We start from the raw sequence: 72,089 nt of genomic DNA on the forward strand, positions 1-72,089 counted from the left end.
CTATGCACTCTTATTTAGAAACCCAAGTTAAGGACATCTAAGAATACTTAGTTTCTTTTCGCATTTTCTCAGAATGAAAACTTCTGGAAGAACACTGAGAGCAGGAAAAATTCCATTTCACGAATTGTTACAATGTTTTCAGTGTCCCTAACAAGGAGTGAACTCCAAGGGAGTGGGAACCATGCTTGTTGCCATGATTAGTGTCTTAGAACAGGCCCAGAGCAGATGTATAATAGCAGTCCTGGCACAGAATGCAACACTTTCTAGTGTGGTAGTTTCCTGAGCTAGACGGTCTCATTGTAGTCATTCTCACAGCAGCCACCAAAAGTGAAATGGAAACGAATAACCCTAAGTAATTTAAAGAGGAAAAAGCGAACAATAAACATGGACTAATAAATAATGATTAGCATATGAATTAACTCTTAATTATTTAAGTAAATAACTTAGACATTATAGCTAAATTACTAATAAACCATTAAAGTAATTGGCTGTTAGTTATTGATGTACACAGGCATCGCTGAAAATGTCATTGCATGTGTCTCCGGGTTTTCGATAACTCTGGACAGAGGTTTGGGATAATTCAATATTCAGAGCATGTCATCCCCCAGAGTTTCACACCAGTTTCAAACTGCACTTGACTGGTGGTCGCTGCTGAACGGGAAGTTACACTCATCAGCACCCCTCAGAGAAAGTGTTCTGACTGATAATCTGTTCACCTGGGGTAAGGCAGAAGCAGGGTTATGAATTCTGTACTTGGCTGCACAATGATGCTTCCACACAAATAAACTGTAGCTAAAATGTTAGGATTGTAGCCCTGGTTCTTATGAAAGAAAATGTAATGGACAGTCAAATAAACCCAATGCTCAAGTAACCCTGAAAGAAATAACAATGCTGACATCATCCATGACTGCATGTCTAGGGTGTGATGGTCACTATGCAGGCACTGGGAACTCCAATTCTTGCTCTCCTACTCAATTCGGAGTGAATGAAGATTGGTATACATAATAAATGCAGAACAAAAAAGAACTTGTCATTTCTGCTCAGAACAAGTGGGTATCAATATCTGTGTCTGAAAATATGAGTTTTGTCACTTGGAGGAGATGTTAACATTCGAGTCAGAAGGTATAATGTATTATAGGCAAAGCTGTAAAGGGGTTTAGCATTTCTCAGTGTAGAGAGAGAGGAAGGCTGGGGTCATGGAGGAAGAGGAGTGTTACTGTGTGTGTGTGTGTGTGTGTGTGTGTGTTGTGGTGTTGTGATGTTGTGACAGGAGAGGCTGAAATGGACAAGACACTGAAAGGTTTCCACTGAGAATATGGATGTTCTTCCAAGGGCGGAATAGACTGGAAGCTTACAAAGCCTGTTAGGTGGTGGCACAGGCCACTGGCTTCGATGGCACATGATAGACCAAATAAAAAGAAGGGATGAGAGAGCAGTGGCAGGGACCACTGGACTCAGGATATGAGTGGGGACGATGAGTAGAGCTTAGAGGTGACAAGAAAAGGTCTCAGTGAACACGAGAATTGCCTGTTAGCTGACATGAGGAAAGCAAGAGAGGAGGAATAGTAGGGGTATAGAGATGCGATCATGACAAGGCGGTGGAAGCATCTCAAAGAGAAAGATGCTCTAGGGCAATCCACTAAAGCAGTAACTCTGGACTGCGGGAACATTTTAGTTCAGTCTACAGATCCACCAGAATTCCAATCTTACAACTCTGAGAGAAGTGGGGAATAACATTTAAGAATCCCTTTATACACAAATCTCTATCTACCAGGACTGTAAACAGGGATTGAACCTGTTCTGATTACACTGGGGCACAGGGAGACCAACCAACGCATCCCCTTGGCAAGCCAGCAAAAATCATTGGTCCCCGAAACCATGAGTATAAAATGTGTACCAAGGAATGGAAATAGCGTCTACTGTAGAAAGTCTTGTTTTCATGTAAACTTTAGCTATAGTTTCCATCATGGAAGGTAGCATAGCCAAAACAGTACCACTCAGGGGAACTGTGTGCGGGTCCTGCATATTCAGGACCCTGAGCATCCACTGTGCCTCTTTGTACCTCAAGTTTCCACCCTTGTAAAGTGATAATCTCTGAATTCCCTTCCAGCAAAGAAATACTCAGGGCTTCTATGGCAGAGTAAGACATTCTTAACCAGTTGCCCTAAAACACACTTGACATTTCATAGCATAATTAAGATGCTAAAACAGTCATGTCAGCCACTATTTGAAATTAATAGATTTTCCATTTGCTGTTTAAGAAATTCCTTTTCTGACTTACTACGGGTTTATTGCTCTTGAAAGTATTACAGAGGGCTGTTTACTTGCTCCTGTCTGATACAGCGTTCTCTGGACAGCCCTAGCATTCCTGTCACATAATAGAGAGCAGAGAGGGATACCTAATATCCAAGGGGGTTCCACGTCTCCTGAAAACTTCCATCCCAAAATTTCATCAAGTCCACTGGTAAAAGAAAGCATTGCCAGAAACTTCTAGCTGTGACATATCAGGTAGCTAAAACGTCAACTACACTTTTTCTTCTCAGTTGGACATGTGTACAGCTGACTAAGAAAACTGGGGTTTGGCTTAGAGACTGAAAATGAAAGCACCACAGTTTAATGCTTTAGAACTTCATACATGTATGTAACATGTTTTGATCAAATATGCCCCTCATTTCTTCCTGTCTCTTCCCTTCACTACTTTCCCCTCCTAATAGTGCATACTCTTATTTTAAACTTAGGTACTGGCCCAGGTGAACCCTGTATGTACATGGATGTAGGATGCACCTAGAGCATAAGTAGCTTCTGATGGGCTGCTGCATTCTAGAAGAAAGCTTCATTTCCAACAACTATCAGTTGCTAATTCCTCCCCATCTAGGGTTGGAGCTCTATGAACCCCTCCCCTTTCATGCTGGGATTTTTGCTGGCTTGGTTTTATGAACACATGGCTATGAATTTGTGTACAATTGTCCTGTCATTTCTAGCAAATAGTTTCACTGTAGAGCCCCACTACCTTTGGATATTACAATCTTTCCTCTTCCTCTTCTAACATAATCTCTGAGCTTCGCAGGGAGAGATGTTGTCAGAAGCCTAGAGGTAAGGCTATGGCAATTGAGTTTTCTGGAGGTGGCCAACCGCTTTGCATGACTATGATAATGGGTGAGCTCTGAGATGTGGGGTCCTCAGGATCCCAGGATTGCTTCTTGTTGCTGACGTGCCTTTCCTGCCTTTCCCATAGCATAATGATTCCTGGGCATCAGCCCGCCTTATTGTAAATTTCTTACAGATTAACATGAGGATGGACTTTCATAAATTAATGCTGTTTAGATGAATCAATAACCTTATAGCATTCTTGATTTGATTCAAATAATTTTAGGAAGAAATTTTAAGATGTTTTAGTTGTTTTGCCAGAAAGATATAATGAATTTAGAATCTAGAATAGAATCTGACCTCTCATAGAATAGCAAGTGAAGGCTGCATAATAAGAAATACAGTGAGCTTTCAAATTACACTAAGAAGAGAAATAGGCTTGGGACAAATTTGTGATCAGGGTAAAACATTCATTTTAGGTCAGGTCCAAAGATGAAGCCCCAGGTGTGCACTATGATAAAGCAAGGCATGTGAAACTGTTGTTTTAAACTTATAATGAGCTTATAGAATGAAACACTGCTTTGAACTTACTATAGACATCCTTCTGTAACTCCCCTTCTGTGTAACACTTTATCTGTGAGGTAATTTTATAAAGAGCTTTCAGAGAGAAGAAATAAAGTGTGGCCTTTGGGGCTCCATTCCATCCATCTAATGTGTATATGTATATGTCTTTTTGTCTATATGTATGAACATACATAAGTATGTAGGTATATGTGTATGTATATAAGTATGCATATGTACTTGTGAAACAGGTGGTCAGGCCATACAGAGAGTGTCTGTCTCTGTCTGTCTCTCTGTGTGTGTGTGTCTGTGTGTCTGTCTGTCTGCCTCTCTTCTTCCATTTCTTTTCTCTCTAGCTCACAAAGAGTTAATGAAATCTGAGCTTCTTGTCCTTCCAGTGAGGATCCCTTTGAACTAGAGAGAAAAACTAAGTCTTCTTTCTTAAGTCTTAAGTCTTAACTCCTGCTATCACCAGGAGTTAGTTATATTGCCAGAAGCCAGTAGCTTCTTAGACCCAGTCAAGTTACGATTCAGATGTCCCACTTAGAGTTGAGAACTTGACAGTCTCCTATTCTCTACATGCTGGCCAGCTAAGGTTCTCTGCATTTATCACCATTAATTACTTTTCCATTTGTGTAATAAAACACCATGACCTGGGGCTGGGGATTTAGCTCAGTGGTAGAGCACTTGCCTAGCAAGTGCAAGGCCCTGGGTTCGGTCCTCAGCTACGAAGAAAAAAACAAAAACAAAAAACCACCATGACCTAAAGTAACTTATAAAAGAAAAGGTATATTTAGGCTTGCAATTATTGAAGAAGAGTCTGTCATTTGGGGGAAGTATAGCAACAAGTGACAGACACTGTGGCAAGAACAGAAAGCTGAAAGCTTACATCTTCAAATCAGAGAGAGTGAACTGGATGAGACCTGAGGCTTTTAATCAAAGCCTGCTCCCAGTAATACAGCCCCTCCAGCATTACATGAACCGTCACAAACTGTGCCACCACTGGGGACCAAGTGTTCAAATGCCTGAGACCAAAGGAGACATTTGTTATTCAAACCTCCACAACCAGCTACTGCAAAAAATGTCACTTATGAGTACTGATAGATGCATTTGTCCAGGGGAATAAAGAAAAGAATTTAGAGAACAGTTTAATGTTGTGTCCATTTAATAGATTGATGAGTGGTATTAGGTTCTTGGCCTGTGATCGTGTAAGTCATGGGTTTGTGGCTCACTTAACAGTATCAGGCATGAGTCCCATCTTGTGGAACAGGACTTAAAACCAGTGAGAGATTGGTTGGTTTCTATCATGATGTTCATGCCACTCTAGGATACCAGTGAGCATACTGTGCCAGGCCAGATGTCATTGTGATTTGCAGGGAGCAGAGTTGGGTCAGACTGTTTGTTAATTCAACTGTGCCATTCATAGAACCTTCCAGTACTCTGAAAGCTACCTACTGGGGATGAGACTTTATGTTGATACAAGATTGATTTTTCTGTACCCTGTGATAATTATGTGTTCTCTTCAAAATAAAAAGTCTTAACATCGAGTTCTGGAGAGTCATCAAGAGCAATAGCCTGTAGGTTGATGTCTTTATGCAGGTGAAGGCAGGTACAGGATAGAACGAGGCCTGTCATTGGATGGGAAGAAAGGATGGGTGAGAGAAAAGTTTTAGAGAGGAGGAGGAGACTGGAGCGAGGGAGAGCAGCTGGAAGAAGCAACATGGAAGCAGACGTGAACAATTCTCGCCGCGCGTCCTACATAGGTACAGGTTGTTATGAATGTTCCTAAGGGATGGCTGTGTACAGGGTTCTGTGTGTCTAGATGAGCAAACTGTATCTTATCTAGGTGGGCGGTTTATATCCTTATCAATTGATTGTAAGTTAGTTGGGTGGATGTATTGTTGTGGTGTGGGGCCACGCTAGCACGGCCCACAGAACGCGATGGTAACAGCCTGTTGAGGGGACAGTGTGTGAAAACAGCTGACAGAGAAACAGCAAGAGCGCACAGATCTGAGCAGAGTGGGAAATTTAGGAACCAGGTTGAGTGCCTTTTTTAATTTTACTGCAATGACTTCAGTCTTTACCAGACATTTAATTTGCCTGTGTTATGATCTTGGACTTCTTAGTCTCTTTACCTATGAAATGCAAATTCCGTTCTCTAAATTTCCAGACTAGGACATTTTGTTATACAGTAGAAATGGACTAATGGTGGATACTTAATACTTCATGTGCAAAGAGGGGAGTTCATACCCTTGTTAGCCAGACCAGGAACAACACTGGGAAGCCATCTGGTTTACCTGATAGTGAGGGTGAGCAGCATATACAATGCCTCCAAAGGAGAGTCACCAACAGTGTCCCTCCTGTCACCTGTCAGGCTAACCAGAGATCATTCAAAGACAGTACCAGGGGCTTAACAGCCTTGCTCTCTCCAGTTCCTGTTATAGCAGCTGTGACCATTTCCTAAGACCTTCGGTCCTTTCAGAGGACTGTAATTAGAAAGCACAAATGATGTGGCTGTCTTAGTAAGGGTTCCACTGCTGGGAAGAGACACCATGACCACAGCCACTCTTATGAAGGACAGCATTGAACTGGGGCTGGCTTACAGTTCAGAGGTTCAGTTCGTTATCTTCATGGCGGGAATTCATGGCAGCATGAAGGCCAACATGGCAGGAAGTGACTGAGACACACTCCTTCCAAGTAGGTCTCTCCTACGCCAACAAGGCTACGCCTCCTAATAGTTTCTGTCCTATGAACCTATGAGGTCCATTCTTATTTAAATCACCACACTAACATTACCCTCAGTCAAGTTTACAATGGGAATGAAGCTGATCCTCTGAAAAGTCAGGGAAACTCGCCTCCCAGAGTTGAGTAGTTCTTTTAAGCAGCTGAACTCAGCTCAGAATGAAGTGTGGTTTGCTCCCTGCATGGAACTGCTCCAGTGCCCTGTGCTCCTCATCTGTCTGTCCCTCTCCTCTCAGAAGTTAGCTGTCTGAAGGAGACAGATTATTGGGGACCACAGGGGACAGAAACAACTTAATCTGTTAATAACCAAGGGAATGTTGGGAAGAAGAGAGTCTCATTTGGGGGCTTGCTGGGTACAGGTATTTGTTCCATAGCTCCATGGAGAGAATGTATACCCGTATTTAATTGCTAGGGTGGGGTAGGTTTCCCAGTCAGGGAGAGAAGAGGATAAGTATGCCTGTGTGGCTTCACTGCTACTGCTATGGCTTCTATGATTAAAGCTGGAAATGCTACTGCGGCTTTACGAGCTTCTATCAAGAATATATATATATATATATATATATAAGCAACCAAAATGATGTTACCTGAGAAGACCTAGGTATAGCAAAGACTGCTGGGTCTCCACATCTTCAATGAGTCCTTGAATCACAAAACTCTGCAACTGAGAAAGTTATCAACATGGCAAAGGGAGGAGGTTTCTACTCAGAGGTATCCCATAGAGTTTGGACTCTGATTCCCTATAGTAGCAGTTATTCCAACTTTTGAAATGAAGCTATTTATTTCTATCTATCTATCAGGCTCATGCTGAATTGGAGTACTTGACCCCTGAAGAACTGTATCCTACTGCCCAACTAGAAAAATCCAGCTCACATTCAGTGACTGGTAAAGAGAAAAGGATTCAAAGGACCTGTTTATCAAATGGAACTGGTTAAAACAATCACATAACACTGAGACTCCATCTCACCCAGGTAAGGGCAGCTGCCATCGAGAAAAGAAATGATCACCGATGCAGGCAGGACGTAATCACTCCTGGGTGAAACAGAGACTACTTCAGCCACTATGGACATCAATACAGAGCCTCCCCTCATCACAGAGCTCCCGTGTGCTCCAGTGAAACCATTGCCGGGCCTCTGCCTGAGGGGTCTAAATCACTGCCAGAGAGAGCTGCGCATGAGTGCATCCCGCGGCACCATGCACAGTGGTTAAGAGGTGGAGCCAGTGCAGAGCCCTGATGGAGAAAGGGTAAAGGGATTTCGAGTATCATACGGATGTGAAAAGGAATTTTACTAATCTTCCATAAAGTGATGGAAAGTGGCGAGCACGCTAAATGTCACGGGCATGACATGCAAAGAAGAACCAGTGCATGTTCTCTCATATGAAGAGTCTAGGTTTACATACAGACCATGTGAGAGCAGAATGGGACTCTGTGGGGGGGAAGGAGATCCAGAGGGGAGGGTGGAGGAGAGGCTGAGAGGGAAACGAGCAGTGTAACATGGTCGTGGGCTCTCTTATAGGTAGTACACACACATGTACATATACACACATGTACACACACACATGTACACACACAGAAACATACAAAAACATGCACGTAGGATGAAAGCAGAAGGCTAAGTGGACCAGGAGGAAGAGGTACAAGGAGGTTTTTGAGAAATGAACAATACACACGTGTGGAAACCACAGAAGACTATTATTATACAGTTATCTTAAAATACTTAAAAGATCTTTAAGTGTCTATAACCAGTTATCTAAAACACAATGCACAGCTATTGATCTAAATTAAGTCTACCTGTAATAAGATTAAATTACTCGTTATAGGACATTTTAGTAAGTCTTCAAGTCAGTAAATTATTTATTCATACTTTGTCATTATAACATGGCAGTAAATCACCTTCACAAACATAATCCAGAAAGAGATTGGGGAGGGCAAACTGATTTTCACAAACCTGGGAAAACCCCTTAGTGTAGGATTCTGTACCACATCATTGGCACCAAGCAAATGAAACTCAAAACACTGCATGAACACTACACAGCCCCTAGAATGGAGAAGATAAACGTCAGGGGCAGAACTCGGCATCAGGGGCCACCATACCTCTGCCTGGAACGGAAGACGCTAAAGCCACTGAGAAATGGGCGGCTTCAGGAGATGCGACAGCGGGTCACCCAGCTCCCCACCCTTAGGGAGATGTTTCCACTTCACAACAGCCCTATTTATGATGGCCTCACACAGGGAGTCACTCAAATCTGTGGTGAATGGACAAGCAAATCCCAGTGTGCCCTCTCAGTGGCACCTGTGCAGTGACAAAATAAACAGCTGACATTCACTTTGTGATGATTTTCAAGACAATTCTGAATAAAAATAGATAAGCAATTTCATTTGTATAACACGGGGGTGCTGGCTGTTTCAATGATCTTTTGTGAGGATAAGATCTGGGTCAGGGCTCACTCACTCGCCCTTCTGTCTCTCCTGGCAGCTTCGTGAGAATCCATGACTTTAGCCTCTCCAGCTCAGTTCTGCTGAGCTCATGGTACACATCTGGGAGACTGTGAAACGTTGTGCTCACTCCCAGAGACTTCAGGTTTGAGTTGGTCTCCTCACCCCACGCATGAAGAACTAGGTCATCCGCAGTGCCATGACACTGGAAGAGCTCGGGGAACGCGCGGCCACCTTGCTGAAGATCCTAAAGGAAGACGTGAGACAACCGGGTTAGGCAATCAGTCAGAGAAGACCACGCGTAGTTCACTACAGCTCTGTACGTGGTACAGAGCGAGGTGTGCACCGTACGCCAGTGAGCAAGCTTCTGTGAGGGATGTGTGGGTGTGTGCGCTCCGTTTACACCACTGAGGACTCTTCAAAGGCCAGTGAAGCATTCCCATAACAACTGGATGGAAAGGCAAGGACAGAGCTCTTTGTGGGGAGACTAGGACGAAGAAATACAGAGCTGAGCATAACTGGAGAGAAAAGCCACATCCTACTACTCTGTTCAACTTTCAGTCATGAAGCTGTAATGCATTATGGAGCTGCACTGGCCTTATAATTGATTTTTGAGTAGACTCGTAACGAGCAAGTCCGACCGTAGCCTTTCCTTCTAGTTTGGTATAATGGGTTCATATAACACTAAACATCTTCCTCTCTGACTGTCCTTTCCATGGTGTGCTAGCTGAACACAGAGGCCTCCTGCACTCGACCTGACTCACCTGGCCATGAGTTCCAGGCACCATCGATCTGTGTCAACTAGGCACCACATCGTATTGCTTAATTTCGACTTTAGTTTTTTTGTGTTTGTTTCACGTTACATTTGCTTATTTGTTTTATGAGTTCCAGAACTTACCTGGTAAACAGCAGAGGCTTTATTCAGAAAACCAGAAAGAACAAATACTCCTGCCACTCCTGGGTGTTTTCTGTAGGCTAAATGCATCGCCATGCAGCCTCCCATAGAAAATCCCCCTAAAGGAAGGAATACACAGGCTCATCAGAAGAGGAGGGGCGCACACATGGCCCCAAGGCCCTTCAGAGTAAAACAGGTCAGTACCAATCTTTCACGAGCATTTTAAAGGCTCTGGAGGTATGAAGGAAAGACTCCTAAAGAGAACTTCAGTCTCCATCTCAGGCACTGCTCTTTGGCTGAAGAGACACCATAGCATGGCAGCTCTTCTAAAAGAAAACCTCAACCTGGCTTAGAGTCCCACAGGTTAGTCCGTTATCGTCAAGGTGCAGAGCATGGTGGCAGGCAGGCAAACATGGAGCTGGAGAAGCAGCTAAGAGCTACACTCTGATCCTCAAGAGGAGAGATGGGGACAGGGTGTGGGGGAGTGTGCCTGGGCCTGGTGTGGACACTTCAAACCTCAAATCCCACCACCAGCCCAGGGATACAGTTCTTCCAACAGGGCCACATCTACTCCTCCTCATCCTTTCAAATCATTCCACTCTCTGGTGACATAAGAACCTGTGAGGGTGATTCTTATCCAAACCACAGGTCTTCTTCAGGTCTCACAGAACAGGTCCTGTTGTGAGTGAATAATGCCAAGGCTGGTGGTAAAGGGATGTATTATACAAAGAGACAGACTTAGGAAGGAAATCACATACATCAAGAAAAAGCAGACACCTGACTTAGTTACGCTTCCAGTGTCTACTTTATTTATAGGCGCCCTCACACCACACCTGCAGTTAACATGTTCCTCTCTGTACCACTTGCTGTGCTCCACCAATAGTCGTGTTTCTGTTCTCTTCCCCATAACAGAGCCTGGTAACGTCTGCATTAGGAATGAATGGTGGTTAGAAACAATGGGGAGCTAGCAAAGCTTTTTTGGAATACGATATTAGTTTGCAAACGGAGGAGATAGAATAAAATAAACTCACTCATACGAGAAAAAAATCATTTACTTAATAATTTTAAGTGAGATAACTTAGCCAGCCCTTGGTGTTGGAACAGGGTCTTATTATGTGACCCAGGCTGGCCTGGAACTCATGCTTCTCCTGCCTTAGTCTCTTTTAGTGCAGAATACTGCACTCGTGGCTGGAACTAGGCAACTTAAGGCACACAGAGACCCTGCTATGTCAGAGCACAGCTGAGGTAACATGTGCATTGCGGATTAGGGATGCTGTGTCGGGAGTGAGGCCTTGCATGGCCAGAGCTCAGAGCTCCACAGGGGGTCCTAGCCTTCAATGAGAACTGGAGCCATCTCATTTGTATCCTACGAGAAATAAACGAAAGGAAACCACACATTTACAGGCTTTAAAATTACATCTGGCACACAATTCAGTCTCCTAATTTTCAACCTACTGCCCTACTTCACATAATAAAGTACTATCTGAAACTCATCGGAAACCATCATGTGAACTTATGAGATACTCCCTCTCTACATCTAGAAGACTGAGGCCTGAGGAGGCAGGTGTGTAAAAGTACACTTTATCTGCCTGAAGCAACTGTTGTCTCTGAGGCCTACTGACTCCGTCTGCTAACCTAGGCCTAGTCCTGGAAGCGTCCAGTCTCTGTACACTGTAATCCAGGCCTAGAATGTTTCCAGCCTCTGAGACTGACCGCTGAATACGCTCACCCTTCCTCATTCCTTCTGAGCTCTGGCTGATTTAACTCCACCATTCTGGTCTGAACACCTCTCTAAGCTGACTTACTCAGTCTGAATTCTCTTTGGCCTCTGGCTTTTTGCTCTGCTTGGCTCCCAACCAGGTCTGGCCGTCCGTTTTGATCTTTAGGCTCCTCCTCACTCTCATTCTGTCTTCACCTGTGTCTATCTTGTTCTCTCTCTGCAACTGGTCTCCTCAACTCTCCCAGTGAAACTGCCTCCTCCTCTCTCTGTGTTACCCCTCAAGTCGCTTCCTTTTCTTCTTGTCTTGTGAGAGCTGGATGTATCTTATTCTGTTAAATCTTCCTCTGATTCATCACTTTGTCTACCACTCAGTTGGACATCACTTTCAAACACGTGTTTCCTTCTACAAATTAACTTTGTCTTCATTGTTTGTGATTAACGGTGTGTGCTAAGGGCTGAGCCATACACAGCTAGGAACAAGGGTTTCCAGTTCACAGTCTCGGGGTTCACGATGTGGTCAGACATCTTGCAGCACAGGTGGCCTGCTTAAAGGCGTGTCCTTAATTTTAGGTATGAAGTAAATCTTCTGGGATACAAATCACTGTGACAGAACTAATGAACTCCCTCTCAGCCTTCGAACCTGTTCTTCCTCTGGGGAAGGCAACTGCCATTAATTAGGGCCCAGGATTCAAATGTATATAAGAAAGCTCGCAAATGGCATTGTTTAGATTTCTCCTAAAAGGCACAATTTGCAAATAAGAAAGCATGATAAGGATGAATATTACGCCTGTACTTTTATTTCTCCAGGAAAAAATGAGAGGAGCTCACCAGTAGCACGTCAACTTAGAGGTTTAGTGACTGGACCTGCGCAGACAAGAGACACCTTAAAGGATGATAGGACCAGCGCCATCCCCAGATACAAGACAACAAAGGAAGTTTCCGGAGCAGCTCCGTGCAGGAAGAAGGAATGTGCGCACCTCTAGCTGTGTGTCTGTACAAGGCTGCATCCTCCATGCGTCTCCTTTGGAAACCGCCTGAGAGTCTGCAACCCACTGAGAGGCATCCCTGCCCTCCTTTGCTCGTTAAACACCCAGCCACGTAAAGTGCCCGCACAGGACGGCAACTGAATCCTTAAGTCTGCATAACCAATCCACATTTGGTGGTAGGCCTCCATACTGCCAGCTCAGAGGGAGGCAGGATGATCAGGAGTTCAAGGTCGACCTAGGCTTGTCTCAGAAACCACCAACCAAACAAAAATGTGACGACTTAATATCTCAGAAATTGATATATTAGCAATAATGTATAAGCTTCTCTTAACATTTTCCTATCTTAAAATCTGGATCAGAATGAGGATTAGATTGAAAAGGTGGGAAACTAACTTCTAGTCTGCCTGAGACATAGCCTACCTAAATGTATGAATGAATTCACTAGAATCTAGGACTTACTTTCCAGGAAATCTGGAGAGCTACAGTAGCTAGGCTTAACAGTTTCCACCAGGCTTCTACACAGAGTGTGAGGTTGGTCAGTACTAACACTTGAGTCTTCAAAGGCTTCCGACATTTACATCTCTCTTAACTATACAAATCCATTCTTCGCTGGGGATGAGGATCACACTCTCTCAGAAGAGAATCACAGCTGTCCTACCCTCATGGACTGATGCTGGGAATGCTCACTTCTAGCTCTTCCTTTGTTCTCATCCATTTATAGATATTGTAAAGGCAAACGCACTGCTAAACACATGCTGTGTGTGTGTGTAGGGGTCAACAGACACACAGAGAGACAGAGAGAGAGGGGAATCTGGTGGGCACACAAGGCTCAGAAGAGGAGGGAGGAGGCAGGCCATCTCATTGACACTGTGGTAAATCAGGTTTAACAGTTCCCCTCTAGCAAGGCAATATTCATTCACAGGAGGAACCATAATAAATCATACTAGAAACTGTTCCTAGCATTAAATTTCTTGCTGGAATTTATTAAGTGGATCTTTATTAAACATAAAATTCAAAAGCCAGACATTGTGCACACGGCCACTTCTGCGACTGACACTTTAATAAGGTCTTCAGTAAAGAGCATAAGGACTTAGCATTCACTGGAGAAGAAAGATCCCCCTATGCTTAGAGCAGGGCTGGGCACAGCAGGATCTTCATAAATATTCACTGGATAAATGAGGTTCATGTAAACTGAACTTTGAAAAAGATACTTCTGCAAGGAGGCAAGTTTACTGTCAGGAAATGTCATTTCTGGCAACTTAATTTGATAGGATAATAAAGCTGTTAAAACTATGTATGGTTGAAGCTGGATAGGAAGGGTGGCGCTCAGGTGAAACTGAAGCACTTGGGAAAGGGCAAGGGAACTGAATTTCACAGCAACTTGAACAACAATGCTCACAAAAGAAAAGGAAATCTGGAATGGGGAGAAAATGACTAGACTAGAAAAAAATTAAAAAAAAAATATGAGACTCAGTCATGGACCAGTAGAAAAATCTCATCACATATGTCTGATGTCAAACGCTTTTTGACCTGGATATTTGGGGACCTCAGCTGTCGGTGAGTAATTCCACACTAAGCATTATGGGTTAAGTACAAACATGGTGGTGACTGAAGAAGGATCAGCCTTCTGTGGACATCAGGACTACGCCAGGGCTAAGCAGCTGTTCTTTCCTGAGAAACCCAAGTCCCTGAATCACATATTCCCCCAAACACTGTTCATGAGTGTTTCAAAGACAGCCACTGTGGCCTGGGAACCAAATTTTTGTGTTTAATTGTTAGGTAGCTTAAATGTGAGCGTAGAGAGCCATGGCCGGCGGTGGCAGCTGAACGTTACGAGGGATAACATCTAACTGTACCAGAGAAAACAACCCCAGCCTAAGCTAAAGATCTAGAAAATAAAATACAATAAACCAAGCAAAGAGGCCCAAATATGCTTTAAAGTGATTATAAAACTTTACACACCAAGCCCCTTTGACAGTTCATTTGCATTAAGTAGGAAATCTAGTGAGTTTGTGTGGCTTCAGTGTCCTTTGATGAGACTAGCCTGAAAAAGAACAACCAAAGAAAGAGGCCAGGGGTGGGGGGCGAGAGGGGAGAAGAAAAAGAAAAGAGGGGGGAAAGCACATAAAAGTTTCCCCTGAGCTTTTCACCCATGTTGCTATTTATCACAATGGAGAACATATGCATATTGAAATGTCATTTTAAGTCCCTAACCCATTTAACCGTCCAGTGAGGTAATCATAGCTCCCCGCTTGCTAGCTTTGACAACACTGTCACCTTTAGTGTGGGGCCCTGTGAAAAGCAACTTTGTATATTTTCTCTCAAAGAAAACTGAACACAAAGGACGGGTTATGTGAGTCGATTTTCCATCTAGAAGTCTAAACTCCAGCCCACAGTATACTACTCAGTAAATAGAAAATAGTAAATTCATTGTCGGTAATGGTTATGGTGGGTGTTTATAGTTGCTGGTGAAGTATTTAAAGTAGTAAGAGGCAACAATTTAACAGAGACTTACGATTAACAAGCTGAATAAAACATGTTAAAAATAATAAACTTGGCTTTATGAACTCTTTGTATAAAATAAAACAGAAACAATCTATAAAAAACTCTATACTGGGAAAATTAACGTGTTCTATCTCAAAGCAAATTCCTTAGGACAAAAGCATGAAGTTTGCTATTAAGGGGACAGACTTTTTTTTTAATATACTTTTTTTTAAGGTAATAAAATTCTCAGTCCCTCTATTTCATTTACATGGTACTCTAGTACTCTGCAAACACTGGAAAAGGCTCAAACATCCTGGGAACCGACATCTCATGGTCACCGTCTTCCTTTCTGCACTTCCTCCCCTACAAAGCTCCCACGTTCTGATACTTCCACTCTTCTACAGATGCGTGCTAGGGTGCCAGTCCCAACTAAGCCGTTGGAGGCCTGGTAAATGTTGCTAGAAGATTCTGAGTTGTTTTTAATAAGTAAAAATACATTTATCCGCACACATATAGAGTGAACAATATTATCACATGTTTGCCCCAGGCAGGCCTTGGGGGTTCAGAAAATGGTGTTGCTAGACTGCATCCTGGGATTCCAGATGCCCCTCTGTTTTAATTTTATTTAAAAGCCTATATTTTAAATCCTATAATGTTAACATCGTAACTACAAGTCATTCTGTAATGTGTTTCCTCCACAGATAAAGCAAAAAAAGAAACCAATCCTGAGATTCTTAGTATCCAGGAGGTTTTCTAATGTTTTAACAGCTGAACACGCTCTACATTGGGTCCATAATGTGAGAAACCTTTGCACATGATTACAAAACCTATGAAAGTTAAAATCTAAATTCATAATTTGATGAACACTCATTGAGTGACTTCTATGTGTAGTGAATTTAATAGCTACATAATATGCAGTTTTATGATTGGACCATAATTATTAATTGTGCCATTCATGGTGAGTATATAGGTCACACATGTAACATATGTGTGGTTATATAAGAACATACTTCACCGTACTGTGAAATTTTGATCATACACTTATAGTACCAAAATTCTGGTAAGAGTCAGATTCTATACATCCTGGATCAAAATTGAACCTAAATTATATCAATATCTTCTCTTAACAAGTTATCACCACCTAGTGGCCATAAACAGACTCTGGTCATGGTAGAAAGTGCTTGACTAAATTGTGGGGCTTGGCTTCTAGGTTTCCTCTGTGCTGTCCATAATCTCTGAATTTTAATCCCTTGACTGGTGGAATGGAAACAATTATATCCTAATTTCCTCACCGCAAGGCTAAGCAGGACAGCTGCATGTGGAAGGAAAGCTTATGAAGACCTTCCGTACAAACAAGAGTGTCTACGACGGCTGCTATGTGCTAAGCTGAAGAGTCACCATCATCTCTAGACTTTGCGGTGCACACTGGAGCCTCTCCCTCTCCATTTTGATTTCTCTTCTTCAGTAAAAACATACGAAGTCCACGATGTAAATCTGAGAGGTATGGCCTGGCTATGAAATGTGCTTCTATTTTACACATGGCCATGGTGGATGTGTGAGGACTGCAGAAGGCAAGCCGCGCTCACACTGTTGGGCTACCTCATGGTACAGGAGTTAGAGCTGCTGCTACTGAACACATCTGGTCAACTTTCAGAAAGTAACTGGGAAGTTCAGAGCTGCAAGCTTGTGCTTCTTCTAAGTTTCATCACAACCTTTATAAACTCATATGCTAGATATGCTAAAAGCGAGCAAACTAAACACTGTCTTACATCCTTAAGTCACCCGACGAGGATCTGTGAATGTCTCCACAGACCACTCTTGCACTTCTTGCACTGACATACCTGGGTATGCAGATGTGCACCCCTGGCAAAGCTTTATGTACTTCCTCCTTTACAATGGAAGCTTATTAATGCTTCCTGTTAAGACAGTAAAGCGGGTCTTTGCATAAAACTTGGAAAATGCATCCCTCATGGCTCATTCCAGTCAGCTGAAACCTCCTCTGGAGCCATCGTTCTCTGTCTTCTCAATGTTCTGGTGTCAGTTCATTGGTCCATGACTCTCCTTATCTGGTTGTTTCCTTTCTGCTGTCCTAGTAACCTGCACATGTCACCTCCACATTATGGCTGACATCCCTCAGTAGTGAACATCCCATCATGGCTGAGATTCCTCAGTAGTGAACATCCCATCATGGCTTACACCCCTCAGTAGTGAACATCCCACCATCATGGCTCCCATCATGGCTGACATCCCTCTGTAGTGAACATCCTATCATGGCTGACATCCCTCTGTAGTGAACATCCCACCATGGCTGACATCCGTCAGTAGGAACATCCCACCATGGCTCACACCCCTCAGTAGTGAACATCCCATCATGGCTCACATCCCTCTGCAGTCAACATCCCATCATATCATTCATCTTCTCTATGTCTCATTGGTGATGATAAAGTCCTAGGGGTACATGCCACACTTTTTCCTTTTCTTCCACAAACAGGTTTCTTTTGTTTAAATCCTTTCCTGCTTTATGATCAGGTAGAGAGCTATTTTTCTAGGAGGAAGATGTTTTTAACCACTAAGGTCTATTTGCTGCCTCCGTACTACCTGCCCCACATCTTCCACTCATGTCGCCAATGATACTTCTACGTTCGAGTGTTTGACTTCTGTTCCTAGCCCATTAGAGTTTCTGAGAACTGTTACTACTCCAACACTTAAGTTTTATGAACAACCTGGGCATAAAAGTTAGTCTACATACCACTCCAAGGCAGATGACTCCCTGGGAGAAGCGGCAGACCACATACAGTACAAAGACCTGTTCCTAACTAAGCTCAACGCAATAAGATAGCATCCATCAAAATGACACACGAGGAAAGGATGGACCTTCCTCACCTCCTCAGATCTGAAGCAGCACTGGTTACAAAGTGTCAGAGGTTGAAGCTATAACCTCAGATACACATCTGATTATACACATTATCCCGTACGTCAGAACCCTGGCCATAGTTACACAGGAAGAATACGGAAGCTAGTACTTCCTTTTTGTATCTAAGAGATTTCCTACTGTACAACTACCTGCTTTGACAACATAACTTCGATTTTCAATATGGAGTGTGTATGTCACCCAGACACAAGTGAATGCATGCTCTCTTGAGCATATTTAATAGAAATTCTTTGGAATCAAAGTGCACAGTCCTGATTGCCCACTAAGTCCCTCTACCACAACGCTACAAACAGCACTGAGATTTCAACAGTTGGTATACACTCTAACAGATACATTAGAGTAAAGCTAGCAGAAACACATTTTGTAGTGATCTGTGTTTAAATGATCACTGAACAAGGACAATGGTAGAGGGTGGAAAAGCACATATACACCGAGGGACAAGGAAATAATCCACAAGGAAGAAATGGTGAGCCATCTCTGAACGGCAGGCAGTGTCATGTCAGGCTTCTAATAGCTGTCAGAGTAGATGAGAGAGAGAGAGCAGAGAACCTCAGCAGGAAATGCCAGCTACACTCCTTATCCTTCTATCCTACCTCACTGACACTGGCACATACATTCTTACCTATCAGTACCTCACTGACGTTTGCACATCTGAACTCCACGCTGTAGGGGCAATGGTCACTCATGGCACAGACCTCAGAGAGGCTGGAGCACCTACAGAGTGCTAAGGGGTAGCAGCTCAAAGTGCAAGCGCCTTCTTCCCTGTGCCCTGTGCTGTCAGCTGGGCTAGTGCCCAAGTCCATAACCAAGAGGCCATGGTTGCAGTGTCCACAATGAATAGGCCATGGGAACATTTTAAATACACAAGAAACTACAGCCAGCTCAGTGATTGGAAAAACCGCAGCAAAGGCACACGGGAGTACAATGTGCTGTGCTTCCTGCGTGAGCAGCGGCTGGTAAAGCTCATTTCTTGTGTACATGTGGCCAGGAGTCCACGTGTGTTTTACGACAGCCCACTGTGGAGTGGCTACTGTTATCACTGACCAGTTACACCGTGAACCAGGTAGTTAAGAAGGACAGACAGACAGGGTCCTATCTGCACTTCTGATATCCCCCACGCGCCCCCTCTCAAGCTAGGAAAGCAGTTTCACTGAAGCTGACTGGCTCATGCTACAGATTCTAACAATGTGCTCTTTCTGTTCTAGATTTTCATAAGTTATATTATTCTACAAATGTTGTTATGCCATCATTATAAACTTTAAATTTTATAAATGCATTTATAAACTTTCCAAAGACATTTTTTTCTTTTCTCATAAATTCTATGGAGTCCTGATGAAATACTAATTTAATCACAGACTGTCTTATAATTATATATGAATTAACTTTTTAACAAATTTCTCTTTCTGCTTCGGAAATAATAAAAAAATCATTCTATGGAGGAAAAAGAAACTAAATTCCAGGTAAATCAAGTATTAAATGTAAAAATAAATTACAGAAAAATAAAATTAATTTGAATGAATGTTCATTAAGTTATAGAGAATGAAAGAAAAAGGTTATAAAATGGATAAGCTAATAAATTTTGTTAAAAGTCTTTTTCTGTTAAACTAAAGCAGAACTGAAAGGAAAATAGCAAATTAAATGTAAATTAAAATTAGTTATTAATACTTGTTTAAACTCCTTATGGAAAAACCCACTCAAGCCTGGACCCTACAATACAGAGGAGTAAGAAAGAGTTCTAATGTAGATCTCTGGGTATAATGTACATCTATGGGCATAATTTTTTGTGAAGAGATTTTGACAAATACTATGAACTTTTAAAAAAAAATATTTGGGTTTTATGGAAGAATTATGGCCTTTAAATGTTCTTCTAACTTTTTTTTATCATGGGGCATTACATTGAGTAATAGACATAGATTCAAAACATTCCTTGTTTCTCTGACCTTAACAAAATCCACTGTCTTCACGGCACTGAAAAATGCCACAGACAGGCTACTGGGCTCAATGGCGCGTAGGAAGGGCAGCCAAGTGATAACCGGCAGAGGTGAGCATTTGATGAGACAAGCGCTCCAGCTGATGGCTCCCCAGAAGTGCGCAGGGCATTGTTCAAAGTTTCTCCTCCCAGAGGTTCTGTGGTCTTATTTTACAACCTAATATTCTCAACCCAACACTATCCTCCGATTCCATTACTAATACTGATAAAGTGGAGGACTGGTTCCGTGCTTAGTGTAGAATGCGTATCTAGCATTAACGCTGCACATGTGGGTGCTTTGCCTACATGTCTGTTGCTTGCTATGTGCACGCCTGGTGCCCATGGAGGCTGGAAGATGGCACCCAATCCCCTGGAGCTGGAGTGGCAGACAGATGTGAGCTGCCATGAGGGTGCAGGGAATTGAGCCAGCGCCTCTGGAAAAGCAGCCAGTGCTCTGTTAACCAATGAGCCACCTCTGACACCATACCTAGCTTGTCACTGCTTTGGAGAGATCATTGCCTAATGCACAGAATAGTCCTAAGAGGACCTACTAGGAGTCAAGAATGAGCCAAATACTTCCTAAGTGCCATTTCCCTACCAAATAGTTGTGTTCTCTCCACTTTACAGATAGCGTAGGTATCTACAGTACTTGTGGGCTGGTCTAGCCAGGCACGTTGGACTTCAGTCTCGGACACACCTGTGTCATCACTATCCAACTATACCACTTCAGACTCTTAACCTGGCCCAGTGGGGCAGCTAACTTTGTTGTGGTGGCTTGTGTCCAAGACCAAACCAGCGAGCCTGACCTTTTCCACTTCCTATTTACGGACTGCCTGGACTGCCTGGACTGAGCCTGGACTGCACAGTGTAATGGCTAAGTTTTAACAACTGACATACCTCCTGTGTCACTGCCATCATCCTCTGGTCCTCACCTAAGGTCCCCAAGTGCACATGACCTTTCCTTTATCTAAATTCCTACAATGATAGTTACTCCAGTCAGGAGTTTGCTCACCAGTCGTCTATGGAGTATACATTTGTGATGTACTTGGTGCTAGGCCTCGTGCTGGATGTTCGGGGCAGGGCGTGTGACGGGGCACAGTCCCTAACCATTCCCTTTGGATACCTGTGGGTTACAGCGGGCCCGGGTGCTCATCACAGACAGCGGGATCTGTTACTTCCTTAAGTAACTTAGAGGAAGGAATGTGTGATACCCAGCTTGCTTTATTTATCTGTCTGTCCCTTTAGGTATCCAGAAAATGTCCTGCCACAATGGTAGGGACGTAGGGAACGAAGCTGAGGACCGGATGGTGGATCTGTGACTGCTCCCTGCTGTCTGCTGAGGTTGCAGGCTGAGTGGTGTCTCCTCCGTGCCCTCCCCAGGCTTCCCTCTCCTCCCTGTGGGATACTCAGTGCCAAGCACAGAAACACAGGAGAACACGGGCTAGGAGCCTGGGGATTAGAGATGGAGATGCTGGCCTGGATGCCGTAGCCATTCTTAAACTGAAGTGGAAAGCAAAGGCAGGCAAGGGATCGCATCCCCTGTGCTATGGATGCTATGCATCCCCTGTGCTATGGATGCTATGCATCCCCTGTGCTATGGGGCCCTGGCTACTGACTGACAGCTTGGCACCAGGAAGGCTTCAACGGCTGCCGAGGGACTTTACAGTACGAAAACTGCTCTTCTGTCTAGTCTCTGGGAGATTTCTCGGTATATTTTGATGTTCTTTAGCATGTGATGGACATATTTAATTTATATTGTATTGGCTACAAGTTTGCACACTGTGCAAACCATTTGTACAACTGACATTCTACACATCTTGTCTTGTGTTTGTACTTGTTAGAGAAGTAGAGAATTTTGCAGGTTTGCATATGTGATGAGTTCAGACAGGGAAAGTATTCGATATAGAGTTTACAGGAAGCTTTAAACGCCCTTGGGAACGGGGCCCACTGTGACATATTTAACACAAGGTTACCAGTGTCTTCTGACGCCTACCTGAAAGGCTGTGCTCATGAATGTGATGGCACACTGTCACCATGCACCCTATTTTATCACGGTAGGAGCGGTTTAATCTAATAGGCATGAAGTCCCAACTGCATGAAAGGAAAACTTGTAATGGCCATGGATAATCTCAGTTGAAAATTAGAGAAATATTTATCATTAAAACAACACTGAAATAGCTAGGGTGTGTTGGTATATTCCTGTAGCCCAGCACTTGAGACTGAATGCAGAAGAACTGGAATGTTGATGGAGTCTTGGTTATATAGTAGTACCTTGTCTAAAACAAATAAACAGGCCAAAGAGAGTTATTATTAGAAATGAAAATCAATGAAAGGTTCATGAGCTGTTGTTTATGACTCTAATATGTTTGAAAGCTGCACATGTAGCTTATCCAAAGCTGCGAATGGGTCAAGCGATATTCACACACTTGTAAACAATGCTACAAACACAACTCAGAACATATAATTGGTCTAAAGTGAAATACATTACCAATGTCGTAAAGTCCTCACCTATTAATATCCTGCTTTTCTCGATGCCATTTTTTACTTCGTCATCAATCAATCCAGTGAGCACTTGACACATGCTATCGATTGATTCGAGGTGCTCTGGGCAGTCGTTAGATATTTTAAATCTGTCAAACCACACGTTGGAGAACCCTCCCTTCAGAGGAGTATATGGCCTGATTAAAACAAAGAAAAACAACAGGAACAATTTTAAAAGTTGGCTTAATTACTGAAGGATTGGTAAAATATTTTTTTTTGCTGAACCTTAGAGAATTTATATGAAAAAATGCCCTATAAATACGTCATTAATTTCTTATATTTATTCCATTAACATTTTCCAAAGCTGGTTCACCATCTTTACTCAACTGTCTACTTGGTGTACTTGTTGACTTGGGCGAGGTGTGGGATGGGCTATGTGGAAGTCAGAGCACAACTGGCAAGTGTCAGTTCTCTCCTCCCACCTTGAAGATTCCAGGGGTGGAACACAGAGCTTCAGTCATGGTGACAGTGCCTTTGAGTCACCTCGCAAGCCCATTAACTATTTATTTTTAGGAGAAAGAACAACTATGGTGCCATAATTCTTTGTCCATTCGTGTACATTAATGCTACACAATGAACTTCATGTTCTATACACATACTGTGAGCATTACAAATATTCCAATTATAATGTGGTTAAAGGTTTCAGGTCTAAGTTCTGTGTTAGCAGAGGTTTAGAAAGAGTGTGTGTGTGTGTGTGTGTGTGTGTGTGTATGTCTGTGCTTGTGCATGCACGTGCATGCATGTGTGTGTAATGAAGACAATTTTGGAGATGCTGTGTTGTGGGTCTAAATGCTCTTCGGCCATAAGGTCCACAAGGGCAGCAGGAGCAGAGAGGACAGCAGTGGGGTTCAGAACCCCGTGAGCATGAACAGGGAATGACCACAATGGGAACAGCTATCAGCACACAGACCAACTTTACTTAGGGTGATTCAGGGCTTATAAAGTTTTCAGGGACTAAGAGTAAGAACATCCAGGCTGGGCAAATGTCATTGGCTGAAGGTTTAGGGTACCAAAATGACTCCTTAGCATGGGAAAACATTTCAGGAATCCTAGGTGTTGGCTAAATTAATTTTTATAAAAAAAAAAGGAATTAGTTCTGTAATCTAACTAAGGCTATGGGAAATTGCTCAGGTAGACACATATATACAGGCTTAGAATTCCCTAACAGACTGGACATGTAAACAGGACACAGCATTTTGCTGCATACAGGAAATGCACCTCAGACAGACACTACTTCAGAGTAAAAGGCTGAAAAAAAAAAATTCAAGCAAATGGTCCCAAAAAACAAGGGAGTAGCTATTCTAATATTGAATAAAATTAACTTTCAACCAAAGTTATGAAAAAAGAAAAGGCAGGACACTTCATACTCATCAAAGAAGATGAACTCTTAATTCTGAACATCTATGTTCCAAAGGCAAAGGTACCCACATTCATAAAAGAAGCCTTACTAAAGCTAGAAGCACACATTGAACCACACAGAATAATAGTGGGAGATTTAAACATCCCACTCTCATCAATGGACAGATCATGGAAACAGAAACTAAACAGAGACACAGAGAAACTTACAGAAGTTATGAACCAATGGATTTAATAGGTATCTATAGAATATTTCATCCTAAAACAAAAGAATATACCTTCTTCTCTGAACCTCATGGTACCTTCTCCAAAACTGACCATATAACTGGTCACAAAACAGGCCTCAACGGATACAAGAAGACAGAAATAATCCCATGCATCCTATCAGATCATCAGGGACTAAGGCTGGTCTTCAGTAACAACAAAAACAAGAGAAAGCCCACATACACATGGAAGCTGAACAATCCTCTACTCAGTGATAACTTGGTCAGGGAAGAAATAAAGAAAAAAATGAAAGACTTTTTAGAATTTAATGAAAATAGATGCATAACATACCCAAACTTATGGGACATAAAGAAAGCAGTGCTAAGAGGAAAACTCACAGCTCTGAGTGCCTCCATTAAAAAAAAAAAAAAATTGAAGAGAGCATACACTAACAGCTTAACAGCACATCTGAAAGCTCTAGAACAAAAGAAGCAAATATGCCCAAGAGGAGTAGACAGCAGGAGATAATCACAAACTCAGGGCTGAAATCAGCCAAGTAGAAAGAAAGATAACTGTAGAAAGAAGCAATAAAACCAGGAGCTGGTTCTTGGAGAAAATCAACAAGATAGATAAACTCTTAGCCAGACTAACCAGAGGGCATAGAGGTGTATCCAAATTAACAAAATTGGAAATGAAAAGGGAGACATAACAACAGAATCTGAGGAAATTTTTTTAAAAAATCATCAGATCTTACTACAAAAGCCTATACTCAACAAAACAGGAAAATCCGGATGAAATGTATAATTTTCTAGACAGATACCAGGTATCAAAATTAAATCAGGATCAGAAAAACCATCTAAACAGTTCCATAACACCTAAAGAAATAGAAGCAATCATTAAAAGTCTCTGAACCAAAAATAGCACAGGACCAGATGGGTTTAGTGCAGAATTCTATCAGACCTTCAAAAGAGACCTAATAATAATACCCTTCAAACTATTCCACAAACTAGAAACAGAAGGAACACTAGCTAATTCACTCTATGAAGCCAGAGTTACACTGATACCAAAGCTAAACAAAGACCCAACAAAGAAAGAGAACTTCAAACCAATTCCTTTATGAATATTGATGCAAAAATAAAAATATTCTCACAAATCCAAGAACACATCAAAATGATCAAGTAGGTTTCATCCCAAGGATTCAGGGATGGTTCAATACACGAAAATTCATCAATGTAATCCACTATATAAGAAAACTCAAAGAAAATAACCACATGGTCATTTCATTAGATGCTGAGAAAGCATTTGACAAAATTCAACACCCCTTCATGATAAAAGTCTTGGAAAGATCAGAAATTCAAGGTCCATACCAAAACACAGTAAAAGCCATATACAGCAAACCAGTAGCTAACATAAAACTAAATGGAGAGAAACTTAAAGCAATCCCACTAAAATCAGGGACTAGACAACGTTGCCCACTCTCTACCTACTTAGTCAATAGAGTACTTGAAGTCCTAGCCAGAGCAATCGGACAACAAAAGGATACAAATGGAAAGGAAGAAGTCAAAATATTTGCAGATGATATGATAGTATACTTAAGTGTTCCCACAAATTCCACCAGAGAACTCCTACAGCTGATAAACAACTTCAGCAAAGTGGCTGGGCATAAGATTACAAATCAGTAGCCTTCCTCTACTCAAAGGATAAACAGGCTGAGAAAGAAATTAGGGAAATGACATCCTTCACAATAGTCACAAATAATATAAAATACCTCTGTGTGTGACTCTAACCAAGCAAGTGAAAGCTTTGTATGACAAGAACTTCAAGTCCTTGAAGAAAGAAATCGAAGATCTCAGAAGATGGAAGAATGTCCAATGCTCATGGATTGGCAGGATTAATATAGCAAAGATGGCCATCTTGCCAAAAGCAATCTACAGGTTCAATGCAATCCCCATCAAAATTCCAACTCAATTCTTCATAGAGGTAGAAAGAGCAATTTGCAAATTCATTTGGAATAACAAAAAACCCAGAATAATGAAAATTATCCTCAACAATAAAAGAACTTCTGAAGGAATCACCATCTCTGACCTTAAACTGTATTACAGAGCAATAGTGATAAAAACTGCATGGTATTGGTACAGAGACAGGCAGGTATATCAATGGGATAGAATTAAAGACCCAGAAATGAATCCACACACTTATGGTCACTTGATCTTTGACAAAGGAGCTAAAACCATCCAGTGGAAAAAAGACAGCACTTTCAACAAATGGCGCTGGTTCAACTGATGGTCAGCATGGAGAAGAAGGCAAATTGACCCATTCTCATCACCCTGTACAAAGCTCAAGTCTAAGTGGATCAAGAACCTCTCCTCCATGTAAAACCAGATAAACTCAAACTAATAGAAGAGAAAGTGGGGAAAAGCCTCAAACACAAAGGCAGAGGGGAAAATTTCCTGAACAGAGAACATCAATGGCTTATGCTATAAGATCAAGAATTGATAAATGGGACCTCATAAAATTGCAAAGCTTCTGTAAGGCAAAGGACACTGTCAATGGGACAAAATGGAAAACAATAGATTGGGGAAAAATCTTTACCACTGTACATTAGATAGAGGGCTAATATCCTATATATACAAAGAATTCACGAAGTTAGACTCCAGAGAACCAAATAATCCCATTAAAAATGGAGTACAGAGCTAAACAAAGAATTGTAAACTGAGGAATATCAAATGGCCAGGAAGCACCTAAGGAAGTGTTCAAACATCCTTGGTCATCAGGAAAAATGTAAATCAAAACAACCCTGAGATTCTACCTCACACCAGTCAGAATGTCTGAGATCCAAAACTCAGGGGACAGAAGATGCTAGGGAAGATGTGGAGAAAGAGGAACACTCCTCCATTGTTAGTGGGATTACAAACTGGTACAGCTACTCTGGAAATCAGTCTGCAGTTCCTCAGAAAATTTCACATAGTACTACCTGAGGACCCAGCTATACCACTCCTGGGCATATACTCAAAAGATCTTCCAACATATAACAAGGACACATGCTCCACTATGTTCAACATAGCAGCCTTATTTATAATAGCCAGAACCTGGAAAGAACCTAGATGTCCATCAACAGAGGAATGGATACAGAAAATGTGGTACATCTACAAAATGGAATACTACTCAGCTATTAAAAACAATGACTTCATGAAATTCGCAGGCAAATGGATGAAACTAGAAAATATCATCCTGAGTGAAGTAACCCAGTCACGAAAGAACACACATGATTATGTACTCATTGATAAGTAGATATTAGGAAAATAAATCTCGAAATACCCATGACACAACTCATAGACCATATGAAGCTCAAGAATAAAGAAGACCAAAATGTGGATGTTTAGGTCCTACTTAGAAGGGGGAACAAAATACTCAATGGAAGTAGAGGTTGGGAGGGACTTGGGAAGAACAGAAGAGGGGGAGAGGAAAAGGGGGTGGGGGGCAGGATCAGGTGTGGGAATAGACTGGAGAGATATACAGAGGGTCAGGAAATTGAACAGAGGTGTGTAGCAGTGGGGGATGGGGAACTGGGGGTAGCCACCAGAAAGTCTCAGATGCCAGGAGAGCAAGAGGCTCCAAGGACCCAGTGGGGATGAGAGTAGCTGAAATACCCAACAAAGGGGAAAAAGAACCTGCAGAGACCAAATCCAGAGGTTAGACACAGGCCCCGGGTGAGGGATGGGGCCACCCACCCATCTCAAAAATTTTAACCCAGAATTGCTCCTCTCTAAAGGAAACACAGGGACAAAGAGTAGAGCAGAGACTGCCTGACTTGGGGATCTATCACATATGCAGAGACCAAACCCAGATACTACTGCTGATGCCAAGAATTGCTTGCTGACAGGAGCCTGATATAGCTGTCTCCTGAGAGGCTCTGCCAGAGCCTGACCAATACAGATGTGGATATTTGCAGCCAACCATAGGACTGGGTATGGGGGCCCCAATGGAGGAAGGGGTAGTTAGGGTAAGGATTTGAAGGAGCTAAAGAGGTTTTCAATCCCATAGGAAGAACAATGATATCAGTCAACCAGACCCCTTCAGATCTCCCAGGGACTAAACCACCAACCAAGGAGTACACATGGAGGGACCCAAGGCTCCAGCTGCATATAAGCAGAGGCTGGCCTTGTCTGGCATTAATGGGAGGGGAGGCCCTTGGTCCTGTGAAGGCTCAATTCCCCAGTATAGGGAATGCTTGGGTAGGGAAGCAGGGGTGGCTGGGTGGGGGAGCTCCGTCATAGAAGCAGTGGGCAGGGAGGGATGGGATTACGGGTTTGTGAAGGGGAGACTGGGAAGAGGGATAACATTTGAAATGTAAATAAATAAAGTAACCAATAAAAAATTAAAAAAAAATAAAAAGAATTCCCCAGATAAGGTCAGAGAAAGAGAAGCCCTGCTAAAGAAGGGAGTCTCCCATATTGTGTGGAGCCCCAAAGATATCCAGTCATGGTAGACTTCGACTTTAATTGGCAGGATTTTCCCACACTTTGTGGAAATCATAAAATATCTCTGCTAAAACATGGAGAAGGAAGGGCTGCTTGAGACTAGAGACAGGCTGCTGCCCATTCCCTGAGAAGGGCTGCTTGAGACTAGAGACAGGCTGCTGCCCATTCCCTGAGAAGGGCTGCTTGAGACTAGAGACAGGCTGCTGCCCATTCCCTGAGAAGGGCTGCTTGAGACTAGAGACAGGCTGCTGCCCATTCCCTGAGAAGGGCTGCTTGAGACTAGAGACAGGCCGCTGCCCATTCCTTGACCAACTCTCATTTTCTCACCTATACAGCAAAGTTTGTAGTTTGCTTTATGTGCAAAAATGCCACAGACGAGCTAGACAGCAACACCAGGACTGAAAAGCATCTCAACCAATCACAGTGACTCTCATCTTACCTCTTCCTGTCCTCTCTTAACTCAGCTGTGCACTCGCTTTACAAGCCGTGTGGGTAAAAGCATGACACTTGTAGCTTAGAGAAGTGAAAGGCAGGGACAAAAAGAACCAGCCAGACCAGGCCTGCTTCTTTGCCCTCTCTGAGACCACCACAGGTGGGGACAAGCCACCACTTCCCCTGCTGGTAACACCACAGCAGACAAAGGGACCTTCAACCTGGAAGCCTGGTTGTATTTAAAAATTTCCCGGGAAAAACTGAAAGAAATCTAGAATCAAGGAAGATGCCCTGACTAAAATTTAACAAAACACCATAAATGTAACAAAAACCCGTGCACCTCTAAGGTAACAAAACCCCACACACGGCCTTCGGATTATTAACAGAGCCGTTCAGTAGATGTTGCTTTGGAATGGGCCTTCTTGTATTGTGATACATGCATTGAACATCCCCTGCCTTCTGCATGTATGGAATTGTTACTGATATGGGAGTGTGTTATTGTATATTACTAAGTGTATACATACATATTGTCTCAGTCCCTATATATGATTTTGGTTTCTGAGAAAATAGATTCAATTTGATTTTTGCTCATTTCCTCACCTCTGCTCTTACAAGACTTTCTCCATGGTAGCAAATGATCTTAGCCAATCGGAACTACACCCTCAGTACTTTCCCATATATACTAAGACATAACCTTTCAACACCACTCTTCTCCTGAGCACTATGGCCTTTATCCCTCTGGACAGTCCTCCCTGTGCACCTTCTCAGTAGTGAACGCTGATCTTCCACAATTCCATCTGAGTCATTGGGCATTTTGGTCCCTGCCAGCCCGACCAGCCCCCTTCCCTATGTATCAAATAATTACATAAATAAATGTTGTTTATGCTCACAGATAAAGCTATTTGACAATTGAATTGCTCTTTCTCCCCATAATGTAGATTCCAGACTCCATGGACAGGGGACTGTCCATGTATACATTAACATGTATAGTTAATATAGATGTATGTTTTTCATTTAGAGGGACTAGAATCATGCAACAGAAACCAAGAATCACATTGCTACATTGGAAGGTATAATGTTTACCTAAGTACTTGTTTCAAAGTTGCTTCCATAAAGGTGGTAAAAATCCACCATTCTACAAGGAAAACCAGCATTTATGCAAACTGGTACCAGTGTTAACAAGATACTAACAAGCTCTCACTTGAGTGTGTCCACTAACTTATAAAATAACCTTCATGGATTTAACAAAGAAAACTGTGCTTAGTTTTAAAGGAGAAGTCCAAATGCTTTTGACTTGGCAATCACCGCCTCTGGGATCACAAGGGGCGGGGCACTCCCTTTCCTAATTGCACCCCAACTCCCACCCACAAACCCATTCAGACAGCAGAGTGCTCCCATCCAACGGTGCTGGCTAACCTTGCCTATGCTAAATCATCATATCAATGGAAACAATGACTGATACCATTCATTCTTTTTTCCTAGCAGGATTTAAAGTTTTTCTCATTAATTCAGAAGAGCACTTCTATATTATTGGCAAAGACTTGCCTTCTGTTTCAAGAGATTTTTTTTTTCCTAAATGTATTTTTCGCATTTAAAGTATCCTTTAAATTATTTTATAATTAAATTGGAATATGACTACATCGTTATAAAGTATTCTTTTTATCAGATAAAAGAATTCACACTTGACAGAATTAGAAAGGTCTTCATTAAAAAGTTCATGTTCTGGTTTCCCTGATTTAAATGCTTTTTCCAAGCACACAGGTCTTCACACAGAAATAGTCTTATCTAAAACAGTCTTATCTTGATAATCTTGTGTTTCTATTTTTCACTTTTCAAAAGTTAGGGAAACCTTTTCACATGTGATATGACTCAAACTCAAATTCATTTTATCCAATATGGACAGGTAACTGTGTAGAGAGAGAGGGAGGGGGGATGGGGATGACGGAAGGAAGCAGGCACCATTCTTAGACAAGTGGAACCTTATACCTAAGGTACACTCTATATACAGGGAATGAACTACTTGTTTAATCTGCTAGGGAAGTACAAATTCTGTACTAAGCTTAGGAAAGTCTATAAAAGCATCTCTCAAATAAATTCCAGCATCCCGTGACACCGCAAGGGCAGACTCCTCTGCTGATCTATGCATTTGTCCGTGGGTGCTTCCTGTCCCCTCTTCTTACCACCATCAACACTGGACTTACATTAGGCAGTCATTCTTTATTTAGTCAAGAAGTCATTCAAAACACTTAGGAAGTTTAAAATATCCATAGATAACTCTTTAAATGTCTCTGGAGATTTTTAGTTAATCTACGCTATTATCCGAGGTTAATGTTTTAAGAGAAAAGCTATGGCGGAGCGCAGGCTTCTGTAGACCGAGGCCTTGGGCTTCTCCTGGCTGTTCTCTATCCAGGTCCTCACTTTCTGTGGGAGAAACAGAAGCGCACAGCTCTGCTCTCACCCCACTAAGTCACCTGACCCCCGAAGCTGCTCCGCTCCGCTCAGGAGACCGCTCAGGTACAGTGAAGGCAGAAGGCATCCAGGCCTTCCTCCTCCCAGCCCACTGCACAGGAAAGCAAGGGTTCTGTTCTCAGTCACTGTCACACACGGGGAAGCGCCCGGTTCATTGAGACTGAAGTCACAGTGAAGCCCAATTCTAGAGCTGGTACCCAGCCCTCACTCTGGAGTTCCAGTCCGACTGTTGACCTCTAGAGTTCCGTCGACTTCTCTCTCCATTCCCTGCTACTTCCCTCACTGTTTGTCTGTCTGTCTAAGCACTTAAATAAGGATGATATCATAGGCTAAACTGTGAATCATTCTGGGAACTCGGCCATTAATGGGAAAAAATGATACTCGCTAACTCTGTCCCCTTTGACAATGCTTTATTTGACTAATCTAGGTAGATGCTCCACTGGGTAGAGCCCCGTGTAAATTCCCATACACTCGTCTGTATGGCTTCGGGTCTCTCATTTCTCTAAGAAAAAAATTAAAACTTTCTGTTTAAATGGGATCGTTAAGATAATTTAATGAGATGAAGAAGACTTTAGAACTCTTTTTGCTAAGAAAACAATCGAGCGTACATAAATCTCCAAGGATGTTAGAATAACCTTTAAATAAAGCATAAAAGATTGTTTTTTAAACAGCTAAAAGACTTGGCACATGTGTTATATTCATTCACTTTCTTCCTCAAATAAATCACTTTATTAGCTGGTATAAAAACAGTTCAGACATTACCACAATAAACAAATATGTTCGGCAAAGAACATCTGTGTGGCTCCTAAACCAATCAATCAGTCAGCCCGTCACACTGGTGAAGCATTGGACTAGAATACATGTCAAAAGCTTTTATTTTTTTTTTTAAATAAAAAGGCACTCAATTGTATACCCACTTCTGTTTTAATCTGTCTTCCCCTAAAGTTGAAAGAGCAAAAAGATTATCTGCATCCTTTAGGATAGCAATCTGGCTCTGGTCTCTCTTTGTCCCCATTTCGGAATTCCCCCAGCATGCTCTAGGCTTGAGTGCCATTGGACCAGCTCGTCAGTGACTCGGGAGCATTACATCAGTGTCCTTGCCCAGCCAGGAGCTCCCCATCATTCCCTGTGCTGACTCTAGGCTCCAGTCAGATGACGTCATCAGACAGCCTCTCCCGGCCAGGCACTCCCCATCATTCTGTGTGCTGAGCTCCCACTGACTATTCAGGTATCAACTGAAAAGTCAGCTTCTAAAGAGATCCTTTGACTCTAAGTATCTAAATCTACTGTAGAGTATGCGTTTACTGAAAATGACACGCACTCATTTTTAGGTGGGAAAATGAACAATCCACATGTAGAGGCACATGCAAGTCTGACGGGTTTTAGGATTATTTTCAAATTATCAACAGAATTTATATCATAAAAATTATAAATGGACTATAAAACATTGTTATTTTTTTAATGGAAGTTCTGTTATTAAATCCAAACTAAGAAAGCCTGTGATTGTAAACACAGTTAAAATTATGCCATGGAGTAAAAATATTTATTGGGTACTTCCAATTAAAGAGTCCAAATCACCATAATGAAAAATACTATTCTAGTTTTCCATTTTAATTAATACAACAAACTATTGTGGACTTGCATTTAATATACTCCTGCCTACCAATTTATAGCTAAGGGAAAGGAGCACTTACGAACAAAAGTGTGACTAATGATTTAATGAAAACACAAGGATAAGCCATTAGAGGCTATGCTGGACAGCATAACAAACAACTATTCCCCTCTTAGGTTCTCGGTGGCACTTATGACTATGAAAAATAAAATTATACCCTTGTTTGCCGGCGTTCTGAACATATGTAATGAAAGACATGAGAACCATAAAAGGGAAGGGAAACGGGGGACCTTGTAATTGGAAGTTCTAAAGTTCTGTTAAAGTGGTAAATATTTACTCTAAGATGGGGAAAAGTCTGTGGTTTGTATTCCGCCTTACTACAATCAGGGAACAAGATGATTAAATTGAAATATTAAAATGTTTAAATAGTGCAAAAAATGAGAAAAATTGAACATAGGAGAAAAGACAACTGATTTGTAGTCAAGCCTATAAAGTCAATGTTACATTAAATATAAATGGCTAAACAAATCATTTAAAAGACAGAAACTGTTAAATAGATTGAAGATATAAACAAAGCCCAATGGCACGTTGCCTACAACAAACACATTCTAAATACAACTGATAGACAAGCTAGAGATAAAAAGACTGGAAGTTTTCCATGAACACTAATCAAAGTAGCAAAGTGACAGAAAATAGAAAGTAAGTGTAGGGAAGCTGCTGTGCAGTATACAATCGTTATACAAATTACGCTTTGGGTCGTTATGAGAAGAGTGATCGTTTTGTAAGAAAAAGGTGATTATTAAAGTCCTTTGCTCATGACTCCCGGAACCACTTAAAAATAATTATCGACCATATATAAAATGTACGTTAATACTATCAGCCACCTTACACTATCCCGGTATTTTTAAATGCTGTAAATAACAGCATCAATGAAGAGTCACCATGGTAAAATTTATGAAAAAAATTCTCGCCATAAAGTCCTGGCGAGAAGCCAAAGACTGGGATTATATAGGATATTTTATCTGATAGCAGTGAAATGAAATTAGAAATCAGCAACCGTAAGACAACTGAAACAACCCTCAATGCATGAAATTACCAACAGACACCTAATAGCTTCCTGGTTAAGTGTCTGGGAAATTTTTTTTGGGGGGTGGGGGGTCAAGTTAGAACAGTAACCACACAAGCCCTTACCACAGTCACTGACATTTGCTGAGAGGCAAAGGCCTACACTCTTCCTTTGCATCCAGGCTGCCTTCTGTGTTAGCTCTACAACTGTTACCTTCCTTACTCTCCGAGGATTATCTATCTACTCTGGGAACAAGCTTCCAGGCTCCTACAGAGCCCGAGACTACAAACAGTGGGCTGGGGAGATGTGTCCCAAAGGCCTGTGGATCTGAGTGCAGGAGTGTTGGCCCTTGTCTGTACACCCAGAGCTGGGAGTTGGGAAGAGGTCAGAGAGGGGCTGCTAGGGTCTAGAGCTTGCTGGCCTCGAAAGCAGTTTAGTCAAATGGCTGAGCTCCTGGTTTGGTGAGAGACTGAAAAGAAAAGGTAGAGAGCCTTTAGCCTCTGGCCTCCAGGTACACACACGTCAAATATGCACACGCACTTCAACATGCACACACACACATCAACATGCACACACATTCAGCAATATAAAACGAACTCCAAAGGGTAAAGCCCAGTGGAGGTGTCCCAGTGCAGAGACTGCAGGAAAGCCCCAGCCACGACCAGCATCAGCTGTTGGCTGTGTGACTAGGCCCTCAAATGAGGGATCCAGTCCCCAACTGACAAGTCAGGAGCCCCACCCAACCTTCAAGCTTTTGCAGGAGAAGCCCCAAGAACAACAGAATGCGATTGAGTCACCACTGTCGTGTCCTCTCTGAATTCCTAAACCACGAAATTTGTGACCTTAATAAAAGTGTTGCCTGGGGGTAATTTGTTACACAAGAATTACACAGGGAACACGAAGGTGATAGAAAACCTTCCAACAAAAATAAAACAGAAAAAATAAAACATTGTGAGATTTGGCTAGAGTCGTGATAAAATTACTGCTCTGATATAAATGGGAGGAAAAAAGAAAATGGGCAGACATAAATGAGACAGAAAATGAAAAGTAAGAGAAAATGGTGCTGGGTAAGATGGAGACCACCGGCCATTCCAGCACTCAGGACACAGAGATGGGTTCCAGGCTAGCCTGGGCTACATGAGACTCTTGTCCAAACTAGAACCAATCAGAGAAAAGAACCAAGCCTAAACTGGCTCTAAAAAAGATTCATGAACTGGTAACCCTGGCAAGTTAAAACATACACACACAGACACACACACACACACACACACATACACACACAACTACTACTACTACTAATAATAATAATAATAATAACAATAACAACAACATCAAATATTACTATGAGAACTGAAATGAAATACATGAGCAGAAATTTAAACATTAAAAATAAGTATCTTGAAGTCAGTGACAAATTCCAGCAGATACAAATCACTGACTTGAAAATACATAGAAAATCTGAAAACGTGGATTCCAAAGAAAACAAATTCATTGCCAATAACTCACCCTAGAGGACCTGAGATGCAGGTGAGCTCTCTAAGTTCTATCAAACATTCAAAGAAGAGGGACACAGGCCTCTAAAGACCGGGACGGATGAACTTTCCGGACATTTGAAGAGGCAGCACAAGCACCACCGGCAGCCACGAGCACATGACAATACGGAGCATAAAATACTACTGGTTTAAAATTTGAAGAGCAGGGATACAGAATTCATGTTACAACCGGTAATGCGTGAGAGCCAAGGGATGAAAACCATTAAATTCTTAGCAAGAGATGCAAACAAACAGATAAGTTCTTAGAATCATGTCCCTAATGTCTTTCTTATTATTTAATCACTCATGTTTATGATTAGCCTAAAACGGTCCTTCCAGTGTCCACAGAAATGTCAGCATTCCCTTTTAACGCCCTGGAAACTAACGACAAACGAGCTCTTCTGGAACTTGAGGTGCCAGGGTTGGGAAATACCCAGGGGGGGCCCACCCTTTCAGAGGAGAAGGGGAGAAGGGATGGGAAGGGACTCTGTGAGGAGGTGACTGGGAGGGGACAGCATTTGGGATGTGAATGAATGAGTGAGTGAATGAATGAAACAACAGAAGAAACAACAGAAGCAAAAAAACAAGACTAGACTATGAGACATCAGACTTGGTTGCATGACACGAGACAATATTTGGTTATGCAAGAAATAAATTTGTAAATAAGGCCATGTGGACGCTTATTTGATATTTATAAAAAGCAGTTCGTTGCCTCAAAACTCTTTCACTCCTGTCTTTATAATTTCCATTAAATGCACCTGCAGGCATCCTTGCCTCAAGTCTATCCCGGTTCACTGATTCAAAGAACCTGGGTACTTAGTTAACAGCCTTTGAAATTTGGAAACAATGTTACAAAGTTCCTTTCCAGGAATGGGAACCCAGGTCAGAAAGACTATCTTGGCCCAGGTTATTAAGTTTTGGGGTGTGTGAGGTGGGGACGGGTGTCTGAGAGATGAGCTTTACGCAGACTCATGGGAAGCAGGGTCAGTCAGTTATTCCCAGAGAGCAGGGGCCGGCCACCTGGGAAAGCTTGGCCAAAGAGGCCAAGATCAAAGTAAAGCCTGCATTTTTACAGGTGGGAGGTGAGGCCCCTAATTTAAAATCTCAAATACGGAGTCAAAGGTAAAAACATCTAGCTGGCACACTGATATATTTCATTCCATGGAGTTATACCTCGAGGTCAAATTGAGCGTAGCGTACCTGGAGGGAGCCGTTGGATAAATAATCTTTATGTGCTGGAATGTTAGGTCTTGGTTTAGTACCTGCTTGATCCACTGTCTCAGTCCTTGGCCAGAGTCACCTGACAAAATTAGAAAACCCACCGTCAGATAAACATCTTCACAGAACAGCGAATTTGAAGGTACTGGACATCTCAGGTCACTGGAGGGCTGGGACAGAGAACCCAAAGAATCCCCACAAGCCAAGGAGAGCTGCTCTTACAGAGGAATGAGTTGACTAAGCTCACAATCTTCATTACTACACATCTGGAGGCCATGTTTATCAGTTAGAAGGCGCTCCTCATGCTGAGTTTCATTCCTCCTTGTTGACAGTAGACATAATAACTTCTTATAAAGCGGAATTGCTTTGAGCTGTTGTTTGACACTCTTCGTTTCTCATCTTACCCTTAAAAGAATCCCAATGTGACTTACACCGCTGTAGCCGGCATGATCTAATACAATTTTCCTAGTGAAAACAAGTCTTCAAGAGGGTGGGTAAGGCATTCACTGTACTTCAAATTTAAATGTGAAGGAATCGGATTTTTAACTGGGCCAGACATACGTACATAACCTAATATCACGAGTCTATATTACTCAAGGCCGGAAAGGAAAGACTGTAAGAATTAATGTATGCTTATCTGCATGAAGACAGGGAAAGAATCTAAGTGCGCCTTACGTATCACTCAGAGGAGAGTGGATGAAGGGAGGTGGAGAAGGTAGTGGTTACCGGATGAGGCTTCCACTTCCTGGGGTTTAAGTTCAGCAAGATCCGACTGAGCCCTCTCATAAACACAATATAAGGAGAGAAAGCGACCAAGACACGCACAGAATGACCTTTATCAGCCTTAAGGATCAGTGTGGGGCACAGACATCCACTTAGGAAATCACAAGTATGAAGGAAATAATGGAGCTAAGGAACGCATGTGGGAGGCTGAAGCCAGCAAAGAGACGACCATTCACATCCGTCACCATAAAAGGCACCGTTTCCCCCCACAGTTTGGAAGTAGAAAAAGGTTCAAGTACACGTGGTGCAAAACAACATTCATCTGTCCACTCACAAAGTTTTCTTTCTTAAAAACTCGTACGCATTCTACACGAGTAGGAAATTCTCAAGAAAAAAATTAAAATGACAAAAAAAAAGTTTGTAACCTTATTCCAAAACTGTGGTAAATCTGGGTAATTAGTTCGTTTATATTTGGATAACCTAGAAGCCAAATACTTCCTATTCCTGTAACCTGGACACAAGCTCAAGGCCATTGTAAAATTGTTACCCCCTAATCTGGAGGGCCAAGGCCTTATTCCAGAGTGCTCTCTGACGCTGTAATGAAGCACAGAACCACACCAACTTGAGAGAAAAGGGTTTAAGTTACTCTCCTAGGTAAGAGTCCAGGACCGAGGGAGGCCGGAAGTTAAGTAGGAGCAGAGGCAGCGACCACAGAGCACAGCTGACACTGGCTTGTCCCTGTGGCTCATGCTCAACCAGTTTTATACAACCCAGAACCTTATGCCTAGGGGAGGCAATGGTGGCAGTGGGCTGGAGCCTCCTAGTCAGTCAAGACCATTCACCACAGACATAGCCCCAGGCCAATCTGAACTGGGCAACTTCTCAATTGAGACTCTCTTTTCTCAGGTGACTCCTGGTTCCAGGTGACAATAAAAATTAACAGAACAGGCCAACTCCTAAAAATCCTTTTTTATACATCAGCGGAGATCCAGTTATATAAGAGTGATATACCTGAACATCTGGAAGAATTATTTAGATGAATTTTCTTCCTAATGTACAAAAGCAAGTTTTATAGACACACACACACAAAGTATAAAATTCAGAATGGATGACTTTGATTTCAGACATGCATTATAGGTTATAAAAATGTCAGGAAGCAGTAAGTAAAGTGGTCCTGAGGGGGAAAAAGAACAAATTCTAGTTCTTTCTAAAGACACCAAATTAATTACGGGAAGGAATTACAATGTGGGACTTTTGGATGCTCATCACTGAACGCTCTCGGGTCCTGAATCAGTAGTCAGCTAGCTATAAAGGTGTAAGTCACCAGCCAAGTCTTCCCCGCTACACAACTTTTATTACTCTATTTCTAAAATGATACATCCTAGTTGAGGGTTTCCCTCCCCTTCCCACCCAGAATATTAATTCCTAGTCGGACATTTGGGTTTAAATCCAGCCACACAACCAAACAGCAAGTAAGCATTTCTAGTCCCGTTCTTTCAAAATGAAGAGAACGTCTCACAGTGTCGCTGGGAAGACTCCCCAATCCCTTCGTGTTCTAGTCGCCATTCCCTTTAAGCCTACATGTGCCTCAGTTCAAATACGGTGTTCCTGAAAAGCTCTGACAGGCCCTTCATTCGCAAACACCTTACGAATATCCAAGTCCATCTTTTCCTTACTATTCACTTGGCAGTAGCTTCTGCATCATCTTGTGATTTCCTATCCACTGCTGACTCAAACTAATTGAATTGTTTTTGTTTTTAAATTTAGGTAGGCCCCTTGAGGACACCGACTGGATCTCATTTCTTTAAAAACAAGTTTTTCCCCCTTTCCTGGGAACTTACCCTGGCCAACCAAGCACTGTGAATGCAAGGATTAGGACAGGAATTCTTTTTTTTTTTTTTTTTTTTTTTCCTCTAAGGGTGCTCCCTAAATGAAGCCGACTTTTTACTTACCTCGGAGATTTCATGAGAGGGCAAAAGGGGGGAAACCAGGGAGGAGGACCATCAAGGATAGGTGGGAGGCGTATGGAAAACCCCGCTGGTGGTGCCAAGCATAAAGGACACAGTGTAAATATGATCCAAGTTCACCGTGAGAGTCAACCTTTTCTATGACTCAGGGAAGGCAGACAACAGCTTAGGACTGTGTGTGTGTGTGTTGGGGTGTGTATGTCAGATCACTGGTGATCCACCCTGAAAACAGTGGTTAATCCATGTATCCATGTGCCTAGAGACTTACACCGATAAGGTGGTGTGCCTGAACCTGAACCTGGGGGTGGGGTAAGGACAGCCGGGAAGGCTATGCTGTGGGTGGAGAGGTCAAGGACACCAAGGAAAGTGAACACCCTCGGGGAGGTGGCACAGGGAAAGAGAACACCGGCGCGCAGGTAGCACATGGAAAGAGGACACGGTCGGGGAGGTGGCGTAGGGAAAGGGAACACCCTCGCGAAGGTGGCACACGGAAAGAGAACACCCGCGCGCAGGTAGCACATGGAAAGAGGACTCCCTCGGAGAAGTGGCAGCCTCCTCCCGACCCGGGGCGCTGGCACTAGGGACCTAGGGGACCAAGAAGAGGGTGCTTCCCCAGCTGTAGCGAACGGGGCGGAGACCACGAGACTGTAATGCACCTGAGCCATGCAGGAAGATCAGCGAAGCACTGTGTCTCCCGGCTGGGGACACCACACAACGCCGAAGGTGCACAGCGCTGGGTAATGCAGCCATGGCGGAAGAGCGAGAGCAAGGCGCACGGCCACGCCCCTAGCGTCACGGGGCCGCGCACGCAGGCGAGCTGCGCCAGCATGGGTGTGCGCATGCGCTTCGGAAGGCGTTCGGCCCCTTTATCAGGCCAGGAGTGAGCTGCCCTGTGTTCTGCTGTGAGATGCATTCCATAGGTCAGATTCCTCCATTGTAATAACTGAGAATAAACTTCTGCCCCGAGAATTCGCAGCAGGTTTTAAACTGCAGTTCTAAAGCTCAGGATCACCCCGTTTGGGGAATATTACTGCATTTAAATTTTTACAGATATAACCATATTTTATATAACCATCCACTTTGGGGCTTGCACCAGATGTTCGTAACTTTTTGCACACAGGGTGAGCCAGCCATATAATAATTTTTTGTGTGTGTGTCTTTATTTTTCTTTTTTCTTTTTTCCTAATAGTTAACAGACAGATCTAATTGAATGAGCTAGGACTTCACATTCCTTGGCATGGCTGTTAGCAATAATGTGGGTAATGATTGGTGGGAATGAGTACAAGGTGGAGATGGTTGTGCGTGGCTGATGGGAGCAGGAAGTAACGTGAAAATAAGTATGGGATCAAATGACCCACAACTTCAATTTCTGGATGATCCCCTCCCTAAAGAGATCAAATCAGGCACCTAGAGAGAGGCTCCTACATCACTGTCCGCCCCGGTATTCATAGTCCGCAAAGGATAAAAGCAACCTCCGTGCCCATCTACATAAGGATGAACAGGATACATGGTATATGTGTACCATTAAGTACTGGTTGGTCACTGCTAAAAAGGATAGAATTCCAATTTGTGTACAAAATAGCCTGGCTTTGAAAATACTGTTGGTTAAAGGAGCTAGATAGAAAAGGAGAAATTAACTGACTCTGTCCATTTGTCTTATTAGAGTGGACAAATTTATGAAAGACAGGCAGTAAATGAAGGCTTTCCTTGCCAGGGTTGACCACAGTGGCGTGGGGGGTGGAGGGGTTTGCAAAGCTTCTGTTTAAGGTATTGACATCTTTCAGGAAATGGACAGTGGTGATAGTTACCTGAATTGTTGAGTTATTTAATGCCACAAAACTTTACCTTTAAAAATGGCTACGACCGTCAATTTTATTGTAACTCTTCACTAAAAGTCTAATTATAGGCAAAAGAATGAAATTATCTCTTGCATAAACATTAAAAACAAAATTTAATAATAGGACTGCAGCCCCAGCGAGTAGTTCTCTTTTTTTTCCATGCAAAATTGGACAAAGCAACCCTGGAGAGAGTTTATCGGACTAAACTACATAGTACTATCTAGCATCTTTAAGCAATTACAAATTACATCTTATATTTTAAGATATTTGCCTGCTCCTGAGTAACGAGCCTGCTTACTAGCAATCCCCAGTTGCTAGGATACACTTGATGCTCTCACGATTCTGTACTGTACCCCACCAGTGCTGTTGTGGGGATGCCCTATATGCCATTATTGCTCTTAATCAGCTAATTACAAAGAACCTGAGTCGGTTCTCTTTATACCACAGATCTGCTACTGGGAGTAGGAGAGTGAAGTCTTTTGAGTTCAGAACAGGGCCAGCTCTGCTCTGAGAGCTGGGTGGAAGAGAACTGCTGTCTCTAGGCCTGCACTCCTTTCAACAGTTCCAGAGAGGCAGGCAAGAAGAGCAGTCTGGTACACCTCACACTCCATTCACTCCTGCAGAGCCTTTCTGTGACCTACCTTGTAACAGACAAATAGTCAACCAAGAACAGAACAGTTTGGTAGCCGCCATCATCATCATCATCATCATCTTCTTCTTCTTCTTCTTCTTCTTCTTCTTCTTCTTCTTCTTCTTCTTCTTCTTCTTCTTCTTCTTCTTCTTCTCCTTCCTCCCTCCTCCTCCTCCTCTTCCTCTTCCTCCTCCTCCTCCTCCTCCTCTCCCTCCTCCTCCTTGTCCTCTTCCTCTTCCTCTTCCTCCTCCTTCCTCCTCTTCCTCCTCCTCCTCCTCCTCCTCTCCTCTTCTTCCTCCTCCTCCTCCTTCCTCCTCCTCCTCTTCCTCTCCTCCTCCTCTTCCTTCTCCTCTTCCTCTTCCTCCTCCTCTTCCTCTTCCTCCTCTTCCTCCTCCTTCTTCTTCCTGTTACTAAGTAGGCCTGTGTACCTAGTCCTTACGAGGTGCTGAACCATGACATAGGTAAATTCCCACAACTGAACTGTGGCTACTGACGCATGACAACTTAGCTCACTGGATAAGGAACTTGTCCCAAGATAATCCAGAGTCGTTGTTAGACCCTGGGCTAACATGTGTGCTCCACCAGGACCCCTGTTCTTAATCCTTACCCACACTCTCCCACTGGCCCACAGAAGTAAGCCAGAAAATACCCTAATTGTCTTCCTTAGTTTTAATGGTCAATTTGAAACAATGTAGTGAGTCACCTGGAAAGAAGGAAACTCAATTGAGGAATTGCTTAAATATCTTTGGCCTGTCAGCATGCCGGTGGGAGATTTTCTTCATTGCTAATTGACGTCAGAGGACCCAGGCCACTGCGTGTCACCGTTCCCTGGGAAGGTGATGCTGGGCTATGTAAGGAAGCTGGCCACACATGATCCCAGAAGCCGACCAGGACACAGCATACCCTCCTGGTTTCTGCTTCCATTACAGCTTGCATTCCTGCCCCTGGCTTCCTTGAGGATGAACTATGACCTTGAAGTGAAGTCCTTGCTTCGGACTTGCTTTTGGTCAGAGTGCGTCCTCACAGCCACAGGGAGCAAAGGAGAACACAAGCCATTATTATTTTTTTTTTAAGCATTTCTTTAGTTCTCCTCGGATGTCTTGGTGCTAGTTGCTGCTCTTTCTCCAAGTGAATGACTATCAGTCACAACAGGTAGGTAATAGGGACTGGATTCCTACCTGCAGGCTAAGGGTTGGCTCCTTGCCTGCAACTTGACCCTTCCTGGAGTCCCAGTCACTGTTAGACTGAGCCAGATTCTTCTGAACCTAATCACTGTTCTCTTTCGTCTTTCCGAGACTTGAATGGCGAGCTACGGTTGCTGTCCCTTTTATCTATAGTTACAGAACAAACAGAAGGGTTTCTATTCCTGTATTTAGAGATGCCATCTGGTAGGCACACTGTTGGGGCTGTGTTTCTTTCAGGTCATGTCAGACTTTGAGACGGAATTAGGTTTCAGGCTGTCGTCTGACTGCTTCTTTCACCACAGATCTTTTGCTCTGTTGCATTGGTGGTGGGAAAATCTCTGGAGGGTTTTCGCTGCTACATTCTTTCCTCTCTTCCTACATCTTCTTGTCTCTTTGTTGCTGCTGATACACTTTTAACCAATCTGTTCATACCCCGTATGATAACAGCAGCAAGACCCAAACAGCCAGCATAGAGCACACAACTAAAGCAAAGAAAAGGAGCTGGGCATTGTGGCACTCACCTTAGTCCCCCCACTGGGGAGACACAGCAGGCAGATCTCTGAGATCCAGGAGCTACCCGCTGGTAGTGGTGGGAGATACAAGGTCAGGGTTTAATTTCCTATGCTGTGTTTAGGAATTCTTTAAGGTGAACATGTTATCTTTACAGAGCATGGGAAGGTCTGGCCCTTGGAGTGCAGCATCTGATGTTTTAGATGGTGGCAGTTACATGAACTTCAGTCAATCACACCTTTACTCATTTATGAGCCTGAATTTGCCTTTTCTGTGGGTTGGTGTTTTTAATTAATTACTCATTAATTTTACTTGTTATCACTGAGTGCATGTATGTGAATAACATTGTTGGTGGTGGTCATAGGACAACTTTGTGGAGTCAACAGGCTCCTAACTTGCTAACTTGGTTGTTATTTATCTACTGCTGCATTTTGCAAAAACACAAATATATATAATAAATACACATTTCTCAGGAGGCCCCAGATACAGGTGACTTAATACATTTATAAATTGGCAAAGCAAATTCCCTTATCCATCTAAGAGGGAAACTAGGAAAATCTTAAAGGTCCTGATCCTTATCAAATAATAAAGCATTTTCAACCTTTAATGTAATCCTGGGCTTCATTCTAGGGGGTTTAAGCTTTAGAGTTTAGGCCTTCTAGATGCAGGTGTGTGGACTTCCCTTCCTGACAACTGTGGCACTCTCTGGAGGTCCCTTTCTCTTTCAATTACCCAGGGCATCATAAGCTGGACTGGGAAGCATTGGTAAAGGAGTGTTTCTGGTTTTTCCTGCTTGGTTATTAACAGAGTGATCAATGCTGAAGCAATGCCCAGACTCTTGGGGAGGATTGGAAATGGAATGTTTATTCTCATGTTAATTGTTCTCTCAGAGTCTTTCTGCCTCAGTCTGCAAACCTAGCCCTAGTCTTAAAAGCTTCTAGCCTCTGTACAATCTAATCTAGGTCTTGAAGGTTTTCAGTCCCTGAGACTTACTGCTGAATAAGCTCACCCTTCTAGTTCTTTCTGAGCTCTAGCCTCTCTCTCTCTCTCTCTCTCCCCCTCCCTCCCTCTCTCTCTCCCTTTCTCTCTCCTCTCCTTCCTTTCTTTTCTGCCTGCATTACTTTCTTAAGTACCTGCCCTTTCCTCTCTCTTCTCACGAGAATGGGGTATATTTTATTCTGTCGAATCTTTCTCTGATTCGTCACTTTGTCTACCCCTCAATTAGACATCACATTCAAACATGGCTGCTTCCTTCTGCCAACTAACTTTACCTTCATTGTTTGGGATTAAAGGTGTGTACTAAGGGTGTGTCTGTGTTCCAGCCAGAGGGATTAAAGGTATTGCTAAGGGCTGAGCCACACAACTAAAAACAGATTTTTCTAGTAAATAACACAATCTTGGGGTTCACAATGCGATCAAATATCCTGAAACAGAGGACAGTGGACATTCCCAATCAGTGCCCTTAGCTCAATCAGTGTATAACCTGGGCTCTTCACCTTGCCCCATGCCTCTTCTCTACCCATTTGGTCACTTCTAGATTCCTGAGTTACTCCTCTAAGTCCACCTACCTTCCCAGCAACCTCTGCATCTACTGTACTGTCCTACATAGTTGAGGATTATTATTCCAGCCCTAATGACAGCTCTTAGTGGAACAGTCAAATCCAGAGGCAGACTCAGCAGAAATTACTAATCAGGCCCTGTCCCCTTGAGGGAAGGAATCTCATCCTACAAATCACTGAAGCTGTAGCATCCCAGAAGTTAAATATAAGAGAGAAAAACAGAAGACGTATCACTGTCAGTACAGGTTGGGCTCCCACACTTTGCCTGATTTGTTTATTAATTGTGTAAGTCCATGAATATTGTAATGCTGTGATGGGAATAACGATTTCCGGTCCCTCACAGGGATGACAGCTGTGTGCCATTAGACAGTCTACTGTGTCTCACTGGACATGTTCTCCAGCTGCACAGTAAGGGAGCCAGGCTTGACAACCTCTCCAATTCAGTGATTTCAGGACTGTGAAAAACTCACACGTTCAGCCGTCTCCATCGCGTTCCCATGGCGATGTCTACAAGTTTAAAAGAAGAGAGTAGAATGATGGCTGATCTGAAAGTATCTTTGCTGTTCATTTTATTCTAGCATGGACTACTTTCAGAGAGGTGGTGTGTGTGTGTGTGTGTGTGTGTTGTGTGAGTGTGTACACCATTGACCCCTAGACAACAGTCAATGTGAGGATATGACAGTGGGTTTCCTGTATGTACAGCTATGAGCTCATAACTGTATCTTCAGACAATAAAGAAGCTTTGGAAGCTATTGCTGACTCTCATTGTGAAAGCAAATCAATACCGTTCCTCTTTTAAATGATTTGCTTTCTTGCAAAGTGGTGTAATGTCAGTCTTTAAAGCAAGTAGATATTCTTGGGCCAGTGAGATGGCTAAGTGGGTAATGGTGCTTGCTGTCAAGACAACTAATTTATGTTTGATTCCTGGAACCCACATGGTGACCAAAAAAAAAAAGTCTGCCACAAGATTTCCTAGGTGTAACCCCTGGTATGCAGTATCTATACCCACACAGACAATTATTAATTAATTAATTAATGTGATAAAATATATTTTTAAAAACAAGCAAGTAGTCTTTGGGTAGATTGAAAATAAATGTAAGGCAATATGTCTAAAAGAATTCAAGGGAGGGTCTTTGAGAAATATGTATATATTCATATTTATATACATAGTAACCAAAGGCTGGAAGGAAACCAGAAGCTCACAGATGAACAGAGGAGAATAAGAGTGAGATGTTATTTAGCTTTAAAAAGGAAGTGAGTCGGGGATGGGGATTTAGCTAAGTGGTAGAGCGCTTGCCTAGCAAGCACAAGGCCCTGGGTTTAGTCTCCAGCTCCGGAAAAAAGAAAAAAAAAAAAAAAAGGAAGTGAGTCTTGTCACATGCTCTAATGGGGACAGATTTATAAAGTCATTCACTAGAGGACAGTTTATACTGTGTGACTTTTTCTCTCGGGTATCGGAAGTAATAAAATTCATAGAACACACAGAGCCTCACAAGTCCAAGCACAGAATGGAGAGGCTATGAAGTCACTCTCGTGGGAAAGCCTTCTTTTTTAAGAAAACATAAGTGTCTCCAATGTCCAACCTTTTAAGACTCACAAGTTATGGTATAACATGAATTTTATTCATGTACTTCTTAACTTTCCTACACACACATGGGACTTTTTTTGTCTTGCTATTGCTAGTGTCCAATTTATATGAAAAGATTTGTACAGGATTACATTTTTAAAATATGCCTTTGCAGTGCCTCTGCTGCCAGGAACCGATGCCAGTTTTCCAAATGTTCTTTAGGAACGGCCCTGCTGATCTTCCCTGTTATGTCTGCAGCCCTGTCTCCTGTCTTCTTGCTACATTGTACACCAACCATGGGCCAGATACAATGCCCTGCCTCCAGCTTTCTGCTTCGCTCCATCTTGCTCCGCCAGCTCGCTAGCTCGCCAGCTCCTCTGTTTCCCTGGCTGGCTTGAAACTTGCTCTGCACACCAGGCTGATCTTGAACTCACGGAGCTCCTCCCACCTCTGCCTCCTGTGCTGGAATTGAGGGTGTGTACTGCCACCCCCAGCCTTGTCCATTTTCTTTATGGTCTGCATTCTGTGCCTGCCTCCGTCCTCTTTTGTTTGTTTACCAACATGTAGCTCCCTGAGAGCATCATGGGATAGGCAGTACACAAGCAGCTGCTGCAGCCTCTGAGCCTTACTGCTTCAGGATGAAACGTAAAAAAGAAAAAAAGAATAAGAAATGCACCGCTCGATAGGTTTATTTTTGGATTTTTACCAAATTAATTTTTACCCAATATAGTGTTTTTATTAAGTATTTGGGAATCTTATACAATGCACCCTGATAGAAAATCTGAACACCAGCTTTTGGAACCTGAAGTAGCAAGCTCAACTGTTTGTTTCAGCTTGTATCAGTGATGGTTTTAAAAAAAGAAACAAATGAGATCCTACCCTCTCCTCCTCTCCGCCTCCCCTCCACCTTTCTCCCCTCCCCTCCCCTGTCCTGTTCTCTCTTCTCCCCTTCTCTTAGCTCCTCCTCAACTCTTTCCCTCCCTCCATCCTTCCCCTCTCTACCCCCTTCCCTCTCTCTTACCTCTCTCCTCTACCTTCTTCTCTCTCCTCCCAGTTTTCTTTCCTCTTTTGTTTCCTCCTCTCTCCTTCCCTTCTCCCTTCCCCTTCTTCCTCTTTTTGTCTTTCATTTTCTGTGTGTTTCTATGTGTATATGTATCTCTGTGTGTGTCTGCGTGTGTCTGTATGTGCCTCACTCTCTCTGTCTCTCTGTGTGTATCTCTCTATATATCTGTGTCTCTGAGTGTATGTCTATGTGTCTCACTCTGTGTGTCTCACTCCGTGTGTCTCTGTGTGTGTCTTTGTGTGTGTCTGTGTGTATGTGTCCTTGTGTATATCTGCGTGTGTCTGTGTGTGTCTGTGTGCGCCTCACTCTCTCTGTGTCTCTCTGTGTGTCTCTGTGTATGTATCTGTGTGTGTCTATGTGTCTCATGGTTTCATGTCTTCCTAGGAAGAAATGCCATCCCTGAACTACCCTAATATTTCCTGCTTTTAATAATAGGTCAAGAAGGTCATTAAAAAGTAATTTCATTTTCATGAGCATGCAGAATTTAGTTTTCTTAATGGTAAGTATGAGCTGCATCCATGTTTTATCATAGCTGAAAATAATTTCAGTTTATTTTGACTATATTATATAAAGAACACTCAAAGAACTGTCCATCAATTAGCAGAGACAATAAGATATAAACTTGCTGTATAGACCAGGTTGGGCTTAAACTCAAAGAGCTCCACCTGCCTTTGCCTCTGTCTAGATCAATGGTTTTCAACCTTCTTAATGCTGTGACCCTTTAATACAGTTTCTCGTATTGTGGTGATCTCCCCATCATAAAATTATTTTCATTGCTAGTTTATATCAATAACTTTGCTACTCCCTGAATCATAATGTAAATATCTGTATTTTCCTATGGTTTTAGGTGCCCCCAGTAAAAGGGTTGATAGACCCCCCAAAGGGGTCATGAGCCACATGTTGACACAGTATTTAAAATACGAAATACAAAAATCATTAAAGGATAAATTATAATTAGTTTTTGTTCATTTATTTGTTTTTTCTCTATTCAAAATAAAGTGTTACTGTGCATTTGATAGGTTTAAAGCTGGCTTTCCCTGTTGGAAGGTACCTTACTTGCATAGCTCACATGGGAGTTTCACATCATATAGGTGAAGTTGAGCATTGGAACAATGCTGGTGATCATTGAAATAATCATATATGTGAATAATTGCCTCGCTGCTCTTGTTGGAGACTAGTTCTGCCAATTGCATGGCTAACATCTGAAGGTCGCATGAGGTAATAACTACCAGCAATCTGAGGCATTCAGACAAGCTAATAGGAGAGGAGAGGGTAAATTCCATGCCTCCTCTTAAACTCTCAGACTTAAGGTCTCATCATTGCCTTTAAGTCATTCATTGGGCCATTGAAAAGACTGAAAGGTTGATAATATTGTGATAATTTGGTACAGGGAGTGGCAGTATGAGCAGGTGTGGCCCTGTTGGAGTAGGTGTGTCACTTTGGGTGTGGGCTTTAAGGCCCTGATCCTAGTTGTGTGGAAGCCTGTCTTCTGCTAACAGCCTTCAGATGAAGATGTAGAACTCTCAGCTCTGCCTGCACCACACCTACCTGGATGCTGCCACGCTCTCCCTTTGAGGATTAACGGACTGAACCTCTGAACCCATAAGCCAACCCCAATTAAATGTTGTCCTTTTAAGACTTGCATTGGTCACGGTGTCTGTTCACCACAGTAAAACCCTAACTAACAACTATGTTCATCATCACCAAGCAAACCTGCAGAGGACTTCAATGAAGTCTCACCAAGGGCAAGGTTTCCAGGTTGGCCCTGGATGCAAACTCAGATACATCTTTCATTCCTGCAGCCAGTGCTTTGCGATAGAGCACATTTGTTTCTCAGGAATGTCATTTGAGAGACTTGTGCATTTCTGAACATAGAAGTAAAACAATACTGTGATAGAAAAAAGGCCAGCTAGTCTCTGATCAACCAACAGCCACTGTCTGAGCTGTGCTCTGCAGATCTCTCTGGCATCTCTGATATCATCTATCAGAGGTGTCTCTCTGGGGATTTCTCTAAGACAGAGTTTGCTAAGGATGGTATGTTCTCAGTCTGTCCTTATGGTCCTGCGGTATTTCAAAGATGACTGAGTGAAAGAAGAAAGTGAGATAGAAAATGCCTAGCCGTTTTCTATCCCAATACCAAGGAGGCAGGAGCTTCATGATGTAAATACTGGGGAAACCAATATAGAGGTGCATCAACAATTTAAAATAGAACTGCTTGGGTTAGCCAAATGGCTCATGGGTAAAGGTCCTTGCCACCAACTCGGTGACCTGAATTTAATTCCAGGAGCCACATGGCAGCAGAAGAGAACTGATTCCTACCTGTTGTTCTATGACCACCACACCCAAGTCATAGCCTGTAGTCCACTGCACACAGGCACATAACTGTATAGGTACACACATAGGCTCTGTACGGGTATAAACATAGGCATATACCCTAATAAATAAATTAACATTAAGTAAAAAACAACTGTGTGATCAAACTGTACAATTGCTGAATATATATATCCCAAGGAATCAAAGTTTGTACATAAACACCTGTATGCCCATGTTTGCCCCAACAACCAAATTGTAGCATCAGGATAGGTGTCCAAGAATAGACATAGGCATGTGTACACATTTGGCAATATGTACACAACAAGATACGGAGACGCAAAGAGGAATTAAATCATGTGGTTTCTAGGAAAATGGATAGAGCTAGAGTCCATCCTGTCAAGTGAAATAAAATAAATTCAGAGAGACAAGTGTCATGTGTTTTCTTGTATAGAGAATGTCTGAAAAAATGGCATAACCATTGAAGGAGGCGATTAGGAAAGAAAGGGGACCAGGGGCATGGGAAAGGAAGGCGGAGGGGGATAGGATTTGGCCTGAGTTTATTTTATGCATGGGTAGGACCAATCTGGTGAGAACTAGCATTTACTACATGTATTACCATGTGTGTGTGTGTGTGTGTGTGTGTGTGTGTGTGTGTGTGTGTGTAAGTAAGAACAAAACCCAGTTTTTCTTCTTTTAATTGGTAGTCTCTCTTGAAGGTGAATAGACGGTCAGAGATTGTGAGGGTCGTGTCAGTTATTTTTGAATCTGAAGAAAGGCTTATAGTCTGTTTCTTTGGCCTTTGCCTCCAAGGACACTATTGGTTTTAATTATTGTTTTTCTTTTTGTTTGTTTGTTGTTTTTCTTTTTAACCTATGGTTAGCTAAATCCCTTCCTCACAGATGTCCTTGCATTGCCCATTGGGAAATGTCGAGGTCCCTGTCTTACACACCTGTCCCTCCAGTTCTGCCTCCACTCCCTGGCCATTCTTGGCCAAACCCCCTAACAATTGCCTTAGCAGCCCTCTCATGCCATGGTTTGAGGAAGGAGCTCTTTTCCCATCTCTTTCTGGTCTTGCTGTTTACGGCTGGGCCCCACAAGCTCTCTAAGGTCAGTGGAATTGTATAGCTATGAATGTCACCTGATTTCAAATTCGAGAAAAATCACCATTGTAGTGCTTCAACATTGGCACTTGCACAATGTAACCAGAAATGCAAAATTTGTCTCTGTGGGAAGCCTTGTTCCCAGTTGAGCTTAAAACCCTGATGACCCTGAAGGGATGGTAGGCACTTTGCCTGGTTCCCAGGCACCAGGCTCCTGTCACTAGCCGCAGCTCCCATAGATTTGTGGCCTTCAGTCACATAAGTCCCAAGCCCCTCCACAGGTAGAGGACATGACCTGTGGTCATGTAGGCTTAAGACAGATCTCCATTTTAATGAAGTATCTAAAGTCCTGGAGGACTTAACCAATAAACTCTCCTTCCCAGACACTCCTCCCTGCAAAAGGCATTTAATCTCAGGCCCACCCTGAGAAGTGGGGTACGGTTTTACTCATCCACTCTCCACCATGACAATAAATGCCTTAAAACTATGGACTGCCTCCTTTCATCGGGATCCACAGTGGAGAGCACTGAGAAAGCCTCTGCCTACAGAGTCATCTAGTCTCCCATAGAAGGCCTCTGAGTGCTCCCAGCCACGACTGCCAAGTTCAAGCCTGAGCTCAAGCCAACCACTGACAAGCCAAGAACTCATCCCATGGAAGCCAGAGCTTCCTCTCTTTTCCCACTTGGCCCCAGGCTAGATCCACTCCATTCCTAGCTCTTCTGCATCATTCAATGGTGCCTGGGCATTCAAGAGCCTGGGAACCAGACTTCCCCGGGCTCCTTGCATGCCTAGGGACCCCTGAGTCTGCTCCAGCTGTCCCGTGCCTTGGGCTGTGCTTCCCCACCCCTAGATGATGTCCCGAGCTTCACTATAGCCTGACACCTGCCCAGTGATGGAGTGGGGTAAGCATGGTCAAAATTTCACTTGTCCTGCATCCCTGAATGGCCAAACCCTGTGGTGGAGTGGATGTGGGACCCAAAACTTCTATAACTGGCATCCAAAGTGGGGCCTAGGTACAGGATGGAGGGGCCTGCTCTGCCGTGCTGAGGCTGTGTGTTCTAGCAGACAGGTCTCCTTGTTTTTCTCGTTTGTTTTTTCTTGATTGGTATATCCTAAATGTAGAGCAGAAGGAGATGAAAGATCAACTTCGAAGAAGAGCTCAAAGGAAGAAGCATAGAGGCTTGATACCAGGGCCAGAGGGAGTGAGGGGCAGTACCCACAGTTGTGTTCTGTCTTTGTTTTTAGCCCCCAGCGGCAGCAGCCCCCTGGCCAGTGCAAGAGGGTCAAGGTGGATCTGGCTTTTCGGCCTGCAGGGAATGCTGGGTTGGGTTGCTCCCTGTCAGGCAGGGTAAGCAGAGAGTTCAGTGCAGCTGTCCTGTTAACTGTGTAGAAGCCCTTGTTGTGGGCCTGGGGGAGGGACAGAGAGTGAAGGCTAGTGGCCATGATAGTAGAGTGAGTTAAGTCCAACATGAGATTTGGAAAGTGAAGCTAAGAGTCAAAGGGGTAAGGGAATCTGGCCAGGGGCATGGGGGAGGATGAGGAGAGAGAGAGAGAGAGAGAGAGAGAGAGAGAGAGAGAGAGAGAGAGAGAGAGAGAGAGAGAGAGATCAGAGGAAGGACTAGGTCTTTTGGACTAGGTCAGGAGTTACAGTATGGAGTTCCGTTGTGGGTCTCTGTGGTCACCAGCTGGGGATATGCTTCAGCTGCATTTCTGGGTTTGTCCACATTGGTAGCACTAGTCGTAGGGTTTATTTACAATCTTCCTAAATGTGAATATCCCAAGTGTTAAAACATATTAACTCATTAACCATTCCTTCCGGCAGAAAGTTGGGATCTGGTATTAGTGTTCTTGAGATGTCATGAAAGCCTAGTAAAGTGGCTTTCCTGTTGTCTCTCGTTTGTTCTGTGTTCCCACTGCAGAACTAACCTTATCATTACCTGAAGATTGGTTAAACTTAAATCAAGTTGGATAAGCTGTTAGTAGAATGAGCTGCTTCCCAATTATGTCCTGTGTTGTACATTAAGCTATAATTGAAAAGTATGCACTCTTGAAGGACTTCTATTGATTTTAAGTCTTTCTTCATAGTGCGGAGAAAGCTAAGGGAGAATCACTATTCATTGGAGACCAGGCTATGAGAAGATGGTTCCATGGATGTCCCCACCCATCTACGTGCATATGAGCAACACCAATCTGACTCAAGGAGAGTGTGAAGTTGGGAGGATGCTGGGGTTAGTGGTACTAGGAGGAGATGGAGGAGGGTAATGGTGGATGTATATGATAAAATGTATGAAATAAGATGATGGATAAAAATGCTATAAATGGGAAAAGAAAAAGAAACTTCATGATGAGAAAAGGGCAGGATCTGTATTATCTGCTTAATAGTTGGAAATTGTTACAGACACCAAAGTCATTATGTTTACCATTTCTAGGACACTTTATGCAACATTAAAATAGAGCAGTGAAAATAGATTTGTCCCTGAGAGGCCTCCACCGTGTGCAGGACTTGCATCTGTATTTGTGGAGAAAGTTGTCCAGCAATGCGTGTTATTAAATTAAAGAGAGATAACAGGAGAGACAGTGTCACACAGTTCATGTCCCTGCCGTCTTCAGTTGCACACTCAGATTCCTCTAGGAACTCAACAATGGCCGCTGTGCAGAGACTTCTTATCATTTGTTGTACTCAAACCTACGGTAATTAATTAATTAATTCCAGTATGGAACAGGAATCCTCACAGGATTTGGACTACCCAAATGCCCTCTATGCAAATGCTGGTCATACCTTTCCAATTTTCGACTAAACATCCCTGTAATAAGTAATGCTATGGTACAATGAGTACTTGGTGATGCCTCATTTGAATCTGTTGAAAACTTTATTCAGTCAATGAACATAGACTCTCCACTCTTCTGATGATTTGTGTTAAGCATTGTTGGTGAGAGACCGTTATGGAGTTTGTATTCAACAAGGAGACAAGTGGTGAGAAAAGCAGTGTGGTGGGAATAATAAGTACTAAAGGAGGGGACAGGGCAAGTCTTAGAGGTTCTAGGAGCATACTTTGTTTATAGCCATGGAGAAGGGTGTGATGCAGTAAACACCACAGAGTTCAGAGTCAGTAGTGCTGCAGTAGAAGTTCTCAGACAGTGGAGTTTCAGAGAGCAGGGCTGTCCACATCCCCTCTTTCCACTAAAGCTTGGTGTTTCTCTATGTCACATCGATGTGCCTAGCAACTCTGTTGTCTCTCTTTGCCTCTTTTCCTTATTCTGGCTCTGTCTCATTTTATCCCAGGCCCAAGAATAAAGCAATTCCATCTCTAATTAACTGGTGAGATCTTGCTATGATATATTGGGATTGTCCTCTTGGATTTATTAAGCATGTGTGGCTTAATTGTCCACTTGTCCTAGATGTGAGATGACTGGATGCTCACTGGTTGACTCGTGAGGGACTGAATGTGTCGAGTGTTCATCAGTTAGGAAACATAGCAGCCAAATTAAACAGCGGGTACTGAATGTACAACTTCATGTCAGTTAAGGAGTGTTCTGAGGATAGCTATTTGAGTGTTGAGAAGCTGAACTCAATGTTCCTTGGAAGTCTCAAGCCCTGTACTTGGGTGCCAATATTTAGATAATTAGAGAGAGATCAGTCACTGTGTGGAAGGGACAGTCCTAGTTCTCCATGAATAAATAGAACATTGTGTAGCGTTTCCAATAACTTTCCTAGAAAAGACCCCTTTGAGGTTAAAAACAGCAATGGAAAAGTGATTCCATCTTATAAAGGCCTTACCACTTCTGCCTATGTATACTACTCGTTCACAAAATGAAAGAAATCCCATACCACAGCTCTCTGTGCCTCGTTTAAGTCTGCTACTCTGGAGCCCCCCCTCACAGTATTTGCATCCCGATGTTTGTAGGCATGGGATAGGTTGAAAGACCAGTTTGCCAGTTTCTGAGATGCTGTGAGGCAGAACTTTCACTTTTCAGCACTGATTAGCTCAGCTCCCCAGCTGTGCAGCACCACACCCTGGGGTGATACTGAGAGGGAGCACCCAGACACGTTAATATTGGCTTAAATGTGTGGCTTTTATTTGGGAATTTTTTAAATTACATTGTGATGTTGTGACTTCGCCATTATAGCCTGAATAACACGAACAGTAACTTAACTGGCATGTTATGTTTGGCTCCTTTAAAGAAATGTTAACAGTAAAGAGAGGAGAGGTGAACTGAAGCAGGAAGTGAATTAGCCAATTATCTAATGAGTGAGTTCACTGACTCGGATTCCTGAATATATCAATGAAAAAAAATATGTTCAAAGTTGTAAGCCAACAGATAAAAATGCAACAGAGTCAAACTCCATTGACCTTTTAACACACTTATCCCTGTAATCAATTGATTCAGAACTCCATGTCAGTTTTCAAACAGGAAAAGCAAGTTCAAAAGGATAAAACTAGGGTGACATCACAGACGTTTGACCTGTCCAGAAAGAAAGTGGATAAACAGTTACCATGGTGTGAGACCTTTCAATAACTGATGACAAGTTCACAAATTTAAGATGAAAATCGAATCCTTGGTTTCTTCTTTGTTTTTAAGCCCACTGTAATATATGGGAAACAAGGAGGAGGATCTTAAAACCATGCGTTCGTCTCTCGAGGGAGGTAGGACGGATAAGTTCGGATAACACTGTGGCTATGTGTTGTGTGAAAGGCTTACAGTGGGAAGGTAGAGCTCTTTGTCAAGACTTGCAGAAAGCCCCTGCTGGCCCTGAAAGACAGGAAGTACCTTTCAGTTTGGCCAGAATTAGCTGGAGTTAGAGTTGATTGTCTTGAGTGATAGTTTGCACATGTGCAATGCAAACTCACAGTTAGAAATCTTTGAAGGTTCTCTTGAAAGTCCAGGTCCTATTTAGTTAGGGAATTGTTTTGATTGTAGTAATCATAATCTTTGTCTAGGGCAATGGTTCTCAACATTCCTAATGCTGAAGACCCTTTAATATAGTTCTTCATGCTGTGGTGACCCACAAGCATAAAATTATTCTGTTGCTACTTTATGACTGCAATTTTGCTACTGTTATGAATCACAACGTAAATATCTGATATACAACCACTGCAGAAGGATGGTGACTCACAGGTTGAGAACTGCTGGTCTAGACAGAAAGACAAGACACAAGGTGGTTCGGGAGACATTTCCCAAAGCATCATTAATTTTTTTTTTTTCCGGAGCTGGGGACCGAACCCAAGGCCTTGCACTTGCTAAGCAAGCGCTCTACCACTGAGCCAAATCCCCAAACCCCAAGCATCATTAATTTTAATGCCAAATAAAAAGACTATTCTTTATAAATAAATGTGGAATGTTTAATAAAGTGTACAGAAGTGTGGATTCTATCTCTTGACTTGGTTGGTAGCTGTAAGAAAGGGTAACCAGAGGCAAGAGTAGCTGGTCTCTTAGCTACCCTGAGAGGTATAGGTTTGTGTTTGAGCAAAAGACTGAATGTGGAGAGATCAGAAAGAGGCTCCCAGGTTACATAGCACTTAGCCAATAGAAACAAATAAAGGCTACTGCCTCAGTTAGGGTTTTATGCTGTGAACATACACCACGACCAAGGCAACTCCTATAAGGACAACATTTAATCGGGGCTGACTTACAAGTTCAGAGGTTCAGTCCATTATCATCAAGGCAGGAAGATGGCAGCATCCAGGCAAGCATGGTGTAGGAACCAAGAGTTCTATATCTTCATCTGAAGGCTGCTAGCAGAACACTGACTTCCAAGTACTTAGGATGAGGGCATAAAGCCCACGACCACAGTGACACACCTACTCCAACAAGGCCACACCCCCTAATAGTGCCACTCCCTGGACCAAGCATATGCAAACCATTACAGCTACTTCTCGATGAAATGCATGTGGGCCAAAGTCATACGTGGACTCCTTAACTAGTCTTCAAGTCTATACCATACTTGGGAAGACAGAAAAGCAGGCTAAACATTGAAATTTTCTATGAAATCAAGCTGTTTTTATTTTTAATACGGGGGTGACATGTTCATGCATCTAATGAGCTAGTTTGTAGAAAATAGAAAATATATTTAAGAATAATATAAGGGTGTTGCAGTAAAAACAAAAAAATGGCAGAACCAGTTCCCATACACAACCTGGTGGTCTCACTCTCTTGCTAGCTCTGTCTCCAGCAGGCCAATGGAACTAGCACTAATTTATCTCAGTGACTCCACGCTGCACCCATCTACTTTCTGACCCGCTGTCCATGAGCCATTACAACAAGGCAACCTGTTAGACACCCCATCCTCACTCACAACTTTCTTGGTTGGTTTCACCACACCAGGCATACACATCCCAATTCTGTGGTGGGCCCAGTGTATCCTGCCACCATACACTCTCTTGAACTCAATTAAGTTGCCACATGAAAGAACACACCACACAATATCCTCTGATCCAATTGATAAGATATAATTTGCCCATCTGGACAACACAAAAACCTGTACATATCCATCCCTTAAGAATACTCATAACAACCTGTAATATGTGCAGAGAGGAATCTTAACATCTGCCACCATGTTCTCTTGGCTGTCTCCTCCTTGCTCTGGCCTCCTCTATCTCTCTAAAACTTTTCTCCCACCCATTCTTCCTTCTCATCCAATGGCAGGACTTGTTCTATCCTGTACCTGCCTTCACCTGCCTAATGACATCAACCTACACATGGGTGCATTGAAAGAAGCTGTGAGAGAATCATTAGAATTCTGTTTCAGCAGACCAGAGGGGAAAGGAGAAGGTGCAGATGGAAAAGGCCAAGGGATGGTAGGACCCAGTGCCCTTGGGGAAATTTAGAAATTAGGTCTAAAAGCCTGTCCAACGAGTTCTGGTAAAGGAATCAACAGGCCATAGTGCAAAAAGAGAAGGAAAGGACAGTATGGATAGCATGCATTCAATTTTTGTTGTATTGTTTGAGATGCCAAAGAGCAATTGAAGGTAAGAAATGAAAGTTGGAGCTTAGATTAATAGTGGAAATAAAATGTAGTAGTCATTAATCTCATCTGAAGGATGTAGGAAGGCAGAGGGGTTGGGCTGTCATGAAAGCAGACAAGTGTCTTGACAAGTGGGGAACAGCTGGTAGGTGTGAAAGTGGGAAAACTGGGGCCATTGGGATTGGGAGCTGGAAACAAAGTGACCTAGAGAGCTGTGAAAAAAATGATTCAGTACAGCAGTCAAATGGCAGCCATAGCTAAAATCTGTGAGCAAACAACAGCAAATACAATTGAGGCTTCAATACACATAAACTCAAGAAATCGACAAGGCTGCCATGTTAGTTATTCATCTCACTGCTGGGACAAAATATTCTACAGGAAGCAAAGATAATGAAGATAGATTTCATTTTGGCTTGCAGTTTGAGGGTACATTTCACAAAGGAAGGAGCTTGGTGGCAGGAACTTGAGGCAGCATTGCATCCACAGTCAGAAGGAAGAGAGATGAATGCTTGTGGCCAGCTACCTTCCCACTTTTTATTCAACTTAGGACCCAAGTACAGGGACTGATGCCACACTCCTTTAGAGTGGGTTGTCAGTCCTAAAGGTTTTGGGCCTACCTTCATAGATCAATCCTTCATAGGATGCCTAGAGACTAACATAATAAAATCAACCCTGGCAGCTGGGCTTGAGGCTTGCCTCCTAGGTGACCAGATCTTGTCCAGGTGACAATAAACACTAATTGTGGCTGGGGAAAATGGATACTTACAAATATGATTTCATCAAGTAAATTGTCAGGAAAGTTCATGGAGTAGAGAGAAACAAAACAGTGACAAGGAACAAACCAAGGAAACTGAGGAAGCAAGGGTTTTTTTTAAGATGCACACACTACAAGTAGGCTGTAGCTCTCATATGTGTGAGAGCAGCATTCAAGAAGCAGAATTGGAAGAGCCATGGGTTCAAGTTAAGCACGTTTGAGACTAGATTAGGTTATATACTAAAACCCTATTAGAGATAGATGGAAGATGGCTCTATCTATCTATCTATCTATCTATCTATCTATCTATCTATCTATCATCTATCAATCTATTATCCTCCTCATCATCTATCTAGCATCTATTGACTCATCATCATCATCATCATCATCATCATCATCAATCTCCCTATCTAGCATTTATCTATCTATCTATCTATCTATCTATCTATCTATCTATCTATCTATCTATCCACCCATCCATTGTCTTGTCTAGGAAGAAAACGAATGGAAAAGAGGTTGATGACTTAAGAAAAACAAAGGATTGAAGAAAAATAGCCAAGAGAAGGAACCACTTCTGCTTAATCATGAGTTCATATAGAAACTGCAATGAAGATAATCTACATTGCCCTCAAATTTATAATGAAAAGAGAACGTGAACCAGAAAAATACAGGATTTATAGTTGGACATTGTAGATGTGAATGCTGAGAAGAGGCGAGGTGCTTGGTTTGGATGGGTAAGAGTATCATTAATGTGCTGTGGACTCTACACAAGGAAAGGTTTAAATAAAAAAATGACAAATATGCAGGGCATATTTGAAACAGTTTGGTGGGGAGAAGATATTGAGAGAAGCAGGACAGGAAGTGAGGTGTGAAATAGGACATGAAAGATCAGAGGAGGGAGAGTCAGGGCAGCATCGAAGGCTTCCTCAGAGACGGTATGTGTGCTAAGACTCAAGAACTGGTCAGATTTAATAAGGGTGGGATAGGAAGATGACCTGTGCTTCAGACAAAAGAGGAGGTAGACACTGAAAGAGTTTTCATGAAACTCGAGAAAGGACATCTGGATTTAAAGCAAGTGAGCTGACCAATTGCGAAGCTGTGTGGCGCAGTGAAGGGAGATGGATCTTTCCCACTAAGAGTAGACCATTCAAATGGTCTCATAGAATGACAGCCTTCATCTATGACCAGTCTGGGAACCACAAGAGAACACTAAACTGGGAATGTCACAAGGTGCATGGTGCTTTTGACAGTTACCTAGACAGAGACCCTGGTAGTCATTGCAGTGATAATCATCAAAAAACTCAGGCAGTGAGGTAAATGGAGAGAGTTTCAAGCAAGAGATGGCAGCATGAGGGTATAGGAAGATGGCTCAGTCTTTAAAGTACTTTCTGGACACACATGACAATTTGAGTTTGGACCCTCTGCAGCCATGGAAAATGCTGGATACAGGTCATCCCAACGCAATACCTCCAGCACACTGGCCAGCTGTTTCAGCCAACAAGAAATTACTGGTTCAGTGAAGGAGCTTGTCTCAAACCATAAAATGGGGAGATAATTGAGGTAACATCTGAAGTGGATGTCTTTGTCTCTGTCTCTCTCTCATCACCACCACACACAAAAACCCACACACAAACACACAGACACATCACCAGACACATACACATACATGCATACACATACAGTGTACACAAATACACTACACATAGCATGCAAGTACACACTATACATTCACACACACACACACACAGAGACACACATGAGGGAGAGAGAGAGAAAGAGATAGAAAGAGAGAGTCAGACAGACAGACAGACAGACAGAGAGACAGAGGAGTTGTAGAGGTTACAAGACAGCAGAAAAAATCTTTTGACTGAAGACTGAAGAAACAAGGGAGGGGAGAGCCAACAAGGGAAGGGCTTTCTCCTGATGCTGTTTGTTTGTGTTGTGGGGGGGAAAAGTCTCATAGGAAGTCACAGCATGTGAAAAAGCACACAAACAGTTTCCGCCATGTTTTCCTTTAGTAAACTGACATGTAGAGAAGCCTTAGGCTGTGGAAGGAGCATCAGTAGCTGACCTTCATAAGGCCTGGAGAAGACAGGGCTTGGTCCTTTGAAGCAGTGGCCTCTGGTGAGTGGATTCTGTGAGCAATGGCTGTGCTCCAAGTGAAGACTTTCAGGAGATGATAACAGGAGAGACCATTTAATCACCTTGAGCTGTTTTCAGCCACAGCGGTGCCTGAGTAGCAGACACCCTGCTGAGGGAACGACCCTTGATTGCCAAGCCCAAAATTTTCAAAGGCATTTTTCTTCTTCCTAGTAAATTAAAAACCAGGGTCTTTTTCTGTGTTTATCCAGGAGAATATACCCAAAAACATATGAATGGACCCGATGAAAACTTTTAATTAGTTAATGATTCCTACTTACTTAGTTGTGGAAAAAAATGTGGATTTGTGGATATTTTAAATGAAATGTACTGTGCAGTAGGTTTATAACTGGACCAGGCGAGGTAGACGAGCGGTTACTAAGAACAGGGAAGACAATTTCTGAAATGGTTACTTCATGGAGGAACTATGAAAGAATTTTATAATATTTTTTCCTAAAATATTTCCTTTATTTTCGTAGAACTAGAATGTGACCTTGAAGAACAGTTGCTTCATAATTCTATGAAACTATGCTAGGGGAGGTGGGTGCTGTGCTTTAAGGCAACTTTGCTCTAATTAGTAGATGACCTTGCATCAAACGCAAGAATAGATGGATGTCCGACTGCTCTTGCTGGCGTTTTCCTTGGTTACCTCATGATTCACACTGGGTTTCTCTGTGTAGAGTGTGATCTACCCATTTTACTTTGGCCCTACGTTTGCATCTCTGACCCTTAAGAGGATTACAAAGTCTGTGAGTGCTCCTCTTTACTTTTTTATGTAATAAAGCAATCTTGCTAGGCCTTAATTTCTTTGAATTGCCTTAAAGCATGACCCCTGGAAGATGCCACAATGACTTATGCATTTGTTCATAGACCCAGGGGACTAGAACTCTGAAAGCCAAGTGTCACCTGGCCCCTAAGACCAAATGTACAGAACGATGCTCATTCCTTGCAGAGGTCATGATGCTTTAGGGATTGTACATTACGGCAGTGGCTGGATCTGTTCTCATATCGTGTTCTTCTTTGTATCTCTGGTTCCCCCGTGTCTCTACCCTTTACTCTCCTTTTCGAAGGATTTCAGTCGTCTGATGAAGCTCCTACTCTGAATCCTAGATCATTTCTACTTAAGATTCCCAACCTGATTCCATGAGCAAAGACACTGAATCTATCCAAATAGTGACTGATTTGGGGGTATTTGGGGTAGAGGCATCCATTTGGAGGAAATGGGCAGGATTCAACTCAAAACAAGTGATAATTAAATGTCTCAGGCATGTATTATTTTAGTTTGAAAATTGTCAGCCAGACCAGCTGTAAAGGGAAGGGCTTACTAAAGAGAGAGGCCAAAAAATGTGGAGGCCTCAGGATGTAACACAGGAAGTGGTCTGGCAGGGGAGTCCTCCCTTAGGATCTTTGTGTCCCAGAGCGGATTTACAGGATGACTTTGCAGCAAGCCCCTTGGCCTCGTGTGTCTCCATGGTCTCCTGACTTTTCGATAAATGGGAAAGGATAAGAAAGCCCCACCCTGAGGGCTAAAGTGTAACTTTCCATCCTCGAGACTGGACCAAAGAAAGGGTACGTTCTACTCAAAAGCTGTCATTCACTAGCCAACATGTGAACAACACATAACACTAGTGTCACATGAATGCATTTGATCACCGAGCCTTACATGTGCCAGCAAAACCAGCAGGTACACGAGGACTTGGACATTTGTGGAAAATATGTAGTTCAAATTATCTGTGGCTTCCTGAGGATAGTGAAGTATGTTGCAAACATCTGTTTGGTTCCAGGCTCTGCCTAGCAAGTCACTGAACCAGGAAACAGAATTTTTTTTTGCTGATCACTGGCTCAGAAGTCATGACCAAGCCACACACTTGGTTATTCTTCCTGTTCTTACCGTGAAAACTTAGTTGAAGATGATTCTTTAAATTCTTTTATTTGCTTATGTGTGTGTGTGTGCACACATGCGATCTTATCCCGGCACACCGGGGAGGGTGGAGGACAACCCACAGGACCTGGTTCTTTCCTTCCACCACCTGGGTCCACAGAGAGAATTCAGGGCATGTGGCTTGGCAGCCATGACTACTGCCCACTGATTCTTAATCCCACTGGGGAAAAAGTGGTTCTTATTAATAATACTAATGTATTTGTACACTGTTTATAATTTGTAATCCTTTTGACATCTTTTAAAACCTCTTCAATAGACCCTCCACATAGTTCTAGGCTATGAAACTGGTTTAGGAAAATTAAGCAATAAATTTAAATCCATGGTGGCCAACTTGTGGACTCCAATTTAAGCTTTCAGTCCTACATTACTTGCTTTATCAGTGAAGGAAAGGGGAAAACATTGGCGGGTACAGACTAATCATATCTCAGACTTCCGCGGTATGGAAGGCTGAGCTAGGCATGCAGTGCAATGGGAAGCAGACTGATCTCAAAGTCAGAGACCTGGAAGTTCATCCCTCCTCCCTCATTCGAGCTGGAAAAAGATGCTGATGATTCTGGGAAGTCAACAGTGCACGGAATGGGCCCTCATTCTTCATACTCACGTGCTATGTTTCAAATGAAGGAGCTCTGAGCTGTAGCACCCCTCCTATCACTTGGTACGATACGATTTCCTGGAAATCAGCCGACTCTGGCTTGTGGAGCACGCTCGTTTGCATAACATGCTGGTTGCCATGTGTTTGGGAGATGTTCCCATATGCTATTGTTGACACAACAGTGATGTGGCTTTCACATGTTGAGACTATGAGAATGTAACATGATTGGACTTGGACAGGGGCCTGAAATAGACCACCCATTGTATTTATTTGGCTGCCAGGCAGGTCAAACAATTTCACTGGTAGAGCTTTGAAGCTTCTCGATAGGAATACCTCACCTTTCATTTTAAATACGTGTGGAGTGGTGCCGAAGTATCCATCTTGAGAACTCGATTCCTGCTCGTTTTTCCCCCACTTTTGTCAACCATATTTTAAGGATTTATTTTGGAAAATAATGCATTCTATTGGGGGAAAGAGGCTTGGTTAAAGTTTACCTCAAGAGTTTAGTCAGGCCTCAGTGTGTCCCCCAGAATAGCAATGGATTTTATAACCTGAGTTTGTTCACCAGATCTCGTGGCTAGAATCTGCCTTGTTTCCTTTCTTCTTGCCCAGTTCCACACTCCTTCCACATGTCTTACAGACCTACACCACACGTCAGGGATTATCCTGATGTGTGGCATGAATTGGGCCTTCAGGACGTGCTTGAAGAAGATGCGAAGTGTGTGGTCCATGTCAGTAACAGGAATGAAACTCCTTTCTCAACTGCTCCATTCTCTTGGCTGCATACATAGGCACTCCTCAAGTCTTACTGAGACCAAGTAGATTGTCAAACACACGTGGCATGTCCCCATGTGTGTTAACTAGGTGTCACCACTGTAGCTATCATGTGAGTTTCTGTCAAGACGACAGACATCTCAGGTCATTGTCTTGAAGAAAAAGAGGTTTATTTGGCTCATGATTTTGGAAGGTTCGCCCATGGTTGCTTGACTTTTTTCTTGTGGAGAGGTGATGAAGCACAATCCCTCATCTCATTGCCAGGAAGCAAAACAAGAAAAGCACAGTAAAAGATAAAATGGCTGCAAATGGAAGGTACTGTGTCCCCCTTGTCCTCTTCCAAGGCCTCTTAGCCACTCACCTAGACTTCTCAGGCCACACATCTTGAAAGTTCCATGATATCTCAGAAGCATCACCACAAGGACTAAGACTCTGGCAGATGAAACTCTGGGAGACACATAAGACCCTGGTGTATTCAAGAAAAACAAGTGAATGGAGCACAGTCCTCCCTGTTCAGAAAAGAGAAAGAAAAGCCCCTGTCAGTGGTGGGCCCAGCTGTCCTTCTAGCCCAAGCCTAAGAGAGTGAGTTGCCCTATTGCCCCAGAGATCTCATAAACCCGATTCCAGGCCCATCAAGATGACACAGTATGGAGTCACTGTTTTTAATTTCCTTCTGTTTTGGTAACTCTCTCATAACCTGATTCAGCACTCAGATGTATAAGAAATTCCTTGTTCTGACACTCACTCCCATTGCTCACAGAGAAGAAGAGCACAACTGACTTTTCTCACAAACTGCCATCTTTTATACAAAATTCTCAATTTGCTTCATGAGTCTTCCAACTCAAATCCCAAGGCACTCCAATTTCTGTTCACTTCAACGCTGAGACTTCAAATTCCTCATGTGACCGTTTGTGCTAAGATTTACTAAAGATGCTAGCTCTAAGAGCTGCCATTATGACTGGAAAGTAGAGATGAGTACTACTGGGCAATGGCTGTTCAGGGAGAGGCTCTCAGAGCACCAGAAATGTCTCAGAAATCTTTTTTAAAGATGGCAAAACAGTCTTTTCCCCCACTGAACAGTCTAGATATCCTTTTATTTTTCTCATGTCTTTGCATGGTGTGTGTGTGTCTGTGTCTGTGTGTGTTTGGTGTGTGAATGGTATGTGATTTTGGTACATATATGGGTGAATGTGTGTGTGTGTGTGTGTGTGTGTGTGTGTATGTTTGGTGTATGTATGGGTGAGTGTATGCATGTGCATGCCTGTGTGTATTTGTGTGTGTGCATAGTATGTTTGTGTGTTTAGTGTATGTATGGTGTGTTATGCATGTGTGTTTGCAGATGTGTGTTTCTGTGTGCATGTGTGTTTGCAGATCTCTCTGTGTGTGTGTGTGTGTGTGTGTGTGTGTCTGTGTGTGTGTGTGTGCTGATCCAAAGAGTCTTCCTTGATTTCTCTCCACCTTATTCATTGAGGTCCCTTGGTTGAATCAAGAGATGATGGATGTGGATTGTCCACATGGAGAGCTTGCTCCCGGGTTCCCCATGCTCTACTTTTCCGGTCTTCCTGAATTTCCTGGTATGTGGACCACCGCACCTTCCTGTAGCTCTAACTCCAGTGTCCTCACTCACTGCTTGTGCAATTGAGGGAGTTTTTCCTCCCTCCCTCAGCGCAGTCACTATTGACCCAAATTTCACCAACCAGGAAAATCCTTAAGTGTGTGGAACCTGCCTCTTGTCCTTTACAGAAAAAATGGTTCCTGGTCCTGGTGGCCCCATTGAGGAGCCGTAACTCAGCTGTTAAACACCTCCTGCACTTGCAGAGGCTGAACGAAGGTTCCTCGGACCCAAGTCAGGCAGCTCACAGCTACCAGTAACTCCAGAGAACCTGCTCCTCTCTCCTGGCATCTGAGGGAAGCTACATCTGCATGCACATACACACTGACACATACTCAAATAGAATAAAATATACATAAAGAAAAATTCTAAAAAGGAAAAGAGAAAGAGAGTAAGAGTTCTATTGGTCTGTCTTCATCTCATGACCTGTACAGTAATTACTATTGAAGGGAAATTTCTGTGTGTGTGTGTGTGTGTGTGTTTGTTTGTGTCTGTGTGTGTGTCTGTGTATATTCATGAATGTGTGCATGTGTGTATATGTATACACATGTGTAATATTATGTGAGAGCATGTGGGTATATGTCTGTATATGTGCATATGCATATATTTGTATGTATATGCATGAGTACATGTATGCATGTGTGTATTTGCTGAGTATGTATATGTACATGTGAGTATGTGTGTCTGTCCATGTTTGTATGTGTGTGTGTATGTATGTATGTATGTATGTATATCTCTCTGTGTGTCTATAGATGAATGAATGCATGGTGTGTTGTGGTGTGTGGTGTGTGTGTGTGTGTGTGTGTGTGTGTGTGTGTGTGTGTAGGCATGTATGCACACAAGTCAACCTATGTGTAGTGGCTAGAGTCCCACCTTAGGTTTCATTTCTCAGGTGCAATACATTTGTTAATAGAGACAACATCTCCTATTGATCTGGAACTCTCCATGTACACTCCCCATGTACACTGGCAGGCCAGTGACCATAGGGATCTCTGGTCTCTAACTTCTAGCACTGCGATTGTAAGTGTGTGAAAGGACCACACATAGTCCTTTCACACGGGTTCAAGGCACTAATGTCAGGTTTGCACGCTTGCTTGCTGTGATGGCTTATTTTCGCTTGTCAACCTCACTATATCCGCACTGAACTACAGTCCAGAAATGGAGGGCACATAAAATCTGGATCTGAAAGCAGGGGGAAAAAAACAGGTTTTGTTCTGGATCAACACATACCTTTAATCCAAATCTTGATACATAGTGGTCATGCTTATAAAAAATCTATAAAGAAAAGGAATTAAAGAAAAGCTTAGGTCCATGCATGGTGGTACATGCTTTTAATCCCAGCACTTAGACATAGACATGCAGATCTCTGAGTTCAAGGACAGCCATGCTCAGGCAGTGAAGGAAACCACTGAAAACAGAAAGCTGAGGAAGATATAATTGAACAAGGAAACCACGTTGCAGACCCAGCAAACAGAGAACTTGGCCACCTCAGCCATGTGGTTCTGACTTTTTCAAGAAATCTTCCTCTGTGACTAAGGAAAGTTGCTGAGGCCAGATGTATGGTGAGGGCGTCTCTGCGTGGAGGCCAAGAGACACCATTTCATGAAGTAGTGAGAGTGAAGCCTGGGTTTCACTGGGGACCTCAAGATGTTAGAGATACCAGGGTTGTGGGATACCTGCTGAGGAAAGCTACTGACAGGAAAGGGAACCCGCCAGAGAAGAGAGCTGCAGTCCACAGAGCTGAAAGGCCTTGCAGGTCTGAAGAGCACTTCAACATCAGACACGCGGAGGCGGAGTTACGAGTTTGCTGAGCTGTTCTTCAGTCTTGCTTTGGTCCAGTATCTACTCCCTGTGCTTTCTTCCTTGCTAGGAACACTAATGGATATCCTGTATCGTGATATGTTGGAAGTATGTGATTGCTCTTTGATTTTGGGTATTGTTTTAGGGGACCACAGTTAAGAGATTGCATGAATCTCAGAAGAGACTTTTCACTTTGGACTTTTAAACATTCCTGAGACTGTGGTAGACCATGAGGACTATGAAGTTGGACTACAGGTATTTTGCATTAAACTGTGGATCCAAGCCTGTGGGGGCTGGGGAGTGGTTTGAATAGACACGGGCACCACAGACTCCTGTGTTTGAATGCTTGACCCATTGAGAGTGGCTCTATTAGGAGGCGTGGCCTTGTTAGAGGAAGCGTGTGACTGTGGAGGCAGGCTTCGAGGGTCTCCTAACGATGCTCAAGCCACATACAATATTGAAACAGTTTCCTTCTGCTGACTTCAGATCAAGACACAGAACTCTCAGCTCCTTCTCCACTACCACATCTGCCGTGCCTCTCGCCATTATGGTTTGGACTAACCCTCTGGAACAGTAAGGCAGCCCCGGTGAAATGTTTTCCTTTATAAGCGTTACCTTGGTCACGGTGTCTCCTTACAGAAATACAGCCCTAAGACGGATATCAAGTACTTTACTGACAGGGCTATCTTCTCAGCCCTGATGTTGCAATTATTAATAAGCATGGATATAGCTCTAACTGCCATCCCTGTGGTGGGTGATGCCTTCTTGGGCCTTGGTATAAGAAAGCAGATCTGGAAATCTAGATTAAGGGTAGAGTGCCTGACCAGTGTACACGAAGCCGTGGTTTAATCCCTAGCACTTAAATAAAAGAAGAGAGAAAATGGATTAGAAATCAAAATAAGTTGTGCAACAGAAGGCAGCTGAGTGGTGAGAGGTCTGAGTCCCCATCTCAGGGTTTCAAGTTCAGGGCACTTTTGGACAGGTCTGTGGGTGGGTCTCAAACCTGCTCTGAAACCTAACATAACAACCAAAAGATTCTGATGCTGCTTTCCCACTACTGTGTGTCACATGTATGTTATTCACCTGTGCAGTGGAGTGATTTTAATCACATTATACAATACATCTTTAAAATCCTTTTGTAAATGACAAAGCTAATAACAGTAACTTATCAATGTTCTAGAACTCTCTTCTCCCTATTTAGAAGTGTGGCCTCGCAGAATCTGGTTTTAATGGGGTGGAATGATTTACGCAGACAGGGAAATAAAAGTCCTTAATGATTATAAGTGGAAGGTAGTGTACGTCCATCCATGGTGCCTTAGTTTTGGCAACACCATGGGCCAGGAATGTTTACTAGGTGAGGTGCTCTGGCCTGTTCCCGCAGTCTCCACTGTAATCACACACACAGCTCCCTCAACCCCTTACATCTTCCTCTCTACTTTGATAAAAAAGGAATGATCAAGACCTTCCTTTGTGAAACTCAGAAGGTAGGTTTTATCCTGTGTATTGAAGAGTGGCTTCTTCTTCTGGTCTTTGGCTACATAGCACAGATACCTGGTTCATCTTTCTTTACTTCCTGGGAGAGTTGATGAGAGTTTCCTTTGGATTATTCTCATTCAGTGTGCTCATCCTCTGTTTTCACATTTCTTATAGAGAAATTACATACACAACTAAACCAGTGGCTTGATTTCTTTTCTTTTTTCTTTTTTTTTTTTTTTTGCCTCTGATCTGCAGAAGCAAAGGAATGCTTTCAGACCCCAGATCTTGTTTCCAAAGGACTTTTCGGAAGCACCAGAGACAGGTTGAAGGTCAATCATGGAGGAGGTAGTGGGACTGGGCAGAGAAAGAAGCAGATATCAGTGTAAGCAGATATTCCTTACTGTTTACAGCATACAGAGAAGCTGACATCTATAGCTGTTTGAGGAATGTCCATGAGGAAGAAATAGAAGCAGAAGTGAGTTCTAATGGTCTAACCACCAAGGTGCCAGCCATCTTACTGAGAGGAATAAAGTTTTGCAAAATGGTAGATGGCAGAGAACGAACAGCCCATGTTCATCATGCCAGGCCATTAAACACCCAGACATGGATCTTAGGGTACGTTCCCCAAAGCTGACAGAGAAAGGAAATAGACTAGTCCCATGCCACGTCAATGCTGTTGAGTCAGACGAGAATAATCAACTTGTAAAAACAGCCATTAAATAATTTTCTACTCATTCAAACAGACACCAGAGGAAGCCAGGTAATAATTTTTGTCTCTGTCCCTTTCTCTCTGCACACGCAAACAGACTGGAGCGGGTAGGGCATGACCGCGATTTCTCACGTGCTTTGCTTGATTCTCCGCATTGCGGGCAGAGCAAGCCGAGCAGGTGCAGCATTTATCCGTATAAAAACAAACACAGCTGACGGGGTGTCGTGGAGCTCGGACTCCACAAGTGCTACAACATCAAAGACTTACTTACATTCTCTAAAGCGAAAGTGACACGAGCAGAGTGAACTATCAAAATAATTTCCCCCAGCTGTGAGATTTGGAGCAAAGCTCTGTCAAAAGCAAAGTGTGCCCGGTCCAGTTAAAAACTCCCTTGTTCTTGATGGCGGGCGTCTGAGTACTAAATGAAGACCCAGGATCTCTGGGTTCGGGTTCCAGTTGTTTACCGTGAAATGAAAGAGCGGGCAGAGAGTGTCGTGAGGCTTTTGTGCTTCACATTATTCTCCCCAAACATGTTGATGAGTTAAGTATAAACGAATTCGAAGCATATGGTTCAAATTTCTGTGGAAATCCACAGGGCATATTAAGGGAATTAAAGGGAAACGTGTTAGGCCAAACATATTTAAGAATTTTACAAAACCCAAATCCAGCAAAATATTTTAACATTTTTCTGGTCAGCCTGTTCCAGTTTATTCTTCTGTAACAGTGTGTTTTCTCAATTTCCTTACTCTCTCGTTTTGATATGCTGTGTAGAGCCCAGATCATTGTAATGTATTACAATGAGGTTACCAGTCTAGCTCTTTAATCTCAAGTAATCAAATTCATCACAGAATAATTCAAATATACTTAAAACCTTAGGGAATTTGGACCAATTACAAAGAAGCTAAACTCTGAAATGTTGAGGTTGAAGCTATTCAGTACATTGAATTTAGATCATTTTAAGGGAACATATTCTTTGGATTCATTTATCATTATTTAGTTTTGTTTAAAGCACTTTTCTTACATGCCTAGGGTTCAGGCAGATTTAAAAATAAATAAAGTATGTGGATCATGACTACATGGAGCATGCCCCTGAATTAAATTATTATAAAATTGAATGTATGTTATATTTTTTAACCACACTTTAAATATATGTAGTACTGTAGAGATTTTGTTTTTGGAGTTGGTTTTCTAAGGTAGAGAAGACTCTATTAGAGGACATCTGTATAAATGATGTAATTTACACAATGAGTATTCAGCTAACAGCATATTTCAGAAGCTAATCATGTTCACTCTCAAGATATTTGGAAACTATCTTCCCTATAAATTCTTAATGCAGCATTCCTACTAGTAGTCCTCCATGGGGGAAAAGAAGGCTGGGTTAACTATACTTTGTAATTGGTAATTTACGGTTTTCTGGTGACTATTTCTAATTTCACTAAAGCCTATGAGGCAACCACACTAAGGTTACTAGGGTTTTGCTCAGCTCTAGCACATTCTGACTAAGCATGTGGGCCTGAATTAGGTCCCAATACCATTGAAAGGGGCGGGGGCGGGGCTCTGAGATGACTTTATATGTAAATAATAGCTTAAGGATCATAAAGGCTTGAATTTAGTCCCCAAGATCCTCATAAAAGCTGGGTGACAGTGATGCTCCCTTGGGATCCCAGAGCTTGGAGTAGGAGAAACAAGGGGATCCCAAGGGCTTCCTGCCCAACCAATCCAGCCGAAATGGTAATCCCAAGCTCAATGAGAGATCCTGTCTCAAAAACTAAGGTAGATAAATAACTCCTACAGTGCACAGGCCACGGAATCAACATGAAAAAGTCAAGTAGCCTTTCTGTGTACAAACAACAAATACATGGAGAAATAAACCAGGTAAACATATTCATTCACAATAGACAAAAATATGTACTTTGGAATAAATATAACAAAGCAAGTTGAAAGACTCTCCAATGAAGATGTAAAACTCTGAAGGAAGAAATTAAAGAAGACACTAGAAGATGAAGGTATGTATGGCCATGGATTTAAAGAATCAATATCATGAAAATGAACAAACTGATAGATGTAATTTATAGATTCAGTGCTATCCTAAGCAAAATTCTCATGATATTCTTCCCAGAAATATTAAACAAAATCCCCAAATTCATATTT

At 42.7% G+C, this 72,089-nt stretch overlaps 1 protein-coding gene across 1 annotated transcript; it reads right to left on the reverse strand.

Annotated features, from left to right (window-relative positions):
- Nucleotides 1-8,516: 8,516 nt before the first annotated feature.
- Lyplal1 (lysophospholipase like 1) lies at nucleotides 8,517-40,192 on the reverse strand. The gene is made up of 5 exons (XM_032915553.1): nucleotides 40,068-40,192; nucleotides 36,704-36,803; nucleotides 22,319-22,488; nucleotides 9,723-9,838; nucleotides 8,517-9,071 (listed from the first exon to the last, which is right to left on the reverse strand). Exons 1-5 carry the CDS (start codon nucleotides 40,159-40,161, stop codon nucleotides 8,826-8,828), a joined length of 726 nt encoding a protein of 241 aa, XP_032771444.1. The 5' UTR covers nucleotides 40,162-40,192; the 3' UTR covers nucleotides 8,517-8,825.
- Nucleotides 40,193-72,089: the final 31,897 nt, after the last annotated feature.

This window comes from Rattus rattus, chromosome 10, assembly GCF_011064425.1.
Source record: "Rattus rattus isolate New Zealand chromosome 10, Rrattus_CSIRO_v1, whole genome shotgun sequence".
In the NCBI taxonomy this organism is placed as follows: domain Eukaryota; kingdom Metazoa; phylum Chordata; class Mammalia; order Rodentia; family Muridae; genus Rattus; species Rattus rattus.

Bases quoted from the DNA above. Each gene is read 5' to 3' on its own strand.
- Lyplal1 (XM_032915553.1), bottom strand. From the start codon at position 40,161: ATGGCTGCATTACCCAGCGCTGTGCACCTTCGGCGTTGTGTGGTGTCC. The intron at 9,839-22,318 runs GTGAGGACTTTA...TCCTTCCTTTAG, and splicing joins GAAAAGCAGGATATTAATAG to GGGGATTTTCTATGGGAGGC. The intron at 9,072-9,722 runs GTAAGTTCTGGA...GTCTTCCTTTAG, and splicing joins AAGCCTCTGCTGTTTACCAG to GATCTTCAGCAAGGTGGCCG.